General features: G+C 41.9%; 1 protein-coding gene and 1 long non-coding RNA gene across 3 annotated transcripts; one reads left to right on the plus strand and one right to left on the minus strand.

Moving 5' to 3' along the window:
* Positions 1 to 8,174: 8,174 nt before the first annotated feature.
* LOC129653947 (uncharacterized) lies at positions 8,175 to 14,181 on the minus strand. Of its 2 annotated transcripts, none has more exons than XR_008715303.1 (3): positions 13,934 to 14,181; positions 10,941 to 11,068; positions 8,175 to 8,403 (listed from the first exon to the last, which is right to left on the minus strand). It is a non-coding gene; the product is annotated as an uncharacterized LOC129653947 (long non-coding RNA). The 2 variants fall into 2 exon arrangements; XR_008715302.1 differs by lacking the exon at positions 13,934 to 14,181 and adding an exon at positions 13,034 to 13,345.
* Positions 14,182 to 21,381: 7,200 nt separating this feature from the next.
* On the plus strand, positions 21,382 to 53,476 carry LOC129654256 (uncharacterized). Its single transcript, XM_055583764.1, has 8 exons — positions 21,382 to 21,668; positions 45,294 to 45,419; positions 47,960 to 48,030; positions 48,483 to 48,507; positions 50,148 to 50,218; positions 50,653 to 50,677; positions 53,264 to 53,335; positions 53,439 to 53,476. Exons 1-8 carry the CDS (start codon positions 21,434 to 21,436, stop codon positions 53,474 to 53,476), a joined length of 663 nt encoding a protein of 220 aa, XP_055439739.1. The 5' UTR covers positions 21,382 to 21,433.
* Positions 53,477 to 72,089: the final 18,613 nt, after the last annotated feature.

A 72,089-nucleotide genomic window follows, 5' to 3' on the forward strand; every position in this document is an offset into this window, starting at 1 on the left:
TTTGCAGATGACATGATCCTCTACATAGAAAACCCTAAAGACTCCACCAGAAAATTACTAGAGCTAATCAATGACTATAGTAAAGTTTCAGGATATAAAATCAACACACAGAAATCCCTTGCATTCCTATACACTAATAATGAGAAAACAGAAAGAGAAATTAAGGAAACAATTCCATTCACCATTGCAACGCAAAGAATAAAATACTTAGGAATATATCTACCTAAAGAATCTAAAGACCTATATATAGAAAACTATAAAACACTGGTGAAAGAAATCAAAGAGGACACTAACAGATGGAGAAATATACCATGTTCATGGATTGGAAGAATCAATATAGTGAAAATGAGTATACTACCCAAAGCAATCTATAGATTCAATGCAATCCCTATCAAGCTACCAACAGCATTCTTCACAGAGCTAGAACAAATAATTTCACAATTTGTATGGAAAAACAAAAAACCTCGAATAGCCAAAGCGATCTTGAGAAAGAAGAATGGAACCGGAGGAATCAACCTACCTGACTTCAGGCTCTACTACAAAGCCACAGTTATCAAGACAGTATGGTACTGGCACAAAGACAGAAATATAGATCAATGGAACAAAATAGAAAGCCCAGAGATAAATCCACGCACATATGGACACCTTATCTTTGACAAAGGAGGCAAGAATATACAATGGATTAAAGACAATCTCTTTAACAAGTGGTGCTGGGAACTCTGGTCAACCACTTGTAAAAGAATGAAACTAGAACACTTTCTAACACCATACACAAAAATAAACTCAAAATGGATTAAAGATCTAAACGTAAGACCAGAAACTATAAAACTCCTAGAGGAGAACATAGGCAAAACACTCTCTGACATACATCACAGCAGGATCCTCTATGACCCACCTCCCAGAATATTGGAAATAAAAGCAAAAATAAACAAATGGGACCTAATTAACCTTAAAAGCTTCTGCACATCAAAGGAAACTATTAGCAAGGTGAAAAGACAGCCTTCAGAATGGGAGAAGATAATAGCAAATGAAGCAACTGACAAACAACTAATCTCGAGAATATACAAGCAACTCCTACAGCTCAACTCCAGAAAAATAAATGACCCAATCAAAAACTGGGCCAAAGAACTAAATAGACATTTCTCCAAAGAAGACATACAGATGGCTAACAAACACATGAAAAGATGCTCAACATCACTCATTATCAGAGAAATGCAAATCAAAACCACTATGAGGTACCATTTCACACCAGTCAGAATGGCTGCGATCCAAAAGTCTACAAGCAATAAATGCTGGAGAGGGTGTGGAGAAAAGGGAACCCTCTTACACTGTTGCTGGGAATGCAAACTAGTACAGCCACTATGGAGAACAGTGTGGAGATTCCTTAAAAAACTGGAAATAGACCTGCCTTATGATCCAGCAATCCCACTGCTGGGCATACACACTGAGGAAACCAGAAGGGAAAGAGACACGTGTACCCCAATGTTCATCGCAGCACTGTTTATAATAGCCAGGACATGGAAGCAACCTAGATGTCCATCAGCAGATGAATGGATAAGAAAGCTGTGGTACATATACACAATGGAGTATTATTCAGCCATTAAAAAGAATACATTTGAATCAGTTCTAATGAGGTGGATGAAACTGGAGCCTATTATACAGAGTGAAGTAAGCCAGAAAGAAAAACACCAATACAGTATACTAACAATACATGGAATTTAGAAAGATGGTAACAATAACCCTGTGTACGAGACAGCAAAAGAGACATTGATGTATAGAACAGTCTTATGGACTCTGTGAGAGAGGGAGAGGGTGGGAAGATTTGGGAGAATGGCATTGAAACATGTAAAATATCATGTATGAAACGAGTACCAGTCCAGGTTCGATGCGCGATACTGGATGCGTGGGGCTGGTGCACTGGGACGACCCAGAGGGATGGAATGGGGAGGGAGGAGGGAGGAGGGTTCAGGATGGGGAACACATGTATACCTGTGGCGGATTCATTTTGATATTTGGCAAAACTAATACAGTTATGTAAAGTCTAAAAATAAAATAAAATTAAAAAAAAATGTCCGAATTAAAGGACATATTTATTATGAATATTGGATCATAGATGTTCTCTGCTTTATTGACAAAGGCCAAAGCCTTTGACTGAGTGGATCACAACAAACTGTGAAAATTCTTAAAGAGATGGGGATACCAGACCACCTGACCTGTATTCTGAGAAATCTGCATGCAGATCAAGAAGCAACAGTTAGAACCGGGCGTGGAACAATGCACTGGTTCCAAATAGGAAAAGGAGTATGTCAAGGCTGCATATTGTCACTCTGCTTACTTAACTTATATGCAGAGAACATCATGTGAAATGCCAGACTGGATGAAGCACAAGCTGGAATCAAGATTGCCGGGAGAAATGTCAACAACCTCAGATATGCAGATGACACCACCCTCATGGCAGAAAGCAAAGATGAATTAAAAAAATCTCTTGATGAAGGTGAAAGAGGAGAGTGAAAAAGCTGGCTTGAAATTCAACATTCAAAAAACTAAGATCATGGCATCCAGTCCCATCATTTCATGGCAAATAGACGGGGAAACAATTGAAACAGTGAGTAACTTTATTTTCTTGGGCTCCAAAATCACTGCAGATGGTGACCGCAGCCATGAAATTACAAGACGTTTCTTTCTTGGAAGAAAAGCTATGACCAACTTAGACAGCATATTAAAAAGTAAAGCCATTACTTTGCCAACAAAGGTCTGTATAGTCAAAGCTGTGGTGTTCCCAGTAGTCATGTATGAATGTGAAAGTTGGACCATAAAGAAGGCTGAGCATTGAAGAATTGATGCTTTTGAACTGTGGTGTTGGAGAAGACTCTTGCAAGTCCCTTGGACTGGAAGGGGATCAAACCAGTCAATCCTAGAGGAAATCAATCCTGAATATTCATTAGAAGGACTGATGCTGAAGTGAAGCTCTAATATTTTGGCCACCTGTTATGAAGAACTGACTCATTGGAAAAGACCCTGAAACTGAGAAAGAAAAGATTGAAGGCAGGAGGAGAAGGGGCTTACAGAGGATGAGATGGTTGGATGGCATCACCAGCTTGATGGACATGAGCTTGAGCAAGCTCCAGGAGTTGGTGATGGACAGAAAAGCCTGGCATGTTGCAGTCCATGGGATCACAAAGAGTTGGGCAGGACTAAGCAACTGAACTGAACTGATGTCCTTTAATGAAAATGAGAAGAGCAATTTAAAGCACTGTAGTCTATGTTTTTCCATCAAATGAAAGGAAATCGGTGTCCTTGGATCTATCGACTGGATTTTGTTATCTATGTGCCTGCTTTATAATTACTGTGAATATTGATAGCATGGTAGATCAATGAAGAAAACTAATAGTGCCCATTACATTTTTTATCACCATATCATCTAGTGATTTATTGTACTTGAATCAAATTAATATTGTGCCTTCAATTAAAATGAACTTTTGCATGCGATTCTTTAGAAAACCATGTGGGTTTTCTATTTAGAAACCATTTAGAAAAAATTTAGGTATAATCCATTATCCCCTAAATTCATTGATTTAGCTGCAAAAGTCCCCTTCCATATTATAATCACTACTAAACTTATGAGTATAATAAAAAAATAATTCTTGAATGTCTTTTTGTACATCTTGTCATGTTAGCCTTTTTTTTTTTGCTCCAGTTATACTAAAATTTAATTATCTCAATGCCCAAAATACAGAGCATAGCAAAGGAGTCTTTTTTTTTAAATAGTAGTCAATTTGATGTTTTAGCTTAAAACTAATACACATAATAGTATCTAAAAGGCATAAAACCCCATGCCTATTTTTCATGTGTATATTGTAACATCCATATTTTATTTTTATGTTTGAGTTTTAAAAAGTTTCAGGAATTATTTTGAGTTACAAAATCTATCTGATGGAAGGCTAGGTACATATACTCACAAGGTTAACATGATCTTACCATTTCATGAAAAATAATCATGGAAAAGAATCATATTAGTCTCAAAAAAAAACACATGATTTTTTATGAAATAAGGTACAATCAATTTAAAACTATATATAATTGAAACTTTGAAAAAGAGGCATGCAGAAGTTGGGACTACAAGGGCAGACTGGATACCTAACAGAAATTGCCTGATTTTATGGGTCAAAGGAGGAAAGATATGTGTAAATATAGACACAAGAAAAACAGAGCAGTTTTATCATATTTTAATTATATATGAAGTGCAGTCTCCAGAATGGGCAGTTGAAAGCCAGGTGTACCACAAATAAGATATTTTAATCGAACTTAAAGTGTTCCACTTCATCATCACCACTGGATATAAATTTTGACAGCTGCCTTAAGAACATTAGCAGCTGGAATTATCATCATCTGATTCCTCAAAGTTCTAACATTTTAACTCTCTGCTACTGCTGCTGCTAAGTCGCTTCAGTCGTGTCTGACTCTGTGCGACCCCATAAGATGGCAGCCCACCAGGCTCTCCCGTCCCTGGGATTCTCCAGGCAAGAACACTGGAGTGGGTTCCCATTTCCTTCTCCAATGCATGAAAGGGAAAAGTGAAAATGAAGTCACTCAGTCATGTCCGATTCTTAGCGACCCCATGGATTGCAGCCTACCAGGCTCCTCCATCCATGGGATTTTTCCAGACAAGAGTACTGGAGTTGGGTGCCATTGCCGTCTCCAATTTTAACTATCAGATGGCAAAAAAAAAAAAAAAAAAAGGCATTATTATACTTGCTAGTTGTATCTTTGATGCCTTATATAAAATCTTTTCACACTGATTTTGGGTCAGAGTTACTCCTGCTCATGTTATTTTTCTGAGGAGTGTTTGAAGAACATTCATCTTTTGGCCCTAAAACTGAGTACTGCTACTCAATAGGCCAACATTCATTCTTCTACTTTTTCTTCTTTAAGTATCTTTTCTTTTAAAAAATAATTCGTTTAAGTTTCATTCATTTAAAAGATGAAAAAATAACTAATTTCTAAGTAGAACTAGCTTCTTTCCAAAGCTCAGCACTATATCCCCATAAGCTTTCTAGACATTTCCATTAGCGCATTGAACAATGTACTGAAGCCCAAGCTCCTCACCTCTCTTTCCTCCCCACCCAAAGACTGCTCTTTTCTGCTTGGAAAAGTGCCTCACCTTCATGACTTGTTGCAATTAAAGAGGTGGTTTTTTTTGTTTGTTTTTGTTTTTGCAACCACATAGATTTTAACTCTTAAAGCCATGTGAGAGCCATTCTTTTCCAATTCCCAGAACAAAGAACAAGTCTTACACTTGGCCTCCATAAATTTATTCCATAGGTTTTTGTCTTTACAACCCTCATCTAGATATTATGACAGAATCTTATTTCCATCCTGCCAATCAATTCCATTCCTTCATAGACAGCTCTTTCAAAAAACTGAACCCTTTCAATCCCAGCTGAAATCTCCCAGAAAACTGGCAATATCTACAAGTAGGCTTCTAATTGCTGGCATATTACTAGTATCAACTTTAGTTCTAAACAACTTGCATAGATCCACTGTATGCTCTGCATCACAGAATGTCCTCACCCTTCCGAGTCACTGGCCTTATTGCTTATTTTCCTGGTTATAGACGCACACACACATCCTGTGGACCTAACACCCACCAATTCAAGTTAATCTTTGGCATTAGTTTTATGTCACTAATACAATCTGGAGTTAACTACCTTGTGTAATCAGGCCTTGGTCTAGAAAAACCTTAGAACCATGGATCTCGGTGGTAGCTTCTTATCGGGGTCCTGCCTTGGTTGAATCCAGGGATTCCCTCAGGATGACGGTGTCGGTGATTAGAATAGCGATAGCTTAGTTAAGTATTAATTAGAGGTATAAAGAGTGGTTAAATAGGGATAGCTCAGTGAGAAAATTCAGTGGAGCAAAGAGGCTGAATAACTTGGTTTATGTGGAAAACCAATAAAACTCCAAGACAAGGAGTTTGTGTCACCTACGTAGGCCACAGGCATCCTCCCATTCTCCCAAAGGAGAGGAGACAGTAAGCCCTCCCCAGTCAGATCTTAGAAGCCCAGGCAAAATTAGTAGGCTTAACGAGCCTCCTTTCTCCAGATGGGAATTCAGCCAGAAGGTGAGAGAAAAACGACATGGGGAGACCAAGCTTCGGTGAGCAAGGCCCCTAGCTTTATTTTCAACAGGGGCTTTTATACCCTAAGTTGCACATAAAGGATAATGGGGGTATGAAATCATGCAAAGTCAGCAGTCTTTGATCCTTATCGAAACCAGGGTTTCTTTTCTGCAAACTTACCATACACAAATGGTTTAGGTGATTTACATCATCTTCTGGCCAGAAGGCCTGTTAACATTTCATGACTCTGACCAAGGTTTGTCAACCGTAAGACTTATTTTCTCTAAGAGTAATAATTTTAAAGTTTGACACCATCCTCCAAAGGTGTTAGATAAAGTTGCATTCCTATAGGGCAAAGGCGCAATGGGTTTACAAGGAAGGAAAGAATTTATTACCTTAAGGGTCTAAAGTTGTTAACACCAAGGCCACTACTTATTTTTTCTACATACCAACTATATTAATTAATACACTTCCAAGGGTACAATACAGGGGATGTGGAAACTTAGCAGCAAGCATGTGCTCAACAATGAAATCTTCTACTAGTTCTATTCTGACAATTTCTAACTCTCCGAGAGGCTCTATACTATTTGAATACCTTAAACTTCCCACGCCTCTTGCGGTTGGGAGACTGTAAACAATCGTATGTGTAGCTGTAGGAGTCCGGGTAAACCTGTCAGGCAAGTTAGAGAGCCATCTGAGGGGTTTGTGAACTAAAACACTCTTGTCACGCCCAGGAACTTTATTAACTGGAGCTGTAAGTTAACTCTTTTTCAGAGGGAGAGATGGTGGTGGGGGACGGCCCCCCATAAAGTCAGAGGTGTAGGTGAGAGCACAAAGCAGTAAAGTAGGCAGACTCTGGTTTGGGGGTAGATGCTCAGGCAGCCCCAGAGGGGCACCCCTCGAGATCTGGCTTGCCTTGCCCACCAAAACTCTCCCACATAACTTTGTTATGGGTTGGGACTCCCCTGCTGGCTCCCGGCAGCTTCTCATAAGGAATTTCTCTCCTAGGCTTACATCAACAGCTTCAAAACGACTTTTCTAACTTTTTGCCACTTTCTTGCTCATATATCCAAGTGCTCTTATTACCTAGACGATTGAGCATAAATTCTTTATTTTCTAATCTAAAATCCTTCCAAAGTCAGGTTTAATATGTTTCCAATACTGCAAAGAATTAACTCATTTGAAAAGACCCTTATGGTGGGAAAGATAGAAGGCAGGAGAAGAAGGGGATGACAGAGGATGAGATGGTTGAATGGCATCACCGACTCAATAGACATATGAGTTTGAGGCGGCTCTAGGAGTTGGTGATGGACAGGGAAGCCTGGCATGCCGCAGTCCATGGGGTCGCAAAGAGTTGGACACAACTGAGCAACTGAACTGAACTGAATATCATGTTTAACTAGTTATTTGCAATGCAAATGCTAACAATACAAAGCTTTTACTCTGGTCACACTAGGCTCTGTAGTATTGCCAGCTGGCACACATTATGCGATGCCTAGGTACTGCATTTTCTCAAGCCATTTCCATGTTCTGCAATGATCTCTCCTCTCCACCTGCACAAATCCTATCTACCCTAAGAGTCTAGTTCAAGTCCTCCATCTTTAGAATCAGAGTAACTCACAATGATGCCTTTTTTCCCTGAGTTTAGAAAAACACTATCTCATTTAATGCATGCTTAACTCATGTGACAGTTATGCTATAGAGACCACACTTTTAAAGCAGCACTTTAACACTTTTATGAACATGAATAATGCCAATTCCTACTATAGACCCTTTCCTAATAAAGATTTTGACCCATTTACCTTGGCTTTGAAAAGTCTAAGGGATTTAGAATTAGCTAGTGTGGGATATTTTAGGTTTTCCTTTGAACTTCTTTCTTCTTTTTATTCCACAGATTTTCTATCATTTGTCCAAATGTATTTCAATATATTGAATATATTGAAATATATTGAAAACAAAATTCAAGTTGTCTTCTATACCTCTACCATCCTAGGATGCTTTTGTATAGTATGACACACAGCAATACACAATGCAGTACACAAAATGCATTTGTTTATTGAACACCAAAATTAGACTTCAATTTTATAAGTGTTTCTATCACAAAAACAATATGGGGCTTTATGGGGAAATAAAAATATAAAAATAAATAAATGTGTGGTTTTCTGAAAATACAGGCCTTATGTGAGACACATCAACCTACACAACATCATTCAGCTCCAGTGTGGTGTCTGGAGATGGGTTTATCCCCATGTAGGACAGGGTATTTTGATGATCATTCATTTCATCTACAAGATAAATAAATGCCAAGTTAGTTATATCCCTCTGGGCCTGCCTGAGCATCTACCCCAAAACCAGAGTCTGCCTACTTTACTGCTTTGTGCTCTCACCTACACCTCTGACTTTATGGGGGGCCGTCCCCCACCGCCATCTCTCCCTCTGAAAAAGAGTTAACTTACAGCTCCAGTTAATAAAGTTCCTGGGCGTGACAAGAGTGTTTTAGTTCACAAACCCCTCAGATGGCTCTCTAACTTGCCTGACAGGTTTACCCGGACTCCTACAGCTACACATACGATTGTTTACAGTCTCCCAACCGCAAGAGGTGTGGGAAGTTTAAGGTATTCAAATAGTATAGAGCCTCTCGGAGAGTTAGAAATTGTCAGAATAGAACTAGTAGAAGATTTCATTGTTGAGCACATGCTTGCTGCTAAGTTTCCACATCCCCTGTATTGTACCCTTGGAAGTGTATTAATTAATATAGTTGGTATGTAGAAAAAATAAAATAAAAAAATAAAAAGCAGCAGTAATTGAAATTCAATTGCAAAATGTCATATTCTGATTGTAAAATACATATACTTATCAAATTATGTAAATCTTTCTCTCCTTTACATATATTACTTCCTTTTCTCCGGATACATCTACATGTACACACTTACTTATCTCTCAACCTCTGCCAATTCATTTAACAATTTATCTGTTATTGTGTGTAAAGCCTGGCTATTTACTGAACAAGTAACAAAAAACAATTCATTGTGTCTTCAGCTGTAGGTTAGGTGAAAGTGTATTGTTTTTCTACATGAAGAATTTTAGACCACCCCAAACTCTAGGATTAAATGTGTGTTCTGGGTCACAATTCAACACCTAATCAATCCCCATTCTCATGGTCATGAACAGTGGCTATAGAATGATAAGTGACCAGCCCCCTAGAACACAGAAGTGAAAACTTTTAGAGAAAGATGAAAAAGTGAGAGTGAAGTCACTCAGTTATGTCCAACTCTTTGCGACCACATGGACTGTAGCCTCCCAGGCTCCTCTCTCCATGGGATATTCCAGGCAAGAATACTGGAGTGGGTTGCCATTCCCCTCTCCAGGGGTCTTCCCAACCCAGGGATTGAACCTGTGTCTCTTGCACTGAGGTAGATTCTTTATTGTGTGAGCCACCAGGGAAGCCCTTCATTGCTGACTCAACTCACCTCACCTCCAAATATCTGAACTAAAAGATTAAGTGGGTCCTTGATGAAGTAAAACAATAATTAAGATGGTGTCAAATTATTTAAAAGGGTTACCCAACTGAGATATGACCCAAGTGTGGACTGTGAGGAAAGCTGAGCGCCGAATAATTGATGCTTTTGAACTGTGGTGTTGGAGAAGACTCTTGACAGTCCCTTGGACTGCAAGGAGATCCAACCAGTCCATTCTGAAGGAGATTAGCCCCGGGATTTCTTTGGAATGATGCTAAAGCTGAAACTCCTGTACTTTGGCCACTTCATGGGAAGTGCTGATTCACTGGAAAAGACTCTGATGCTGGGAGGGATTGGGGGCAGGAGAAGAAGGGGATGACAGAGGATGAGATGGCTGGATGGCATCACTGACTCGATGGACGTGAGTCTGAGTGAACTCCGGGAGTTGGTGATGGACAGGGAGGCTTGGCGTGCTGCAGTTCATGGGGTTGCGAAGAGTCGAACATGACTGAGTGACTGAACTGAACTGAAATGAAATGAACAATTTTAGTGCTTCCCAGCTTGATGGAAAATGTGTGTGTGTGTGTGTGTGTGTGTGTGTGTGTGTGTGTGTATAAATAAGGAAACTGACGAATAAAAATTAAAAAAAGAATTAGGGAATCTATTTCTTTTTTAATAATATTTTTAAAGTATGTATTGAATTTGTTACAATATTGCTTAGTTGTTTTTTAAGTTTTTGGATATTTGGCTCCCAGGCATGTGGGATCTTAGCTCCCGACTAAAGACTGAACCCACAACCCACTCCCCTTACTTTGGAAGGGCAAATCCTAACCACTAGACTGCCAGGCAAATACTGCCTAGGGACTGTATTTTCAAACATATTGGAGGAATATAATTCAAAAGGGAATTGAGGACAGCAGTTCAGACACCCAATTTTGGAAGGAAATCAGAATGAGGCAGAAGACTTCCCTTCCAGTTACCACCTGAGAGCTCATGGTGAACGAAGAACAAATGAGTAAATGTAGGTACAGCTCTTAGAAACATGTACGTCAGAGTGTCAGCACTATCTGATAGTTCCATTAATAAGTCTGGAAAAAATAACAGTACTTCCAGAGACAGCATCTAGAAGGCTATAGACTACGGAAGGAAGGAAAGAGATTTTAATATACATTCTCTTGTAACCTGTGAATTTTCCACAAGTGTGTTATTCTCGATGCTTTTATTATAAAATATTTTTATAAACTAAGCCCCATGTCATGGCACGTGACACCCACTTTGGTCCCAAGGTGAGGAATTCAGACAGGGTGCAGTGGGGATGGCTATTTCTGCTCTAGGATGTTGGGGTCTCAGGAGAGGAGACTCACCAGTTGGGGTTGATACTAACACTAGGGGCTGGACTCCTCTGGAGGTGACGTCACTGCCACGTCTGCAGCTGAAGCCGGGCTTGCTGGCGGAGATTCAGGAAGCCTTCCCACGAGGCCTGGGCTTCCTCCTAGAAGGCAGAACCGCCGAGTTCATTGTGGGTGGTGGACAGCTCCAGCAGGAGGTTGACCTGAGTGGCTCATGGCCTTTTCAGGCTTAACTGTGGACATTACACAGTGTTATTTCCAGGACATCTGTCAGTGGTAAGTAAGCCCTCATCACTCTGTATCAACTCTTGTTAAAAGAAAGGGCACTGGGACGACCCAGAGGGAGGGTATCGGGGGGGAGGAGGGAGGAGGGTTCAGGATGGGGAACACAGATATACCTCTGGCGGATTCATTTCAATATTTGGCAAAACTAATACAATATTGTAAAGTTTAAAAATAAAATAAAATTTAAACTTCCTACTGTAACAAAAAAAAAAAGAAAGAAAGGGCCTAGACCCACATCTAAGTGGGTGAAACATAAAAGAAATTGCATAGGTGTTAAGATTTATACCTGTACATATCAGTTTAAAAATCATAGCAACACATTAAAAGATGCTCAGCATCATTAATCATCAGGGAAATACAGATTAAAAAAAAACAACCAATGAGGTATACAAAAAACAAATGTTGGTGAGGATACTGAGAAAAGTGAACCCTCCCACACTGTTGGTGGGTATGTAAATTGCAACAGACACTACAGAAAACAGTATAAAGGTTCCTCAACAAAATAAAAATAGAGCTACCATATGATCTAGCAGTTCTACTCCTGAGTAGATATTTGAAGAAAACCAAAACCACTATTTCAAAAAAGTACATGAAGCCCACTGTTCAAAGCAGTATTATTCACAGTTGCCAAGATATGAAAGTAACCTAAGTATCCAACAGCCAGTGAATGGATAAAGAAGATGTTATGTGTGTGTGTGTGTGTATATTCATATATATATATATATATATATATATATATATACACGCACATATATATTCACAAACATACAATAGAATACTACTCATCCATAAAAATTAAAATATGCCATTTGTAGCAACATGGATAGATTTGGAAGGTATTATGCTCAGTGAAATAAATCAGAGAAAGACATATACTGAATGATATCCCTTATGTGTGGAATATCAGTAACACAATAAACTAGTGAATGTAACAAAAAAGAAGCAGACTCATAGATAGAGAGCCCAAACTAGTGGTTACCAGTGGTTACCATTTCTTTCTCCAGGGCACCTTCCCCACCCAGGACTTGAATCCTCATCTCCTGCATTGGCAGGCAGATTCTTTACTTCAGAAGGAAAGCCCAGGGAAGCCCACAGATACGTATGAAGATAGATATAGATATAGATATAGATATATAACTGAATCACTTTGCTGTATACCTGAAATTAATACAACATTGCAAATCAACTATACTTCAATCAAAGTTAAATATTAGTTCAAAAAATAAACACACTTTTAAATGGCCTACAGGTAATTTGACTCAAAGCAGAGTAAGCAATAATTTCAGTATCAGCATTTATATATCTCCACTACATAAGACTGTTCAAGTGCCCCTGCTCCCTTCCCACTGTATGCTCCTACCTCTATCTCTAGTCTCAGGCCTCACTCTGATGTCAAACACTACACGTGCACAGCTTGCACTGTGCAGTCTGGGAGAAGGAAAATCCCAGTTTCATTGTTTAATAGCCATGTGAGTGTTCTGAACTTAATATTATCATCCGACACTTTTCTGTTGCAGTCTTAATTCTGTATCTACACAGGGAGAAAGCCATGAGAGAACCCAAGGAGAAGGCAGTCATCTCAAAGCCAAGGATGGACTGCTCAAGAAAATCCAACTCAACCTTAAATCCCAGCCTCCAGAACATGAGAGAATGGTGTTCGGTCTTTTAAACAACCGGGTCTGTGGTATTTTGTGATGGCAGGCCTAGTAAACTAAGATAAGACTCTAAAACATCTTTGAATCTAAATTACTTTATTTATATAGCTTGTAATTACAATGTATTGACGAACGAGTGAAATAATCTAGAGACAATGGTGTACATACCTATGAATTTTATTTTCTCTTGGTATGTTTTTCCTGTGACTTCCAATTCCAATGACCTACTCATTGAACTCATTCTCAGGGCTTCCCTGGTGACTCAGAGGTAAAGAAACCACCTGCCAATTCAGGAGATGTGGTTTTGATCCCTGGGTTGGGAAGATCCCCTGGAGAAGGAAAAGACAACCCACGCCAGTATTCTTGCCTGGAATATCCCATGATCAGAGAGGCCTGGTGGGCTACAGTCCATGGGGTCGCAAAGACTCAGACACAACTTTGCACCTAAACAGCAAACTCAATCCCGTCAAGGTTCATGTTATACAGATAGGGGCAAAGACAATGAGAAGAGAAAAAGTTAATAGTCCAAGGCATTTAGAGAAAGTTCGCTTGCATAAAATTTACAAAATATTATTCAAATAATTTCTCGTTTTATTTTTACTTTCCTCTCATTCTGGTAATACTATTCTTCGTGAATATGTCTGTTAGAATATTATTGCTTTTCTTGAAATGAAAAATTTTGAATTGCATAACACCCTTAGAAATTCTCACAGTATTACAATGTAAGTAAATAGAAAATGAAAATGACTTCATCTTGTTGTCTAAGCAATTAATGCATTTTGGTTTCCTATTTCAATGCCAATTTGTTGGGGCTCCCAAATCTTCTGCCTGGAACTTGTGAGTCGTATTCAAGTGTGCCATCAACTCAAGAGAAGGGATCTTTCTCTGCTGCAATCTGCCTCACTTCAGAGTCCCATAGACTCCTTACAGTGTTTTCTTGACAAAAAGCTGATAATCATGATTAATCCCTCACTTTCTTTCACTTCCCATTTCACATCTGCTAGTTCAACCTTCAGACCACCTACCCAACCTCCACCTCCACCAATTCTGAATCAAATCTCCCCTTACATTAGTTCTTTCCAGTCCTTGAACCACAAACCATAAAAAGGATCAGACCTCACATCTCAACTCTCCTCCAGCAAGGGGGCTTTGCCTCACAGGGCAGTCCCACACATGCTCTTTTTCTCCATCAATTTCCCCGATCCCCATTATCTCTAATTAAAGGCAGGGAGAAGAAAGGAACTGGTATTACCTACATCTGGTGATTCTAGGCTAGCTCCCTTTTTAATTGTGTGTGTGCCCGTAGGGTCCACCTCTTTGCGGTCCCATGGAGTGTAGCCCACAAGGCTCTCCTGTCCATGGATTTCTCCAAGCAAGAATAATTCGGAGTGGGCAGTTATTTCCTTCTCCAGGGGATCTTCCCAGCCCAGGGACTGAACTTGAGTCTCTTGCTTCTTCTACATTGAAAGGCAGATTCTTTACCTCTGTACCATCTGAGAAGCCCATCTTTACATACATGACATTATTACACTCATTTCATAGACAATGAAACCAATGATTATCTGAAATATTTGTGTAGCTCTGTGAATAAGTGTCAATTTAGCTAACTAGTAGTGACACTGGGATTCAAACCCAGATAAATCTGGGGCCAATGTCCACACCCTATCTACACCATCCTGCCTTGAAGGCCTTCTTTAGCACTTCTCATTGGCCTCCCTGGGATCCTAGAAAGACTGTTTTGGCAGGTGGTAAGAGGATGTGGTTTAAGAAACAGGAAAAAAAGAATCTGAAGACCATTTCTTCACATGTAAAAGAGAGAAAATTTCTAACACGGAGAGTTATTTAATGAAATCAAAAGTGAAAGTGAAAGTGGCTCATTCATGTCAGACTCTTTGTCACCCCACGGACTATACAGACCATGGAATTCTCTAGGCCAGAACACTGGAGTGTGTAGCCTTTCCCTTCACCAGGGGATGTTCCCAACCCAGGGATTGAACCCAGGTTTCCCACATTGCAGGCAGATTCTTTACCAAATGAGCCTCAAGGGAAGTCCAAGAATACAGGGGTGGGTAGCCTATCCCTTCTCCAGCAGGTCTTCCCAACCCAGGAATGCAACTGGGGTCTCCTGCACTGCTGGTGGTTTCTTTACCAACTGAGCTCTCAGGCAACTCCAAGAATCAGATAAAGAATCTAGCACTGTTACTGCTGCTAAGCTGCTGTTGCTAAGTCATGTCAGTCGTGCCCGACTCTGGGCGACCCCATAGACGGCAGCCCACCAGGCTGCCGTCCCTGGGATTCTCCAGCCAACAATATTGGAGTGGGTTGCCATTTTCTTCTCCAGTGAATGAAAGTGAAAAATGAAAGTGAAGTCGCTCAGTCGAGTCCGAGTCTTCGCGACCCCATGGACTGTAGCCTACCAGGCTCCTCCGTCCATGGGATTTCCCAGGCAAGAATACTGGAGTGGCTTGTCATTGCCTTCTCCTTAGCACTGTTAGTAGGGAAGAATAAGATCACACACAGATATATACCTTGCTACTTTTCCTAACCCCTTTCTGATTAAACAGATCTAAACACACACACACACACACACAGTAATTCAGGTCAGGCCATCTGTGTTCTTGTTGACTTCTGCAAATTCACCACCTAACACCTCAGTTTATGTCAACTTCCTTGACTTCCTCACTGTTCCTGGCAGGCACATCCACACAGGGGTGCCTTTGCTTTAGACATCTTCTCTGCCTGCCGAGTTCATCCCCAAGACTTATATCTGTCATTGAGCAAATAAAGATTTTAAAAACTAAGATCAATCTCTGGCCATTTTGTTGGCCAATTGTATCTTCTTTGTCAGTCATATTAAGAGTTTTTAATATGTCTCTGCTGATTGATCATTTGCAATAGAAGTCAAAATTGCAATTAGTTAATTCCACAGGTTGCTTTGGAGGGCAATAAAACAGAAAATTGATACTGTTTGATCTTTTTCACAGTTCTTCCTTTATGGAAGCTTACCTTTTGTAATGAAAATGTACTACTAAACCACTTTGACATTTTCCTTAATGTGCACAAAAACAGATATACACAATAGATCAGAATAGAATGGAAAACAAACTTAAAAATGTCATTGTGGAATATTGTGAAGTGCTCTGAATATTTACCATTGTAAGAAAATGTCCAAGAATAGCGTATATGGAAAGTATTTCTAAATTGTACAGAATTTATTAAAAAAAAATAAACCACCATTCGCTATCGTTTGAAAAAAGAAAATATCCAAAAAGGTGTTAGTAATTTTTCTTAATCTGTTTTCAATATTGTTTGAAGCTAGGGTTTGAAAATTTAACAGAAATATAGATCAATGGAACAAAATAGAAAGTCCAGAGATAAATCCACACACATATGGAAACCTTATCTTTGACAAAACAGGCAAGAAGATACAATGGAGAAAAGACAATCTCTTTTTAACAAGTGGTGCTGGGAAAACTGGTCAACCACTTGTAAAAGGATGAAACTAGAACACTTTCTAACACCATACACAAAAATAAACTCAAAATGGTTTAAAGATCTAAACGTAAGACCAGAAACCAGAGGAAAACACAGGCAAAACACTCTCCAACAGAAATCATAGCAGGATCCTCTATGACCCACCTCCCAGACTAATGGAAATAAAAGCAAAAATAAACAAATGGGACCTAATTAAACTTAAAAGCTTTTGTACAATGAAAGAACCTATAAGCAAAGTGAAAAGACAGCCTTCAGAATGGGAGAAAATAATAGCAAACAAAGCAACTGACAAAGAATTAATCTCAAAAATATACAAGCAACTCCTGCAGCTCAATTCCAGAACAATAAATGACCCAATCAAAAAATGGGCCAAAGAACTAAACAGTTCTCCAAAGAAGACACACAGATGACTAACAAACGCATGAAAGGATGCTCAACATCACTCATTATCAGAGAAATGCAAATCAAAACCATTATAAATTTAAAGAATAAATAAACTGGAAAGTATATCATAAAAAATAAAATTTATTATGATAAATATAATATCATTTATGAGATGGCTTTGACTTACAGACTACAAAAGTAGGTTTCACTCTATTTTATATATTAGTTTAATATTTAAAAAAAAAAAAAGAATCACTTGCCCTTTGGCTCTGACCAATCAGATAAAAAATTCTAACTTTTTTTTTAAATCTATCTAGTTTTTGTATGGTTGTATGATAGGCAAGTTTACGGGAAATATTTACCTTAAAGATATTACTGTTGTTGAAATTAACTTTTCTTAGAAATGTGTTTTTCACTGCCAAGATAAGAACCCAAAGTAGTACAGGGAATTATTATCTGATTTTTTTGTTTGTTTGTTTTTTTCCAGTGGTATTCCTCAGAATAGTTGGAAATTCCCCAGATTTATAAAATATCAATATGAAAAATATAATAACTATTCTATAAAATCTAATTGCATAGGAATTGAAAAATATCCTCTGTTTATTAAAAGGTTTTAGGAATGGAGAGTTTATAAGGGGTTCTCTCTTGAATGTGGGAGAAAAAGTATGCCCCACATTCCACAACCAAAAACAACATTATTGAAGACACACAGCATTACTCAGTGTCATGATAAGGCTGAAAATTCACAGGACAAATTCTATGAAAAAGTTAAGCCATTTATGATACTTATATATAGTAAACCTATATATGTAGTAAATATATATATAGTACAAAATCCATTAGCTCTAAAATTTGGTAGTGCCAATGAAAATTTTGACGTGATAGAAAAACTCCTAAGTATGATGTCCGTGACAAGCACAACTTAGTTCTGAGGTTTAACAATGTTTCAGAAGGGAGGTGGGGTTATTTTCTTTTTTTGCCACACCTTGTGGCTTGCAGGGTCTTAGTTTCTTGACCAAGGATCCAATCCTGGGCCTGGGCAGTGAAAGTTCAGAGTCCTAACCATTGGACCACTGAGGAAGTCCTGTAATGTCTTAACAATGCTCATATGAAACTGGCCACATTTAGGACATCTAACTACTGACAGTTCTCCCCAAATGGTCAAAGCTGTTAGACCGTTAATTTAACTGAGGTGGCAACATTTTTCAAGGCCATGAAACATAAGTCAGTTCCCTGCATAAGGGTCTTAGAGTTACTCTCCGTTAGAAAATTAAAACAGAAGACATACTGTTTGTAATAATTAAGTCTCTGAACCTTGTGTCCTCTTAGGGTCAGGCCACAGGCTATTCAGTTGTGGTAGATGAATCAGAGTACCAAGAACAATCTTCTTATATTGAAATTAAGATGCTTAGCTATGGCATCTTCCAGAGAGAATGGAAATTTTAAGATTTCATTTTATTGACTTGTTTTTTTTTTATTTTAATTTAATTGCAGGACAATTATTTTACAATATTGTATTGGTTTTGCCATACATCAACATGAATCCGCCACGGGTGTACACGTGTTCCCCATCCTGAACCCCCCTCCCATCTCCCTCCCCATACCATCCTGCTGGGTCATCCCAGTGCACCAGCCCCAAGCATCCTGTATCATGCATCGAGTTTACAGAAGATCAAGAAAGGGTCTGATATTTACAAAACTAGTTTTATATTTCTCATTTCATGTTACAATAGTGTTGTGAATTTATTGCAGAACATTTTTGGAAAATAGAAACAAAAAACCAAAAATTAAATCACTGACACATCTACTGCATTAAAACAACTACTGTTAACATTCTGTTTTATACATATTCAACATTTTGTATGCATTTTAAAATATATACTTTACTTCTTTTTGAGAATATTATTTCATTAGCATCTTGGGAACCATCTTCTCATTGTTTTTCTGCCTCACTGATTGCTATTTTTAATGTTTAAAATTTTTTTAACTTAACATGTTTATTTATTTTTTACTTTACAATATTGTATTGGTTTTGCCATACATCAACATGCATCCGCCACAGGTGTACATGTGTTCCCCATCCTGAACCCCCCTCCCACCTCCCTCCCCATACCATCCCTCTGGGTCATCCCAGTGCACCAGCCCCAAGCTCCCTGTATCCTAAATTGAACCTAGACTGGCGATACGTTTCTTATATGATAGCTTACATGTTTTAATGCCCTTCTCCCAAATCATCCCCCTCTCCCTCTCCCATGGAGTCCAAAACACTGTTCTATACATCTGTGTCTCTTTTGCTGTCTCGCATATAGGGTTGTCATTACCGTCTTTCTAAATTCCATATATATGCGTTACTATACTGTATTCGTCTGTTTCTTTCTGGTTGACTTCACTCTGTATAATAGGCTACAGTTTAATCCACTTCATTAGAACTGATTCAAATGTATTCTTTTTAATGGCTGAGTAATACTCCATCGTGTACATGTACCACGGCTTTCTTATTCTTAAAGAGAAATTTATTAATCAGTTGGCTCCAGATAGTCAGAGGAAACTCCTAAAACTGGCCTTTCTAGGTCCTCCTCACCATTCTATGCAAAACAAAGAACTCTGACCTGAAGAAAAAAAAATGGACAATAAGGTTGATCACACCCAGCTCCTAACTGGTCCCAGCTGGTCTCCAGAATTCCTTGCCCCAGCTGTTTAAGAAATACCTACTCCGAAGACTTCCCTGGCTTCCCTGTGGCTCAGACGGTAAAGTGTCTGCCTACAATGCAGAGGACCCGGGTTCAATCCCTGGGTCAGGAAGATCTCCTAGAGAAGGAAATGGCAACCCACTCCAGTATTCTTGCCTGGGAAATCCCATGGACAGAGAAGCCTGGTAGGGCTACAGTCCATGGGGTCACAAAGAGCTGGACATGACTGAGAGACTTCACTCACTCCAAACAACCTTGGAGAAGAACAGGCACCCGTAACAGTAGATGTCCACATATATGCCTATATATACTTACTCTTTTCTTGGGTTAGCGCAGCAGGTCATTAATCTGATGCTGCTCCTTCTTGTCTCATTAAAGGTGAATCCATTCCGTAAAGTGCCGGTCTCCTTCTTTTTCCGAACCTCGCCTCCTCTAACTCCCTTACCCTACACTGGTAAGAGCTGCCACATCAGTATTCTTAAACAAAAATCAGGAAGAACCTAAAGAAAAAGGGAATAGAGATAAGAGAAAGGCCAAAGCTCTCCTTATGGCCCTAAAGGGAGTTAACTTTAGGGCTACAAAGGTGGGAGGATACAAGCAAAAACCTGAAGTCTTTTTTTGTTGTGGCAAGAATGGACACTTTAAGAGACAATGCCCCCAAGGCAAGCAGAGGCCACCACCAAGGCCCTGCCCCACTTGCAAGGGAGATCACTGGAAGAGTAATATTCCCAGGGACGTAGGTTTCAGGGGTCAGAAACTCAGACACAAGATCAAGATTCACGGGGCCCAGGGCTTCCCACTTTGGCTTCTGTCCTCATTACCACACAGGAGCCTCAGGTGACTCTAACTAGAAGAGGCCATCCTGTTAAATTCCTACTGGATACGGGAGCCACTTTCTCAACCCTCCTGTGTAATCCGGGTCCTCCTTCTACTAAGTCAGCTACTAAAGGTGGCATTTCTGGAAAGCCAATTACAAAACTCTTTACACAACGGTTGAGTTGTAACTGGGATTCTCTTTTTTCTCATGTGTATATGTGCCTGTGCTCAGTCGTGTCCACCTCTCCGACTCTACGACCCCTTGGACTGCAGCCCGCCAGACTCCTCTGTCCAAGGGATTTTCCAGGGAAGAATACAGGAGGGGGTTGCCATTTCCTCCTCCAGGGCATCTCCCCCACTCAGGGATCGAGCTTGCATCTTTTGCAATTGCCTGCATTAGCAGGCTGATTCTTTTCTACTGTGCCACCTGGGTATCCAAGTGAGCACAGGGCGCCTGGCGTGCTTGGCGTGGGGTGAAGGGCCGTGGCAGCAAAACTCCACGAATTGAAGAAGGGGGAGAGTGATCAGCCGAGGCCGGGTGATCTGCTCCTCCCATGGGGAGGCCGAAGGATCCCCCACACTCCATCCACTAGGGATGCAGCATCCTTCCCCAAAGTTCTGATGGGGAGACCCTCCTCGAGGGCCCGGGCGCTGGAAGTGGGGCTAAGGACACCAGTCGGGCACATCAGGGACGGCCGTGGCCCCTCACTTCCACCCCCCCTCCCCAGGGGTGGCGGTATAGGCATGGTAGCCAGCCGGTGACCTGTGCACACTTGGACGAGCGCACCGCAGGGGGCTTCGCGCCGGGGGCTTAGGCGCTCTTCCTGGTCCAGCACGCGACAACATCAGCGGACAGAAGGAGGCAAAGGGCAATGGAGACGGGGCAAGGCGGGCCGGGGAAGCGAGAAGCACCAGGGCGCAGGCCCAGGGATCAGAGGATAGGACGAACGAGGCACAAATGGAGTGCTGCCACGTAGCCCACGTGGCATAGATGCAGCAGAGGCATAGAACCGACAGTGGAGGTGGGGTGGCCGCCAGCTACTGCGAGGGGCCCGGAAGCCATTCTGAATGACCTGGAAGCGAAGCTGTTTCTGCGTCACGCCACCGAATCTGACCGCAAGAAACCTCCAGCGCAGGAGCGCTCCCCTGGCACCCAGGATGTCTATTGCCCTTCCTGGCCCCCATGGAGCTCCCCTATCGGGGCTTGAGCCGACCACCGCCAACACCCAGAGCCACAAGTGGCCCGGGAGAGCACTCTCCAGCCATGTACCGGTGCCTCCACAGCCCTCACGTGCAACTTGTTGTGCCCAGCTTCCCCCCTCGGGGACCGAGGGCACTTCTGTGCCCGGAGACACCACCAGCCATGGAGGCCAGGGAAGGACACCACATGAGGCGAGACGGGTTAGGTCCTAAACAGGGTAAGGGGGCACTGGGCGGTCACCGGTGTGGGGCAGGCCGGGAGCGGGGAAAAGCTGGAAGTGACGGGGAAGAGCAATAAACATGCACAGGGAGGGCCGGGGGACAGGGGCACGCGCGCTGTCTGGTGATCACAAAGACTGAGTCACGGCCGGCCACCTAGTTTTCAAGTAGGAATATTGCTATTTTTAAACAAAAACACGTCCACACCTGTTAAAGGATTTTGAGAGGCAGGTTGGAACCGCTGACCCTTATGTATACTATCAGCTGATTGAGTAGAATGATTTGAATTTGTTTCATGAATATAAAGATATTTTGCTGCATTGTTTTCCAAACATATACTACAGATTTACACTCCAAATAGTAACAGAGATGAATTTCAGGTGTTTAATACATTCATCACCTTTGGGTAATTTTTTTCTTTTTTGTTTTATTCATCCTGTTGAGTATGTAATGGGTCCTAATTTTCTTGAATACATATGTTTCCTGATGACTAATGATATTATGCAAGTAAGCTTTTGGGTCATCACTTTTTTTGGCCAAACTTTTGTTGGGTTATTTGCCGTATTAGTACATTAAACTTCTTAATAATTGGGACTATGAGTCTTTTCTTAGAATAATATATATTTCAAATAAGTTTCTTCATACTTTGGCCTGTGTATTTACTCAGAAAATGCATTTGGTAAGCAGAAGTTCTTATTCATAATATATTTCAGTTCCTTTTATTTTCCTGTGTAGTTATTACTTTTCAAATCCTGGATAAGAAATAATTCCTACTCCAAGATTTTGAAAATGTTTCCTTATGCTTTATCTTCTAAGAGACAATTCTATTTTTATTTGCACTTATCTCTATAATCTATCTAGAATATATTTCTGTGTTCAGGGTGAGGTTGCTGTTGTTGTTTAGTCACTAAGTCCAACTCTTTGTGACCCCATGGCCTATAGCCCTCCAACCTCCTCTGTCCATGTAATTTTCCAGGCAAGAATACTGGAATGGGTTGCCATTTCCTCCTCCAAGGGATCTTCCCAACCCAGCAATAGAACCTGTGTCCCCTGTCTCCTGCTTGGCAGGTGGATCATTACCACTGAGCCACCTGGGAAGCCCTTAGTATGAGGTAGGTGGTTACATTATTATTATTTTTTGTGTGTGCTTATTTAAACAAACTCATTCAATTTCTTAAAAATAGTAGAATTTCCTCTCACTTCACTGCAGTGGAACATTTCTTACACATAACATAACTTTGTAAAGTATTAATATATGTTTGTCTGTCTTCTGTTTTACTGGCCATTTGTTTTTCTTCCTCTTTTTATACTAAGGCTTCACAATCTTATTTACCAATGGTTTATAAGAGCCTTGATATCTGGTGGTAAATGATGATGATACCAGCAGTTGATATACCAGGCTCCTGTGTCCCTGGGATTCTCCAGGCAAGAACACTGGAGTGGGTTGCCATTTCCTTCTCCAATGCATGAGAGTGAAAAATGAAAATGAAGTCGCTCAGTCGTGTCTGACTCTCAGCCACCCCATGGACTGCAACCTACCAGGCTCCTCCGTCCATGGAATTTTCCAGGCAAGAGTCCTGGAGTGGGGTGCCATTGCCTTCTCCGAAAATTGTGTTTACTAATCTTGATAATAAAAAAAACTACTTAATCAGATGGTTGTATTGACGGCTATGATGATGTATGTTAATGTTTTGCAAAATACAATATTCTCTGAAAATGTATGTATGTATATACACTCTTGAGAGTCCCTTGAACTCTCAAGATCTTGAGAGCTCAAGGAGATCCAACTAGTCCATCCTAAAGGAAATCAGCCCTGAATATTCTTTGGAAGGACTGATGCTGAGGCTGAAGCTCTAATACTTTGGCCACCTGATGGCGGAGCACCGACTAATTGGAAAAGGCCCTGATATTGGGAAGGATGGAAAGCAGGAGGAGAAGGGGACAAAAGCGGATGAGATGGTAGGATGGCATCACTGACTCGATGGACATGCGTTTGAGCAAGCTCCAGGAGTTGGTCATGGACAGGGAAGCCTCATGTGCTGCACTCCACGGGATTACAAGGAGTTAGACATGACAGACAGAGAAGGCAATGGCACCCCACTCCAGTACTCTTGCCTGGAAAATCCCATGGATGGAGGAGCCTGGTAGGCTGCAGTCCATGGGGTCAGTAAGAGTCTGACAGGACTGAGTGACTTCACTTTCACTTTTCCCTTTCATGCATTGGGGAAGGAAATGGCAACCCACTCCAGTGTTCTTGCCTGGAGAATCCCAGGGACCGGGAAGTCTGCTGGGCTGCCGTCTTGGGGTCGCACAGAGTCGGACACAACTGAAGCGACTTAGCAGCAGTACCGGCAAACATGACAGAACAACTGAACCAAACTGATACATCAGTTCGGTTCAGTTCAGTCACTCAGTCGTGTCTGACTCTTTATGACCGCATGAACTGCAGCACGCTAGGCCTCCCTGTCCATCACCAACTGCTGGAGTTTACCCAAACTCATGTCCATTACACAGGCCTCTAGGGTTTCCCAGGTGGTTTAGCCTGCCAAGCAGGCTGACCCGCTTCAGTCTGCGGGTTGGGAAGATCCCTGGAGAAGGAAACGGTAACCCTCCTCAGTCTTCTTGCCTGGGAAATCCCATGGACAGAGAAACCTAGGGGGCTGTAGTGCATGGGATCACCAATGAGTTGGACATGACTTACTGACAAAACAAGGAACGGAAGGGTCCTCTAATCTCCCCAAAGGAGGGAGAAGGGGTGGAAGAGAGATGGGAGGTAAGCAGGTTGACAGGAGTCTATCAAAGTTACAACTCATTCTCAGGGCCTTCTTTCCCAATCCAAACTAGAAATTTCAAGCCAATGAACATTTGAAATTACATTATAATATTGCTACTCTCAGGATTAAAATGGAGAACTTAAATTCAGATAGATGTGTTTTCTGCATTTCCAAGAAATTAGAGACTCTGAGCGTGCCCACAGAAGATGTTCTTTGGCCCAAAACCTATAGCATGATTCCAGAAGAGTACAAGGGATAAGTTTTGTGGTTGTTGCTGTTGTTTGCCACTGAATTACATTGACTTCCACTCTCCCAGTTCCGTGCAAAATAAACCATTGCCATCCTCTAACCTAACCAGATTAGACAACGTATTCCAGATTCCAGCTTTAAGGGTCTCTTTCCTGGAATCACTTCTGTAGCATATGGTTTCTATTTTTTCTCTTTTTATCCTGGATTAATTTTTCAAGAAAACAAATTATTATATACTTGGTCATATTCATTCTCATATAACTTAACATCCATGTAGTTGTGTAATTTTTCTTCTCATTACTCCTTCAAATACAAATTTAAATGTAAATATTTATGGGGTAAATCTTCTGAAGAGGAAAGTGTATGAGAAACATACATATATATACACACACACACACACACACACACTCACATATGTATATACAGATGTGTAAAGTCAAAGAAAGAAAGGGAAGTCACTCAGTCGTGTCCGACTCTTTGCGACCGTATAGACTGTAGCCTACCAGGTTTCACCGTCCATGGGATTTTCCAGGCAAGAATATAGGAGTGGGTTGCTATTTCCATCTCCAGGAGATCTTCCCGACCGAGGCATTGAACCCAGGTCGCCCGCATTGCAGGCAGAAGCTTTATCGTCTGAGCCACCAGGGATAGACAGATGTATATATATGTGTATATTCACACACACAAATATATGAATTATCCCCTGATATTTGAAGGTGATCTAGTTGATAAAAATTTTTATCCTAGCCTTCTTTTTTTGTGATTTTTCAAGAAGTTTCATTGGAATGTGGTTGCTTTTCAATGCTGTGTTAGTTTCTAATGTATAGCAATGTGAATCAGCATACGTATATATACATCCCCTCCCTTTTGTACTTCCTTGTTATTCAGCTCATCCCAGAGCATTAAGTAGAGTTCCCTGTGCTGTAACATTCTCACTAGGCATGTTTTTAAAATACATAAAATATTGCATTATATAACTACTGAGCAGTCTGATGGCTAGCCCAATCCTTGTCAGAGTCTCAGATGCAGTCCTTGGGAATATCAGCCTGTTGTGGGTTGTGGGTGGGGAAACAGTTGCAGGCAAGACCCGAACTTGTACATATCTTTTCTAGTTTATGCACAAATGAGTGCCCAATAAAAGACAGCTACATGATGTCATGAAACTGATAAAGATCATTTTTCATTACTTCCATGTCCAGCTTCCCCAAAGGGCAATTCCATTCATGGGACTGGAGAGATACTGAATTCATGGTGACTTAGAAGGAAAGGAATAAGAAAGTTGAATGTCCACAGACGTGTGGTTAGTTGAAACCAACATTCATCTCTTCTGATAATGACCTGTGAACACATAGGCTAGGTGTCAAATCTTGTGAAAGAAAAAGATCACAATTATCCTGGGGAACCAGAGAGAAATAAGAGGTCAATGGAAGCATTCCACACTATTCTATTTAATGCATATTCAGTATTCACTGCAACACTGATGCTAATTTTTCCGACCTAAGAGACTCTTTTGTGAACATTTTTGTCCTTAAGCCTTTATATAAAAGCAATTCTAGGGTATATACCTGAAAGTGGAGTTTTGGGATCATGTACAAGGGCATCTTAAACTTTCTCAGATATTAGCCAAATGTAATCTAAAGTACCGTAAAATATTTCTATTTAAATGCAAGCAGTGTGTTAGAGTTTCCTTTACATTTTTATAAGAGAATAATATTTTAGACTATTTTAAATCAATATTAAATAAGTGTATAGTGGTATCATCGTCCTTGTTGTTCAGTCGCTCAGTTGTGTCTGACTTTTTGCAACCCCATGGACTGCAGCATGCCAGGCTTCCCTGTCCTTCACCATCTCCTGTAGCTTACTAAAACTCAGGTCCATTGAGTTGACGATACCATCCAACCGTCTCGTCCTCTGTTGTCCCCTTCTCTTCCTGCTTTCAAACTTTCCCAGAATCAGGGTCTTTTCTAAGAAGTCAGCTCTTCACATCATGTGGCCAAAGTAGTGGAGCTTCAGCTTCAGCATCAGTCCTCCAATGAATATTCAGGACTGATTTCCTTTAGGATTGACTTACTTGATATTCTTGAAGTCTTCTCCAATGCCACAGTTCAAAAACATCAATTCTTCAGCACTCAGCCTTAACAATTAGTATTTTAGACTATTGTAACTCCATTTTATAGGTGGACAAAGGTATCATATAATCTTTTAATTTGAATATTCCTGATCATCAATGCAATTGATTATTCTTTTATTTGTTTTCTGACTATTTTGATTATTCTTCTGCAGATTACCTGCCAGTCCAAAGTTTTCATCAATTATGCTCTTGGTCTTTTCCCTTTTTGTGTGTGCACATTTAATGTGTATCTTTGAGACTAACATTGGTGATTTAGTTACATTGCATATTTGTCATAGTATTTAAGGTCAATTTTAAAAAAAATAAAATCTTTTCTTCTGTGTGTGTGCTTAGTCACTCAGTCGAGTCTGACTCTTTGTGACCCCATGGGCTGTAGGCTGCCAGGGTCCTCGGTCTATGGGGATTCTCCAAGCAAGAATACTGGAGTGGGCTGTCATGCCCTGCTCCAGGGGATCTTCCCAAACCACGGATTGAACCCAGGTCTCCCGCACTGCAGGCAGATTCTTTAGCATCTGAGCCACCAGGAAAGCCAGTGTTGTTTTATATTTTAGATGTCTAGTAGGTGGAGTCCCCCTTTGTACTTCTCTCTTTTTGATTGGAATGATGTTTATTTTGGAGATTATTTAGGAAAAATAATTTCTATCAGTGATATTGTTACTGTAGACTTATCACCTTTATTTTTGCATGAGCACATTTTTGTTTTAAACTTCAATGTTACTTCTGAGCAATTTCAAAGTGGTTTATTAATATTTTCTGTGTTATATTATTCTTATGATTTTTCATTTTCTGATCACTTTTTTCGCGTTTTTATATTCAGAATTTATAGAGAACTAACTTGGCATTTTTATTTAATTTATTTAATAAATCTTTTTATTCCTTAACACATTCTATCTATCTATCTATCTATCTATGTATCTATCTATCTATCTAACCTTTTGGCCATACTAAGTGACATGCGGGATTTTAGTTACCCAACGAGAGATCGAACCTGTGCCGCTTCAGTGGAAGCTGAGAGACCTAACCACTGGATCTCCAGGGAAATCCCTAACACCTGGCATGTTTTTAATTTGCTTGTTTATTTAATTAATTTATTTTTAAAGACGGATATTTGCTTTTCCGAATTTGTTGGTTTCTGCCAAACATCAACATGAATCAGCCATAGGTATACATATGTCCTTTCCCTCTTGAACCTCCCTCCCCAAACCACCCCTCTAGGTTGATGCAGAGCCCCTTTTTGAGTTCCCTGAGCCATACAGCAAACTAGCTATCTATTTTACACGTGGTAATGTGAGTTTCCATGTTACTCTCTCAATATATCCCACCCTCTCCCTCCTCCCTTCTCCCCATTTCCATAAGTCTGTTCTCTATGTCTGTGTCTGCATTGCTGCTCTGAAAATATTTCCATCAGTACCATCTTTCTAGATTTCATATATATGTGTTCAGTTCCGTTCAGTTCAGTCGCTCAGCAGTGTCCGACTCTTTGCGACCCCATGAATTGCAGCACGCCAGGCCTCCCTGTTTATCACCAACTCCCGGAGTTGACTCAAACTCATGTCCATCAAGTCGGTGATGTCATCCAGCCATCTCATCCTCTGTGGTCCCTTTCCCCTCCTGCCCCCAATCCCTCCCAGCATCAGAGTCTTTTCCAATGAGTCAACTCTTCGCATGAGGTGGCCAAAGTACTGGAGTTGCATCTTTAGCATCATTCCTTCCAAAGAACACCCAGGACTGGTATCCTTTAGAATGGACTGGTTGGATCTCCTTGCAGTCCAAGGGACTCTCAAGAGTCTTCTCCAACACCACAGTTCAAAAGCATCAATTCTTCGGCGCTCAGCTTTCTTCACAGCCCAACTCTCACATCCATACATGACCACTGGAAAAACCATAGCCTTGACTAGACGGACCTTTGTTGGCAAAGTAATGACTCTGCTTTTGAATATGGTATCTAGGTTGGTCATAAATTTTCTCCCAAGGAGTAAGCGTCGTTTAAATTCATGGCTGCAGTCACCATCTGCAGTGATTTTGGAGCCCCCCAAAATAAAGTCTGACACTATTTCCACTGTTTCCCCATCTGTTTCCCATGAACTGATGGGACCAGATACCATGATCTTCGTTTTCTGAATGTTAAGCTTTAAGCCAACTTTTTACTCTCCTATTTCACTTTCATCAAGAGGCTTTTTAGTTCCTCTTCACTTTCTGCCCTAAGGGTGATGTCATCTGCATATCTGAGGTTATTGATATTTCTCCCGGCAATCTTGATTCCAGCTTGTGCTTCTTCCAGCCCAGCGTTTCTCATGATGTACTGTGTATATAAGTTAAATAAGCAGGGTGACAATATACAGCCTTGACGTACTCCTTTTCCTCTTTGAAACCAGTCTGTTGTTCCATGTCTAGTTCTAACTGTGGCTTCCTCACCTGCATATAGGTTTCTCAAGAGGCAGGTCAGATGGTCTGGTATTCCCATCTCTTTCAGAATTTTCCACTGTTTATTGTGATCCACACAGTGTTAGGATACCATATTTATCTTTCTCTTTCTGACTTGCTTCACTCTGTAATAGGCTCTAGGTTTATTCACTTCATTAGAAAGGACTCAGGTGTTCCTTTTATGACAGAATAATCTTCCGTTGTATATATGTACCACAGCTTCTTTATCTAGTCATCTGTCCATAGACATCTAGATTGCTTCCATATTCTGGCTATTGTAAATAGTACTCTAATAAACAGTGGCGTACATGTGTCTTTTTCAATTTCTCTAACCTGGCATGTTTTTAATAAGCTTTATTTGTGGTAAATAAGAACTATAAAATAATTAATAAAACGTATTCAGAGTTTGTTACTTTTTACAGTCTATTTTTAACTCTCATGCAATATATATATATGTATATATAAATATTGAAGCATAGTTAGAAAATGAACATTTACCAGTAATTTCAAGAACTACCAAAGTATTATTAGTATTGAATCTAGATGTCTGATCTAGTGTAGTTTAATTTCACTCTATTTTATTCCATAGTTTATTACTCATTTAAATGTCAGTTATGCTTTCAGATATAATTTTGAACATCATTTTTAGACTTATTTCAAGACTTTGAAATGTTGCTCTTTACAGATTAATTTGATCAGAAATCAATTTTTAGCTGTCAACTTCATTTGGATTTTCAAGATTGCCTTTCTTATTGTTTTGTTTTAACTTTTGTTGAGAGTTCATTGTCAGCAAGAGCTTTTGGATTTTTTATTTTTCTTTTCTTCTGTTTGGCATTTTGAAATTAAGTAGCTCATAAGGAATTCCAGCTTTAAGACATGTTTGAGAGAGTGATTGCTAAGTCACACAGTCGTGTCCAACCCTTAGTGTCCCCATGAACTGTGCCCACCAGGCTGCTCTGTCCATGGAATTTTCCAGGCAAGAGGACTGGAGTGGGCTGACATTTCCTCCTCCAGGGGATCTTCCCAATCCAGGGAGATATGTTTAGTAGTATTTAATTATTTTCCCTTCTTTTATTCACTGATAGAAGTGGAAATACTGACTTCGAGTATTAAGTTAACCTGAGGTCCCCATAATCCTAACAATAAATTGGCACACCAACCAAGAAGGAGCAAAACTCATGTGATAGTCAAACTCCTTGTTCTCGGATTTATTTCATATATGAACCCAACCGTCCTTGTTAGCTTTCTTCATGTTTATAGTTGCTCTGATTTTAAATAAAGGGCAACATCAAAGCTAGAAAAAACTTTCTGTACTGTGCCAGTTGTTTGGGCTGAGTTTCAGAACGGCTTCAGAATCCGATAGAAAAAGCAATTTTCAATTATTGGAAATAAGTACGATATACTTTCACAATATAATAGGTAGCCTACACTGTATACAAAGGGTCATTCTATGTCATATTGCCTTCTAATTTATGATTTTGAGGAACCACCGAGAATTTTTATGCAGTTAATGACATTTTAATCTATGCTGATTTATTTAGATTAGAAAATGTTACGTTTTCTAGTTTTGTGGATAACTTCTCAATAGCATTGCTTGTGTGATCATATGTACTCGTATGTATAGTATATCAGCAACTTCATTTTTTAGTTTGAACTGTTTCTGTTACATATATTTTATTTCCTTTTTTCTTTTGGAACAATTACAGTGACATAAAAATTAACTTACTTAAATTTACAAAATGCGTTATAGGAACCAGAAAACTGGTGCCTCTCACTGTGGCCTGTACAGACAGGACTGGAGATTGAAATGCTATGAGGAACTGATATTCTTTGGGAAGATTCAGCGTAAGCTTTTATCTATCATTAGTGTTCATGTCATAAGTGTATTCAGCTATTCATGAATTCTGTGTTTGTTCCACAGTAAGAACTACCTAGTCAAATACCTTACCTTTATGACTAAGAAACACAAGGATCCGACTTGTGACATTTGTTACAAACTGTCACAAGTTGGAAAGCATTCTTAAGATGATAAAAATTTACAAGTAAATGGATACAGTTCTTTGACATTAAGCATTGTAAAACTGTAAACTTAAACTGTAAAACTCCTACATTACCAGTTGAAAAGTATATTCGAGTTTAAGAACTGTGTTATAATGTTAACCTAATTATTTCTTACATAATCCAGTGGCCTGTAGTTGGATTACTTCCATCAGATAATTCAGGTTTAAGAAAACATAATTTAGCAATGGACTGGAATATATAATGGCTGCTTCTATGTACTATTCTGCTTGAGTGCATGCTGTGTGTTTGATTGTGACACCAAGGACAGCAGCCTTCCGGGCTCCTCTGTCCGTGGATGTTTCCAGCAAGAAGACTGAAGTGAGTTACCACTTCCTCCTCCAGGGGATCTTCCTGACCTAGGGATTAACCCCAGTTCTCCTGTGTCTCTTGCATTGGCAGGCAGATTCTTTACCACTGACCCACCTGAGAACTTCGTTCATTACTTGCAACAGTGCCGATCTACGCAAAACAAATTACACACCCTCATTATCCTAAACTAATGTCAGCCATGACGTCTCCGGAATAACAGCGTTTAACTTTCTTAAGGAAATTAGGTGTGACAGCAATGCAGCTTTCCCTTACCAAGCAATAAATAAGAGCTTGTTTTATTTTGGTTAGTCTGTGTGACTTCAAAAAGCAAAAGTTAAAAATATTCCATAAAATGATTATTTTCTACATTATATAGATGTTCTGAAATAAAAGTTCTAGTCAGTACTTTTTATGCATATCAGAAGATGGAATGTAAACAAAATTTGCACTTGAAGGTGGAAGATTAACTATATTAATTTAGATCCACAAAATGTGTTTTCTAAGTGTGAATGAGTGTTATCCAATTTTTATGTTTCTTTCTATAAAAATGAGATTTCTTGTTTTAAAATCTGCTCTTGGATACGTGCCTTACTCCTTTTCATAGAATTAATGTGGTTTGCATCATTTCTCAGACAGGACTCTTGGTGTCTCTTTCTTTCATCTGGACTGGTGTGAGTCCATACCTTTTGTAAGGTCTGTATAGACACAGGACTCTTACAGAAAAGTACAGTCTAGTTCGCTCTGTAGAGAAAAACAAGTGATGTTCTTTCTGTTCTTCTTGGTCACATTTCTGTCTTATATCAGAAAGTTTGGGTTCATATTCTGATCAAAAGAAGTGATATTTATTATGTCTTATCAGTTATTTTATTCTTTACTATAAAAGTACATTTAATTACACTTAACAAACTTACCTGCTCACCTATTTTCTGTATTGAAATCTAATTCTGTAATTTCTTTTGTATATTTTCCCTTGTGTACAGGAATAATAAGAATTACATTTACACTCATTAGATGTAGCAACTAGTTGAAACACACACACATAATTTTTTCTTCACAACAGTTTTATGAAATAGATGTTATTATGTCTCAGTTAAGGAAGACAAGATAGGAAAAGGATGACTAACCACTCCTAGGATACAGACCAAGTAAATGGTAAACTAAAGATTCATCCTCAAACAGCCTAATTTCAGAGTTCATATCTTTTAAAATTTATTTTCTATCTCACATAGCATTTTTAGTAATTTCTTCATTAAAATTGTATATAACATAAAACAAAGTAATTGTTCCAAACAACTGACCGTGTACTTCAGTTCAGTTCAGTTCAGTTCATTTGCGCAGTCCTGTCTGACTCTTTGTGACCCCATGAACTGCAGCTTGCCAGGCTTCCCTGTCCATCACCACCTCCCAGAGCTTGCTCAAGCTCATGTCCATCGAGTCGGTGATGGCAGTGGCACTGAGTAACCTCTCTCTCTGCCAGTAGTGCTTCGAGCCCCATTAGATCTGCTGACCCGTGGGACTTTAGTGGCAGAGCAGTTGCAGCTGGTGCCCCTGGGCGTCCAGTCCGCTGCAGTCTTCCTGTCTGACTGCTGCGTGTAGACATTAAGCTTCAGCTCGGTGCTGAATATTCTCTGACTCTTAATGAGTATTGCTTGTACATGTGAGTAGAAATAGGATGTTTAAATTATTTTGCATCTTCTTCTTCTTCTTATTTATACTTCTATTCCTGTTTATCATGAGGCAAGATACTCTGACCTACCAAGGCACAAAGTCAGGCACGTGTGACAGTGCTCCATTATCAAATGGAAGTGGGAATGAAGGAGACAGGGCTTGAGCAGGGCTGAGGAAAAGTAGCTTGTGTGAAGGAGGTAGCTCACATCCCCATGGCTCCAACTCATATATCACATTCTTGAGCCCAGGAAAGACAGTACTGTGGGATATAAAGAGACCACCTAAAGCTGACAGCTGGGGCCATCTAGTTTCTGTCTGGGGGTACCTCTAAAGGACAGGGCTGAACGGAGGCTCGACCAGGAGACTTGTCACAGAGCACAGCCAAGAGCAGACCTCAGCACAGCCGTACCTGTGAGCTATTACTCTGCACCCTGTTACCAGGCAGCAAGTCCTGTTCAGCCATTTTCAATGGGCTCCTCCCCCCAAGGAAGCAACTGTCAGTGAGTGACTGTTAGTGGGGACAACCAGGCAAGGTCAGCGGAGCAGGGGTTGTCACGTGGATAGTGAGGTAAGAGTCAATCCTGGCCTCCCCTCCAGGATGCTCCAGTTCATCCAGCCTCAGACCAATGGTGATCTGGGGGCATCAGGGCACATGTGGGGGTCTGTGTCCTGTTGACCCTCCAGAGCCCTCACTGCGGCCTCTACTGGCCGTGGCCAGGCCTTGAGGAGGCAGTGACCCTCTCCCCGCCTCTGCCACCTCCTGGCAGCACCATCTGCCCTGGATACCATCTGCAAGACCTGCTCCCACACCCCCCACATGGCTGGCCTGAGGAGCCGGAGGGCCAGTTGCGTTTGGCGCCTGGCTCCCTCAGCAATGACAGCTGAGCAGGGTCTGAGGACCCAGCGCTGAGGGCGCTGCCAGCTGAGCTCTCACTCTGCCAGAACTGGACCCTGGAGGGTAAGCCATGCCTCAGGACCTGCCCTTTCTTGTCAGAACAGAAACTAACACTCATGAGGTATTTACGGGAACAGTTACCTGACCCTGACCTGGCCCCCAGATCTAGAGCTCTGACAGCAAGATGTTTAAACACCTCACCATGCTCCTGCCTCAGCTTTCTAGGAAAGGGCTTCCCTGAGAGCTTTCAGGCAGTTTGGGGTTTTTAAGGCATGAGCCACTCCTCTCCTTGCAGGGCCCTCAGTACGTCTTTCTGGGCTCCACACCCTGACCTTCTGTTGTTGTTTAGCCTTCCTGTAAGTTGGGCATAGGGACTTGTTTTTCAGTAAAAGGCAGAGCTTCAGTCAGGGTAATTGCCTGTTTGCTTTTGCCTTTAAGGCGAAATGCCAAATGACCAGCTCGATACCAATTCATGAAATGTGGCCAATGGTTTGGTGGAATGATTAGCGGCACAATTGTAAGATTCATGGAAAAAGAATCTTGAAGATGGTCTGTAGGTAGATGTCTTTAGAAACAGGATAGGAAGATATTTGTGTTCCATGTGAATTAGTAAAAAGAAAACCAACCAACCAAACAAACACACACACAAAAAAGAGGTACTTTAGCAATCAAGTGACTAAGATGGCTTCTCCTATGAATGTCTGTGAGCATCCTGTTCAGCCACCTCTGTCTTTGCTCAGTGACTCATGAACAAAGCAGCTCTGGTGACAAGGATGGGATCAGCATGAGGTTACCAACGCTGAATTCTACCCCCAAGGCTGGCCTAGCTGTTGACTCTGTTGAGTGTCCTTATCCCCAAAATGGAGACTGACCCTGAGTTCACTGAGGTGATCAGCCAGCTACCTGGTGGCAGGCTGACTACATCAAATCCCTTTCTTTATCCAAGTGGGTAACATCTTGCTTTCCTTACTCAGAAAATGAATTTGCTTTCCTTGTCCACAGTGCTTCCCCCTAGACTACCATGACTGCTATATCCACGGTCATGGTTTCCCACACAGCTTTGCTTCTGAAGTAAATCCTGCAGAATTCCCTTTCTAGTGTGTTTCTCCATCAGGTAGGCTGTAAGAGCTACAGTCCTGTGAAACTTCAAGGAGGCTTTGAAATAACTATTTTATAGTGCACACAAACACACACCTCCTAATGACCTAGTTACACACTCATCTTTGCACTGCTGTGTAGGAGTTTTGAGGCTGCAATGAAATTTATTTAATGAATCAGGCCTAAGAAGTCAATTTGATTAAAAGATATATCATCTTGGGTGGGCCAAATTTAATTAATCCAAAGGCCTTTAAAAGACGGTGTGTGCGTGTTAGTCGCTAAGATGTGTCTGAATCTTTTGTGACCCCATGAATGAAAGCCCACCAGGCTCCTCTGTTCATGGGGTTTCCCAGCCAAGAATCCTGAAGCAGATTGCTATTTCCTTTTCTAGGGGATCTTCCTGATGCAGGGATCAACCCAGGTCTCCTGTATTAGCAGGTGGCTTCCTTAGCCTTGAGCCACATTGGAAATTCTGTTAAAAAAGGATAGACCCTTTTTATGTCCAAAGATTCCAGGCTTCATTTCATATAGTTTCCAGTCATGAGTTTTAGCTCCTGGCTATATGCCTTGCCAAAGTTCTCTTCTTTAATCAGCTACCAGAAATGGGTGAACCAGTCCCTTGTAATAAGTATTGCTTCTTTTATTGAATTTCTGTGCACAAAAGTAATTCATGTTATTAGAGATTATTTCTAACCCAAGAAGCACTTTTGTTAATTACATTTCTTTATTTTTGATTATAATTTTTACAACTGATGGACCAATGTTGTCACCTGATGATTCAGTAAGCACCATAATTTATGTTAGGCATCACTCTTCCTGTTGCACAGTTTTGTGGGTTTTGACAAATGCATCATGCCATGTGTCCACCATTGTAATATTGTATAGATAGTTTTAGGACCCTAAAGACCCCTGGGCTCCACTTATTCTTCCTCTTTCTCCTCCCCTTGCACCAAACTTCTGGCAGTCCCTGATCTTTTCAACACCTGTAGAGCTTTGCCTTTTCCAGAATGTCATATAGGTGAAAGCATGCCTTTTGATTCAGGATTTTGAGAATGACTTCTTTCACTTAGTAATAGTTCTTTAAACCTTCTCCATTTCTTTCAAGGCTCAGTAACTCATTCCTTTACCTACCAAATACTAATCTGTTGTATGAATGCATCACAGTTTATTCACTTACTGAAGGACAACTTGATTCCTTCCAATTTTGGGCAATTATGAATAAAGTTGCTCTGAACATCTGGGTGGAAGCTTTCATGTTTTCAGTGCATTTGGATAATTAGCTAGGAGTGTGATTGCGGTATGACATGATAGGTAGCCTATATTTAGCTTCATAAGAAGCCCATAAAGTGCTTGTACCGTTTTACATTCCAACAACAGTTAATAACTTGAGTTCCTTTTGCTCTGTATCTTCACCAATATTTGGGATTTTCTGTTTATTGGAGTTTAACCACTCTGATAATTGGCGTAGTGGTATCTGCTTTTAAAAGAAATGAATTTTTCATTCTTTCTTACTTTACTTTAGACCTTATTTTTGTATTTATTTGTTTATTTAGTAGTGTAGCTGTAGTGTAGTACCTGAAAACGTTAATCCTAGAACCTGGTTTCTTAGGTTCAAATTCCAACTCTACCTTTTACTCCTTGGTGACATAGGTTAGCTATTTAACATGTGCTTCAATAACTTTATGGGTTTCCACAGTAAAGAGCTCAGATGCTAAAGAATCCACCTGCAGTGTACAAGACCTGGGTTTGTACCCTGGGTCTGGAAGATCCCCTGGAGAAGGGAATGGCAGCCCACTCCAGTATTCTTTGGTGAATCCAGTATACAGAGGTTTTAGTCCATGGGGTCACCAAGAGTTGGACAGGAATAAGTGACTTTCACTTTTTTCAGTAGCCTGAATGATAAGCTATACCTCACAGAGTTGTTACAGTAATTAGGTTTAGATTATTCTGGAACATATAAATAGCAATGAGTATCTGGCCCGTCCTAAACTCTTTTATTATTTAATTGTATAAAATAACTTCATTTTTTGTCGAGAGGAAGCCATTTAGAAGGTAAATAATTCCAAATATAGGTAGAATAATGGTAATTATTTTAATTTTAAATTAATTTTAAGGAAAACTTTCACATACTGAGAACATTCCTCCATTGCTGCAGCATTACCATATTCAGTTATGACTCCACTATTTAAATTGTAATTCAGTCACTTCACAGTTGTAGGTCTTTTCACAAACCTTCAATATTGAGAAGGGCAGCCTAAAGAGTTCTTCTTTATTTAATGAAGGGGAAAAGGATGCATTTTAACCCCCACTATTTTGTAATTTTGTTTGATCATGGCTTTGACTTGATGAAACTGAGTTCAGTATAATAAATGAAATTGCAAGTTCAAGGTTTTGATCCTATATTTATTGTTAAATTTTAGCAATCAGAATCCAGCAACACACTAAAAAGATCATACACCATGACCAAGTGGGCTTTATCCCAGGGATGCAAGGATTCGTCAATATCTGCAAATCAATGTAACACACCCCAACATTGCAGCTCAACAGACAGGAGGGTCATAGGTCTCTATCATTGAAAGCTGACGTGAGAAATATGTGATGCCAGGTACTCACTAATGGATTTAATTATGATACAAATACCATAATAAGTGAAGGAGTAGGAAATCTCGCGTGTTGCAGTCCATGGAGTCACAAAGAGTCCGACATGACTTAGTGGCTGAACAACAAGAAACTGTATTTTAATAAGTTTTCTTCAATTTTACTCTGGCTAATGCGCTTGCAAATAGGAATACGCACATATCTGTATGTGTTCAGGGGTCTGGGTGTCTCAGGGGGATCCCAAGCTGATAGCAGTCTGGCATGACTTCTAGCCCCTCACACTGTTACCATTACAAGATTAGTCATTATAATATATACTCTCATATCATTGAGCAAAACATCCAAAAGCTTTGATTTGTTGTCATTGTCGTATTTGTCCTTCATTAAAATGTAGAATTGTAAAGTATGTGTTAATAAAAGATATTATCAAGAATGATGAGGGATTCTTTTTACTGCTTGGTTTATTCAGAGTTTCTTCATGAATAAACCACAATGTAAAATGATTAGCAGTGCATGTCTACCAGATCAAAAGATTTTCTTTTGTTTATTTTTGCCTTTCTATCAAGAGTTAATAAGCAAGAACTAGGACTTGACGAAAAGGGCCTTAAGAGTCCCCACACTTTGTATAAACTTCAGACATTTTTAAAAACTAATTTGTCTTGGAGTACAGTTGCTTTACAATGTTGTGTTAGTTTCTGCTGCACAGCAAAGTGAATCTGTTACATATATACACTCATTTTTGACTCTCTCTCTCTCTCTCTCTCTATATATATATATATATATAAAAATTATGGAGTATTGACAGAGGAGCCTGATGGATTACAGTCAATGGGGTCACAAAGATTTGGGCACGACTGATTGACTAAGCACAGCACATAGAGTATTGAATAGAGTTCCCTGTGTTGTATACTAGAGCCTTATTAGTTGTCTACTTTGTATATAAGTGTATAACTATAAATCCCAATCTCCCAATTTATTCCAGACACTTTTTCTTGATCTCCTTGTTCTTTGACCATCTACTTCAGAAGGTGTGTCAATTCCTTCTCTACCATGATGGTATGTGAACATTTTACAACCCAGGAATGTCTTTCTCGAGAACCTGTGAGCCCGCCTTCCTAAAAGTGATCATCTGAAAAATGGGTCCCTTTATCCCAGTCTGTGTAGAAAGGCGGAAGCTTCATTTCCACAAGTGCCAATGACTAAGCACAGATGGGAACCTTGAGGCTGAGGGCCTGTGTTATGTTCTCATTAGCTCACTCAGTGTTTACAAATCCCCCGATCCCAGTCACTTGTTTCAGGGGAGTTGAGTTCAATCTTTCTCCTTCCAGTAGTCTCAACCTTTATCACAATGTCTTGAATAAAGTTTTCCTTGCCTATTTAACTCTTTCCAGTGCAATGTTTTTGGGAGGATCTGTGGCTCCTTTCTATTAACTAAATAGCTAAAGAAAACTCTTACTCTCAAAACCCATAATGATAGGTGCTTCAGTCAGTTAGGGGTGCAGTAACAGAATACCTTGGATGAGGGTGCTTATACAATAATTATTTGTTTCTCATAGTCTAAAGGTTGAGAGTCAAGGTCAGGATTCAGCACGGTCAGGTTCTGGTGAATGTGTCTTCCTTAGATTTTGCCACCTTCTCATTTATCTTCATGTGGCAGAAAGAAAGGACGAGCTTTATTCCTCTTTTTAGAAAGATGATAATGTCATGGGGACTCCACCCTCATGATGTAATTACCTCCCAAAGGCCCCACCTCCTGGGACCCTCTCACTGGTGGTTAGGGTTTCAACATATAAATTTATGTGGGGACAGAGAGATTTAGTCCATAACAATAATAGCTCACACTACTTATAGTCAGCAGAATTTAGTTAGGATATTCGAGGTACTATGCGCTTAACAGAGTGATATTCTCTAAGTTGGTCCCATTTCCTTGTTTTACATAATTTATCCTGTTTAATTATTAGAAATATTCACCAACTTTTATAAATAGTTCTTGAATCAACTGTAGGAAAACTTGCAAAAAGTCCAATATGTTGCTTGGTCAAAGAAATACAAATAGACTTGGCAAATTGGAGCTGTAGTAAAACTCAGTGAATTCTCCATCATTGAAATCATTAATAGGACATACCAAATTTAATCACAAATTCTTTTAAAGTTCTTTAACTAACATGAATTGAACGTGCCCCTCTTTTCTCAGAAAACAACTGCAAGTTCATTATCTGATGAATAGACACATTGTAAATGAAATTTGTTAAAATGACTTAATCATTGATATACCACCATTATCACTTCCAAAATGTTTTCAGGTTTTTGAGACATAAATGATCACATGTGCTTTACAGAACACGCAGTTCCATTTATGACTTCATCAGGATATTTCTACTCTATATCATTTCTGGGGGAAATTTTCTATCATTACCCTAAAAAATTAATTAGTCCATTTTGACAAACATCTTTAGAAACATTTAGAATTGTTTAATAGAAAAGTTGTCTTTAAACACCTGCTGTTATTTTCCTAGTTATTAAAATATTTTTAAAGGAGTACTTGGCCCTTAATAAAAGTATTAATCATACCATCCTTCCCCTTTTCCTTCTCACAACCAAAATAACAAAAATATTTAAATTACTGATGTTTTTGAAACTAAATGTCTTCATGATAGAAGTAAAAGTAACCATAGTACAAAGACAGTGATGGGACTTCCTTTGTGGCCCAGGGGTTCAGAATCTGCCTGCCAGTGCAGAGGACATGGATCTGATCCCTGGTCTGGGAAGATCCCACATGCCGCTGAGCAACTAGCCCGTGCACCACAGCTACTCACCCAGGACCCTAGAGCCTGCGAGTTACAGCTACTGAAGCCTGTACACCTAGAGCCTATGCTCCACAACAAGAGACAGGTCCCTACTCAGGACAGCTAGAGACAAGACAAGCATGACAAGGAAGACCTAGCATAGACAAAAACAAATAAACAAAAATTAAAAAAAAAATTAAAGATAGTAATAAATTGAAAACATGCTTGCAACACACGACAGAAATGTTCATTTTTGTGAGAAGAATTTACAGGGATCCAAATAAAGAGTACAAGTGGATACATTAGGTGTGAAACTTAATTTTGTTTATAAGATTAAATCTTAGGCTTTGTTTCTTCTAGGAAAGCCTGGGGACTCAGAAGGAGTAGAAATGGGTAGAGGAGGCTGTACTAGGGGAGGGGTGGGCGCACAGTCAATATTGTAAGACCTTCAGTGGGACCCTTAGCCTAGGGTTAGAGGTCATGCTCCACCAACAGGAAACCTGTCAGCAGTCCTCACCAGAGTTTGATGAGTCTGGGACAGAGGCCTGTCCATGCGCTATCCAACCCTCAGGCCTCAGGGCAGATGGGTGAGATGGGGGCCCAGGCCAGTTTGGGGACTGTGTCCCACAGAGTCCCAGAGCCCTTGCCATGGGTGCCCACAGGCCAGATCCAGGCCACAAAGCAGCTGAAGTGAAAGTGAAAGTCGCTCAGTAGTGTCTGACTCTTTGCGACCCCATGGACTATACAGTCCATGGCATTCTCCAGGCCAGAATGCTGGATTGGGTAGCCTTTCCCTTCTGCAGGGGTTCTTCCCAACACAAAGCAGTGAACCTCTCCCCAGTCCCTGCCTCCATGACCTATAAGCTGCAGAGGACGATCTGGGCATGGTCCCCAGAGCCCTGGGCAGCTGGAGGATATGACCCTGGCTACTAAGGACAGAGTTTCCCAGCTCCTGTTCTCCATTCACGTTTCCACACTTGGTCCAGCATTGATTGGTTGTCCACCCCCAGGAGGTGGCAGGAGGTTAGGTTGGTGTGCAAGGATCTAACACGTCATTTCAGGCTTGCCTCTGTGGTTGGGACTTCTTTCAAAGAGAGTAATTGTTGTGAAGTAAAGATTAACCCAGTTGGAAATTGCTACAAGTGTGTCTCTGCAGCTTAAATGAAGAGCCTGAGGCCCGGCTGAGTCCTAGGCGCCAGGACCCAGAGAGATGAAAGTTGGATGGGGTCTGGGACTTGGCTCTGAGGTGCTGCCCGCTGAGACCTGCCCCCTCAGCCAGGGCCAGGCACTGGACATAGGACCCCGACTGGGTGCCGGATACCCTGCACGCCCAGGACCCCGTCCTCCTGGCCTGGGCCTGGACCCCAGAGGTAGAGGGTGGTGCCTGGGACCTGATGCTTGCTTTTCAGAACTGAGAGTAGCATTTGTTTGGGGGGGGAGGTTTACAGCAACATTAGGGCTTCCCTCTTGGCTCCATCGGTAAAGAACCTGTCTGCAGTGCAGGGGACCTGGGTTTGATTCTTGGGTTGGGAAGGTCCCCTGGAGAAGGCAATGGCAACCCACTGCACTATTCTTGCCTGGAGAATCCCATGGACAGAGGAGCGCGGCAGGCTACAGTCCATGGGGCCGCAAGAGTCGGACTTGACTCAGCGACTAAACCACCACCGCTACCACAAGAACATCATGACCTGACCATGACCTGACCTCAAGAGCAAAGACTCTGACCCCAGAAGTAGCCAGGCCACTCCCTCAGCGTTCCTAGAAAAGTGTTTTGCTGAACGTTTTCTGGGTGCTCAGCTTTTTTTGGTTGTCTGTCTTTTCTCCTTGTGTGGCCCTGCAGTAAGGCTTTCTCTCCTCCCTGTGTGTTAGGAGCACAAACTTGTGATCAGTACCAAGATGATATTCTCATCAATAATAGAATCTCTTTATTCTCAATGTGTTAGATTTGTCCCTCCTCACCCTGAAATGTTCACTATCAGCTATACTTGGGGACAGAACATTTTAATTCATATAAATTATTTTCATAATCAGAGAGGAATGTGTGAGCCTGAGATTCAATTTTTGAAATAAAATGGTTACTCTGAAAAGCCAAACTTGTCCATGAAATGACAGTAGCAGTTGGACAGTGGCAGTTGGACTCATCCTGTGCAGAGTCCAGTTAATTCTGAAGGTTCTGTGATGTGTGGTCGCCATGGTAATGTGGTGATACACATTCTGCATTCAGTGTGTTTTCGAGCTGAGAGCTTCATGTATGGTGGCAAAGAGAAATGGGTAACCTGAATTGTTTGGGAGGTAAGTTCCCACTGATCCTCTGAAGGCTGCTCCTTCAAATGGGCTGGTTAATCTTTACTGATGAACTTTCCTCATCTTTTTTTTATTATTTTTCTTTTCCATCACTCTAACTTATCTACAGAGTTATAACTGTGTTTTATAGTTTTGTATTATTCCTTAAATTATATTTTGATTCTCCTGTCAGCTGGCTGCCTTAAATATCTTCCTAGATTTCCAATTTCCCAATGCCAGTTTTGTACACCAGAAACAGATGAAAAGAACTAACAGAGGAGACCCATGATGTCTCCCCAACATCGGACATTATAGTAAAGGGAATTACATCTCAACTGTTCTCAAATGCTGCTGCCCAAATCTACAAACACTAGCAGTGTAAATCTAGAGACTTAAAAAGGAAAGAAACTGGAATTTACTGGTAGGATTCCCATGGGTGATGTGGGCTGGATCATTGTTTGTCTGTTGCCAAGGAGTTTAGTGAGATGGCATAGTGCTATTGGGTTGGTAGGAATAACATTTGGTCACTGAGGGAAGAAGAGCCTGTCTGTTGATCCTCAAGGAGAATCTAGGGTTACGGTCTCCAGGCTGTGAGGATGGAGATGATTTTCAAAAAGAATATGGGGCTCTGTTGTCTTCCACTACAGGGTCTAGAGCATGATGAGAAGTTGATAGAGTCAGAATTTTAGTGGAGAAAGATTGAACTCCTGCCCATTCTTAGCTAGCACTTGGTCCAGGCTGCTCAAATAAGTGTTCAGATCAGCTGTGAGACTTGGAGCATCTCAGACTTAGTTAAGCCACCAAAGGCCAGCACAGAGCCCACCTCCCAAGTTAACTCACATTAACTGCTCATCCAGACTTGCTCAAGTTAAAGGGAAGTTAATTCTTGGTAGAACCATCATGTGGCCTTTGGTTTAGACGGTTCTGAGCTCTGAGCCAACTTGTTGGCCAAACAGACCGCTGGTCACTTAGCACGGTGAACTGGGCTTTGGGAAGGCTGCTCGTGAGACGGTTGAGTGTGTGAAGAAGCTTTGGAGGATGGACAGACTTGGAATCCTGTGGTCTTTCTGAGGGGCTTTGCTCAGAGGAAACTTGTATTTTGGATCAGGAACTGAGATATAGGCATGAGTGGTAGGAGGAGGATTTGAGCTCTTTTTAAGGCTGAGGCATCTTCTTCAGGGCATCAGCTCTTATCCACAGAAAACTAGGGGCAGGATAATTTGAGTTGGAGGTAGGGTTGAGGTCCTGGGTAAGGGGTTTTAGCACAGGTCTCAGGGGTGCAGGCATCTGTGTCCTCAGGGAACCATCTACAATCCTGCCCCAGGTTCACTATTTATTATTGTGTGACCCTTGGAAAATCACTTCCTCTCTCTAAATTTCAACACCATCTAATGTAACATATGGATTACAGCCCACACTTTGTCCACCCTTCCTCTTGAACAGGGCTGAGTGTCCGAAGAGGTGCTAATAGATACTCTCCATGAGCTATAAAAACTTGTTTCGGTGAAAAAGCTAAGGAATAAGCTTCCATCCCCACTTATTGGAGCCATCAAAATGTCCTCTCTGCTTTCAACCACTACTGAAGCTCCATCTTATTCTTGCCATCATTCAAGGTTGAACATTTAACAGAGAAATTATGAAGCACCAGTCATTTACTTTTGTATTTATTTATCTGTCTGTCTATCATTTATTTATTTGGCTGGATCGGGTCTTAGTTGTGGCATGTGGGATCTTTATCACATTGTGCAGATCTTTCGTTGCAGGGCACTGACTCTCTACTTGGGGTGCTTGACCTCAGTAGTTGCAACAGGTGGGCTTAATTGCTCAGAGACATGTGGAACCAGAGTTTGCCGAGCAGAAATCAAACCCCATCCCCTGTGTTGAGAGGCAGATTCTTACCCACTGGACTGCCCGGGAAGTCCCTCCTTTATGTTTCTAATATTTTACCTGTATTTAATCATTCTTGGCCTCATAATACTAAAAATAGGCCATGTTAACATTTCTCCAACTCAGGACAGGGAACTGAGGCAAAGAGGGATCCATATGTCTTTCCCAAGTACCTGCTTCTCCTAAATGTGATTTGAATCCAGTCCATCAGGCATGGTAACCATGCTTTGCTGAGCTTCTAGATCTCAGTTAAATAGAGATATTTGCACACACAGCCAGTCTGTTGGATGTTTTCAGTGCACATCAAACTGCAGAACTTCCTAAGTCCACCTTGGATTCAGGAGGCCTTGCGAGGCATCTGGTGAGGAAGGGGACCAGAGGATTGAATTATGGATCAATTATTATTAGTTCCTGGGTGGTCCTCTGCCGGCAACATGTCGACAGCTCTCATCATTTCACAGGAAGTCTCATCCAGAAGGAGAGAAGGAACACCCCTAAAATGTCAAGAACATCAAAAAGCAGCTGGTTGAAGAGAGTTTCGTTTTGGCCACATAATAGGGTGCACCCTATAACTGACTCAACTGAAGGTACTGTGGAAATTTTCTCATGAAGTTCATTCAAGAATGATAATTGTAGTATGTTCAGGGCCTGATATTTAAGAAAAAAAAAAACCAGAAATATTAAGCAATGTCCTTTTATTTCATGTGTTCAAATGGAAACTATATCAGTTGGTACTGCTTTAACTATGAAAGGAAAGATGCATTTTAAATTCAACATTTGGTACATGCTTAAAAGTGGAAATGGTCTCTAGCTATGGTTTGGACATTAGCTAATGTTTTAACACTAGCTGTGATGTGTTCCCCCCGAAGTCATGTTTCAGGATTTCTTTAAATCATTAGACTTTATTTAAAGCAGGATTACATTGACATAAAAGTTGTATGGATTAGACAGAAAATTCCAATATCATATCACTTCAGTTTCGGCTATCAAATTCTACTCACAGATAACATATCTATGCTACATTTTTTACAATTAGTGAGAAAATATATTTTTAGTAATTCAAAGTCTAACATTGTTAGTTCACCTAACATTCACACTGTGTATTGTTATATTCAGTGATATTTTAAATATGCACATTTAAATTATAGGACCATACAGACATCTACACACTAATGTTCACAGTGTATTATTAGTAGTTAAATACTAGAAACAACCCAAAGACCATCATGTGATGAATGGATAAATGAAATGTGGTATGTACTCAGAATGGAATACTATCCCGCCATAAAAATGAATTCAGGATTGAAATATGCTATAAAATGGATGGACGATTAATACAAACATTTATTATAGTTAGTGAAATAAGGCAGGCACAGAAAGACAAATATTGCATGATTCCACTGGGTTAAGGTACACAGAATAGGCTAACTCATGGAAGCTGGAAATGGAAATTACCAAAGTGAGGAGGCAATGGAGAAGGTGGATTATGACTTAAAGGGTACAGAGGTTATATTGGATCTGATGAAAAAGATGTAGATGGTGTTGATAGGTACATTAAATTGTGAATATAGAAAAATCAAGATTGCCGCAAGAAATATCAATAACCTCAGATATGCAGATGAGACCACCCTTATGGCAGAAACTGAAGAAGAACTAAAGAGTCTCTTGAGGAAAGTGAAAGAGGAGAGTGAAAAAGTTGGCTTAAGGCTCAACATTCAGAAACTAAGATCATGGCATCCGGTCCCAGCACTTCCTGGGAAATAGATGGGGAAACAGTGGCTGACTTTATTTTTCTGGGCTCCAAAATCACTGCAGATGGTGATTGCAGCCATGAAATTAAAAGACGCTTACTCCTTGGAAGGAAAGTTATGACCAACCTAGAGAGCATATTAAACAACAGAGACATTACTTTGTCAACAAAGGTCTGTCTAGTCAAGGCTATGGTTTTTCCAGTAGTAATGTATGGATGTGGTAGTTTGAGTATAAAGAAAGCTGAGCACCAAAGACTTGATGCTTTTGAACTTTGGTTTTGGAGAAGACTTTCAACAGTCTCTTGGACTTGAAGGAGATTCGACCATTCCAACCTAAAAGAGATCAGTCCTGGGTGTTCATTGGAAGGACTGATGTTGAAGCAGAAACTCCAATACTTTGGCCACCTTATGTGAAGAGCCGAGCCACTTGAAAAGACCCTGATGCTGGGAAAGATTGAGGGCAGGAGGAAATGGGAATGACAGAAGATGAGACAGTTGGATGGCATCACTGACTCAATGGACATGGGTTTGGGTGGACTCTGGGATTTAGTGATGGACAAGGAGGCCTGGTGTGCTGTGATTCATGGGGGTCACAAAGAGTTGGACACGACTGAGCAACTGAACTGAACTGATGGAACTTTGTAATTCTTAAAAATTATGAGAAGAATAAATACAATTTATTTTTGATGACAATGCTGAGTCCCTAGTATATTTCTGTGAGCCCATGGACAGCAGCACACCAGGCTGACCTGTCTTTCACTATCTTCCTGAGTTTGCTCAAATTCCTGACCATTGAGTTGATAATGCTATCCAGACATCTCATCCTCTGTGGCCCCTTCTTTTCCTCCTGCCCTCAGTCTTTCCCAGCATCAGGGGCTTTTTGAGTGAGTCTGTTCTTTACATCAGGCAGCCAAAGTATTGAAGTTTCAGCATCAGTCCTTCCAATGAATATTCATGATTGATTTCCTTTATGATTAACTGGTTTGATCTCCTTGCTGTCCAAGGAACTCACAAGAGTCTCTTCAGCACCACTATTCTAAAGCATTAATTCTTTGGCACTCAGCCTTCTTAACGGTCCAAGTCTCACAAATGTACATGACTACAGAAGCCTAGTGTGATTTTTAGTGCTTCCCTCTGTCAGACCGAGTTTCAAGGCGATCAGGTTCCCCTTAGCCAGAAAGCTTAAGGCTCTCTGACTCATTTCTGAAACGTTCATCTCCTTTGCCTTCCTCCAGCCATGAGAAAGGTTGGCCAACAGATTTCAGCCCACACTTATTAACCACCCGTATCCACACACACCCCCGATGTGTCCACATTAACAAGGTCTTCCCAATGAGCATCACAAATGTCCTGACAATTCCTCTATGTCCTCCTAGAGCTCCCTGAGAACCAGCTTGAGGGGCTACCCATTTCAACGCTGGAGGAAGAGGCTCTGCCCAACTCCATAGTAAGTGCCTCCGATTCATCTGAGATAAAAGTGTTGCTTCATGACTGTATTTTCTAGTGGAATTCAGATAAAGGTTGAAAATATTCAAGACAGTTCATATAAACAGTTTTTAATTTGATGGATGAATCTCTCCCAGCAGGTAACTGTTTCAAAAGGATGTTTTTCAAAAATGACAACATAAATTAAAAACTGGAATCGGGAGCAGTTTCCTCAGCAGAAACTATTCCTTCCTGAAATGAAAGTTTTAATTACTGGTGAAAATGAGCTGGAGTGCTCTTCCAGGAGGAGCTCCAGCCTTTCCCACAGATGTCCTCTATGTGTTCTTTTGGGACTACGGACTCAACGGCACATTCCCATTTGGTTTTCTGAAAAGAAAAAGAGAACAAAAGCCCTGAATGCACAGTACTCAAGATGCTGACACCCTCACACTGTTTTCTTCTTTCTAATTGCAGGCCTGTGAACAAGCCAGTGAACACGGTAATTATTCAGGGATCATCCCTCTGATGAAAATAATCTAGTTGATGAAGGTGGCAATCTCTTGCCGGCTCTATTTGGAGAGTCGCCCTGACACTGGATTCCTAAAGGGGGTGAAGGCACAGGGTGCAGATAAGAGACTAATCTCCCGGGAAAGAAAATGTCTGTGCTCTATGGTACCTGGAAACCACTACATCATTTAGATGCGTGGGTTTGGGTCCCATGTGTGAGCCCATGCAGTGTGATTCTAAAGCTGTCTGTGTGTGTTTCCTCAGGAGATGTTTCCCTCTTATAAAGCACAAGTCAACTGTGAACTTTCTAAATACTTCTCAACACACTGTGCACTGGCTATAGATTCCCTAATTCTTTCCTCATCTCAGTCATTCCTCAAGTTCGGTTAATATTCATCTTGCTCGAAGGGAGATGGTGCTGAGAAAAATGGACCAAGCTATTGACCTCCTAAGTGGGAAAAAAATAACCTGAGAACCTTGGGGTGGTCCCAGTGTGTCTGCTGTGGACCCGTGACCTGCACTTATCACTCAACCATGGGATCCTCAGTCATGGAGCAAGGGGGTCCCTGCATCTACGTTTATGCCTGGAGGTACTAGAGCTCCAGAGGTCCAGATTGTGCCCATCATTGTAAGATGGGCTCAGTGGTCATGGAACCCAGGGCAAACGTAGGTGGATTATTGCCAACATTGTCACAGTCGTTATTGTGGAAGGCACCTTGGGATTCATATCCTCTTGGTGAGTTCAAAGCTCTGAAAGTTGTGTTCCCTTGTTTAGACAGTACAGGCCACATCTGTTGGTGCTAGTGTCACTGCTTAACCAAGGACAAAAGCAGAGTGTCAACAGAGAGATATTTCATTGTACTGGGTGACATTACCATAAGCCTTACATTGGTTAAACCCTGTAGCACACTTTTAAGGGAAGGTGTCAAATAGATCTCACAGTGGAACTTGACACTCTGCTTGGTGACCTTGACTCTTGCTGTAAACCTCCTGCATGCCAGGGTCCAAGAAGGTCAACGTTTACCCCATGCTTTCTCTCTATGATGAACTGTCCGTCTAAATGTATGGCTTCACTGAGTGTGAACAGACACTGACTCAGTGGACGTGGAAATATTTGGAAAATGAAGACTAGGAAGAAACATCACATGATAGATTATAGCTATTTGGCAAGGTAGGGTTGAATTCAGTTCTCTTAACAGAGATTGATTATAATGAAGAGCAAAATCTCACAGAAAACTTAGTAAGTGCATCAGCTGAAACTGAATCCTGGGGAGGCAGTGATCTAGGAAGAAATCCAGAAGATAGGTGTGATTTACCAGAAGCTCTAAACAGAAAGGAGGGTCATGGGTCTCTGTCATTGAAAGCTGGCATGCATTGTAATGTTTCACATTTCCCCATTGGTTTGGTTATCACCAGTTACATGCAGCCAATCTCCTTCATTGCCTTCTTGCTTGTCTCCTTGGTTGTACTTCATCCAGCAAAGGGGAGGATTCAAGAGCAGCTCAGTCCATAGTTACCAGCCTCTCTCCTGTACACATTCCACCCCATGTCCCATCCAATAAACACACAAAAAATCTGAGATCTTTGTAAACAGCCTCATCTCTGTCCTCATGGCCTTCTGTTTCCCTCTAGCTCCCCAGGAGCACCTGGTGTTGGAACTGCCCCAGGCCGGGGCTGAGGATCCGCCTCTGCCACCCCTGGAGGTAAGCTCAACTGTCTGTGTCTCACAAAGGCTGCTGCTTCACCTCTTTATGTTTCATTCAGCGAAATACAGTTATAGTCATCTGACAATGTATATTAGCACTTATGCATGCAGTTTGTTGCTGGTGAAATATTGACGTTAAATCTGTTATCAAAACAGAACTGATCCAAAAGGACACTAAAAATAGCATCAATTCCGACTGTAGGTACATTCCTCAGTAGAATTTTTTCCTCCTGGAAACTGAAAGATCTTAAGTGAAAGAGCCCAGCCTTTGCAACAAGGGTCCTCTCTGTTTTCTTTTGGAACGATTGATTTTTTAAAGAGTTTAGGGGGTTAGTTACCTGAGGAAAACAAAAAAATCAGATAACATAAAAGTTACTGCAGAGAACACACGATGCTGCCACCCTCACACTGTTTTCTTCTCTCTAATCACAGGCAGCCGGAGAAGCCAGTGAACGTGGTAAATATTCAGCAACCATACCTCTGCTGAGGAACAGTTTAGCTGATGATTGTGGGGCTCTCTTGCCAGCTAGCTTTGCAGAGTCACCCTGATGCTGGATTCCTAATGAGAGTGAGGGTTGGGGGTTCTGAGAAAAGACTGATCTCACATTAAGAACAATGTCTGTGCTCTATGGTCCCTGGAAACAACCACATCTTTTAGATGATGTGAGTTTGTGTGAATCAGGGTTGGGGGCCCATGTGGAAGCCCCTGTGATGTGATTCTGAAGGTGTGTGTATGTGTGTTTCCTCAGGAGATTTTTCCCCCTTACACGGCACAAGTCAACTGTGAACTTTCTAAACACTTCTCATCACCACTGCCCACTGATTATACATTACCTGATTGTTTCCTCAACTCAGCCATTCCTCAAGTTTCATTAATATTCATTTTCCTCAGATGAAGATGCTGCTGAGAAAAATGGCCCAAGCCCTTGTCCTCCTAAGTGGAAAAACCAAACTGAGAACCTAGGGGGCTTCCAGTATTTCTGGTCTGCAAACCTCACCTGAACTGATCACTCATCCTTGAAATCCTAGTCATGAAACAAGGGGTCCCTGCATCTATGTTTATACCTGGAGGTATTATAAGCTCGAGGTCCAGACCGTGCCCATCATTATAAGGTTGGCACAGTGGTCCCAAAACCAGGGCAAGCAAAGTGGATTAACAGCTACCTTTGGCACAGTCTTTATTGTGAAAGGCACCTCGGGGTTTGCATCCCCTGGTGAACTCACAGATTGTTAGTTTGGCGGCCTTGTGTCGACAATGCTGGTCCTGTCTCTTGGTGCTAGTGTCATGCTTAAACAAGGAATAAAGCAGATTATCATCAGGGAGGTATTTCATTTTACTGGATGATATTACCACAAGCCCTACATTGATTAAACCTGGTAACACACACTCTAGGGAACGTGTCAAATAGATCTCACATTCGATTTCGATAGTTAGCCTCGGACCATGAGTCGTCGTAATCTCCTAAAGCGCTGGATCAGAGACAGTCAGCATTCACCCTTGGTTCCTCTCCATAATGAACTGTCTGTCCCATTAAATGTATCACTTCTCTCATTGTGGACAGCCACTGTCTCAGTGGACATGCAAATATTGTTTGGAAATTGAAGACTGGGAAAAAATATCACATGATTGATAATAGATATTTGTAAAGGCAGGATTGAATTCAGTCCTCTAATAGAGCTTGCTTTTAATCAAGAACAAAATCTCATAGAAACTTGGTAATTTCAATAGCTACAACTTTGCATCCTGGGGAGGGAGTGATCTAGGAAGAAATCCTGGGCTGATTTAGCAGATGCTCCAAACAAGCAGGAGGGACGTTCATCTCTGTCATTTAAAGCTGGAATGCATTTTAGTGTTTCTTTTTTCCCCACTGTTTAGGTTATCATTAGATCACTTGTTAAAATGCAGAGGCTCTCTTTCATTTCTTTCCCGTTCCTCTCGTTTGTTCTCCTTCATCCAGCAAAGAGGATGATTCAACAGCAGCTTAGTCCATAGCTACTTACCCCCTCATGCATACACTTCAGCCTTTGTCCCTATCAAAAAAAAAAAAAAAAAAAAAAGGCTGAGTGACTGCTGAGTAGCCTCACCAGTGTCCTAAGAGCTACTCTGTCTCTCTAGCTCCCCAGGAAGACCTGGTGGAGGAACTGTGCTTTCTATAACCAGCTGTCCCACTAAACAGATGGCCCCTGTGAGTATGAGCAGCTAGTGGCTCAGTGGGCATGTACACACTATAGAAAATGAATATTGTGAAGAAGCAATAAAGGGGACGAACTAGCATTTTATAATTCTATAATTTGAAAGACTTAAATTCCAAATGGCAATTTAGTTCCTGATCCAGAAAAAATAAAATTACAGTACCTTCACATAAAAAAAAGAAAATATTGATAGAAAAATATTATTCCTAATAGCTATTTATAAATGGTAGGAATTCAGTAATATAAAATCTTGTGTATTTGATTTTCTCTAAGACAAGTAATTAGTGAATTAATAGAATAGCATACTTTACCCAGGATTGATTTCAGTCCTCTAACACAGTTTACTTTAAATCAAGTCCAAAGTTTCATAGAAAATATGATGAACAGAGTAGCAGCAACTGTGGATCTCGGAGGAAGAGTGATCTGGGAAAAATCAGGAGACAGTGGCGATTTAGCAGGAGCTCAAATGATGGGCTGCCGTCTATGGGGTCTCACAGAGTCTGACATGACTGAAGTGACTTAGCAGCAGCAGCAGCAAACGAGCAGGAGGAGTCATGGGTCTCTTTCATTGAACAGTACACCCATTTTAGAGTTTTCCATCTTTTAGATTGAATATTTCATGTTGATTAGATTCCTCTAGCTAGAAAGCCAAAGATGTGTTTTCATTTCCTTCCTCCTCTCCTTTACTTTCCTTCCTCCTCCAAAGAGGATGGAGGAACACAAGTTCAGTCCATGCTTATTAACCTCCCACATCTATACACACCACCCCATGTCCACACGAAGAGAAAAAACCCTGCATGATTCCTCAGCCTCCTCTCGAGCATTCTAACAGCTACTCTGTGTGCCCTAGGTTTCACTGAGGACCTGCCAGTCAACCCAGCTTGTGACAGGACCGAAGAGACTCCATATGTCTCCAAGGAAAGTTCTTTTTTTTTTTTTTTTTTCCTCTGGTCTGAGATAGAAATACTGTTTCATTTCTTTTTCAGTAGAATTAAGTTATGAGTCTTTGAAGGTGTTTGTTTCAGATAGAGACAGTTCCCTTGGTTGGGATAATGTGGAGTGAGATACTTATTACCAAATCATGATGCCTCAGTCCACAGGATATTAAAATTGTTAGCATCCATTACATCCTGTTGAGTACAGATTTCTCTCTCCTGCAGTCAGATTTCCTCTAAGAAAAGAATTCTGCAGTTTCCAACCCAAACGATCTTGGAAGTTCCATCCTCCAGGCAAAGGTCTTGCCTTTCATCCTGAGTATGTGTGTTCTGATATTGCTGAACTCCACCAGTGTTCCTCATCAGGATCTGTCACTAAATGAACCAAAGAGTGTGCATCTATGTGATCTTATCCTCATAGTGCCTTCTCTTCTGTACTTGCAGGTGGCCCTTTCAGAATGTGAAAATGGTATGTATTCTAGAAGCATTCACTTTGGGAGAAAAACTTTGTAGATGAGAAAGTTGGGGCTTTCTCTCTGGTTTTAGTGTAGAGGCCAAACTGATTCCAAATTCCCGCTGGCAATGAGTGTAGGGGCCCTAGTGACAGAAAGTAATGTATAAGTCGAGCAATGTGGCTGATTACTGTAGTTCCAGGAGGAACCTGTATTATGGTTAATAGTGTAGGTTTGTGTCCATGGGACTGGGTGTGTCTCTGTGTGTAATGAATAGTGTGATTCTCCATGTGTCTGTGAATTTTCTGTCTTGTGCTTTCCTCGATATTTGTCACCCTAAACATCACTGTTACTGGTGTCAACTTCCCCCCAGAATTTCCCATCGCCGTGTACCATTAATGAGTATGTGCATAAATATTAAACCAAGTATACACATTCACTGTATCCATTAATTTTATACCAGGTGAACATCCGATACCCTGAAAGACAAATCTCATCACTACCCAGGAACATGTTGACCCCAGAGTCTTTTTAATTTTTCTTGAATTTCTTCTTGGCTCTGCTGGGTCTTCATTGCTGCACAGGGTTTTCTCTGCTTGTGGAGAGTGAGGGCATCTCTCTAGTTGTGGTGCATAGGTGTATCACTTTAGCAGCTTCTTTTGCTACAGAGCATGGCTTCTAGGGCTCTTGGGCTTCAGTAGTTTTGGAAGGTGGGCTCAGCACTCGTGGCTCCCGGGCTCTAGAACACGGCTCAGTCCTTGGGGTGCACTGACGGGTTTAGTTTCTCCAAAGCATGTGGAATCTTTCCAGACCAGGGATTGAGCTCGTATCTCCTGCGTTAGCATGTAGATTCTTAAGCACTGAGGCACCAGTGAAGCCCGATACGATTCTTAAAAAACAAAACTGTGTTTTAGTATCCCCCTCCTGGGTCAATCACACCTTCATTTAGTCATAAATTCCATTTCTTACTAGGTCTTATAACATTTTGAGTGGTCATGATTCCTCTGTCATTCAAGCTGTTTGCTATTAGAGCCTCAGAATGAGTCTTTCCCCCTCAACCAAGGCCCCCAGTACTGGGGAGGCTCCTTCCTTCTGCACGGATCCCTGGTGGTACCCACATGCCACACCCAGGTCTAGAGGAATCTGAGAAAGGAGGAACCTAAAAGCATAGATGAAGTTCAGGCCAGCTTTGCCTCTTAAGCTTTGAAGTGTCCAGTCAGTCCTGTTAATTCAGTGCACTGTGTTGTTCAGCTTGTCTCTAGAACTTCTCCATCCTGCAACAAGAATGTTATACCCATTAAACAGACACTCCCTCTGTCAACCTCCTCCCAGTTCTTGGAACCACCCTTCTACTCTCTGCTTCTCTGAATTTTCCTTTAGAAACCTGAGGTAAATGGAACTGTGCAGTATTTGTCCTTCATTGACTACCTTATTTCACTCTTAGCAGGATCCTTGAGCTTCATTCACAGTGCTGCGAATGACAAGGTATCCTTCATTTTTAAATGCGGAAAGGCTTCCAGTGTATGTGTACACCCCATTTTCTTTTTTTATTTATCTGCCCATAGACACTGGGCAGTTTTCTTGGATTTTGTGTACAAGATGGCAATGGATATGTGATTGTAGATATCTCCTGGACATTCTCATTTTATCTTCTTTGGACATAAACTCAAAAGAGTGATTTCTGGATCTTATGATCAGTCTCTTAATACTATTTTGAGGGACTTCCAAACTGTTCCATAATGGCTATGTCATTTCACATTCTTACCAACAGGTACAAAAGTTCCAGTTCGCTACTTTATTGCCAAAATCTTTTCTTTTCTTTTTAGAATACACAACCTGAAAGGTGATGTCTCTTTTTGACTTGGTTTCCATTTCACTGATACTTCGTGATGTTGAGGACTATTCCTATGTATATTGAGCACTTCTCTGTCTCCTGTGAAAAAATGTCTATTGAAGCCTTTACCCATTTTTAAAAGTCAGTTGTTTGCCTTTTGTTGTTTTGAAGCTGAGTTGTAGGAGTTGCTATATATTCTGGATATTGGCCCCTTATTCAGATGCAAAGTTTGCAGATACTTCCTTTCATTCCATCAGTAGCCTTTCTGTTGATTGTTGAAGAGACCATCTTTTCTTGATTTGGTCATCTTAGAACCCTGGCGAAGATCATTTGGCCTCACGTGTGTGAATTTATTCAAGATTCCCTCCTTATGATTCCTTGGTCTCTCTGCCTGTTTTGCTGCAGGTAGAACACAGCTTTGACTGCTGTGGCATCCTTACCTGTTTTGAATTCAGGAAGCCTGAAGGCCCCATTGTCGTTCTTTGCTCTCAGGATTGTTTTTGCTCTTTGGGTTTCTCTTCGGTTGCATAAATTTCAGTATTTGGGGATTTTTTCTTTCCATGTCTATAAAAATGACATGAGACTTTGTGAGTGGTTTCAATATATATGTACATCACTTTTAGGAGTATAGGAAGGTCAACAACACTCAGTATTCCAGTCTATGAATATAGTATGGTATTCTGATTACTTGTCTCGTCTTTCTTTCAAAAGCATTCTGTGGTTTTCAGTCCACAAATCTTTCACTTCCTAAGGGGCATTTTCTGTGGCCTTGCTTGGGACCTCCAGAGTCAGGGATGAGAAATATGGGCTCTTGAAGACTGTGAATGTCCCTTCCCTCCCCTCTGTACCTACTCTCTAGTTACTTGTCAAACAGGAACTCTGGGCCATGCCCTTCACCTCTGCCTACAAGTGAGCCCCCTACTGGGGATTTGCTTTGAATCTGAGTGTTCACCTTACTATTTATTGGAATGTTCACAAGCACTCTCCTAGTCCCTGGCCTAGGATCAAGAGCCCCAAGTATCCCTATATATGAATGATCTCATCAGGGCATCAAATTGTCTACAACAGAGAAAAACCTGAAGAGGCAATTAATTACCTTTTCCTCGTCTTTGGAGCTATGAGAGCGGAACTTTCCAACGTAGTAGGCAGTAGTCACGTCTCCCTATCTGTAATTAACATATTGAAACAATAATTAACATATTTTAAAAAAATCACAAAAAACACACATTTGTTGATCACAGTAGCCGTATTTCCAGTGTGTCCACAACTGTTGGAATTTCAGCTTTGTAAGCTTGAATGTAAGAGCTATATAGGGCCTGTAGAAGTGTAGTGTTACAATGTGATTCTGTCAGCATCTCTCTCTCATATGAAATTTTGCACTGGGATCGACATCTTGTTGAGAGGCTCTGACTCCACAAACACGGGGGAGGTCTGTGAACCTGGAAGAAAGACCAGGGCAGTGCTGTGTGAGCCAAGCTGAGGAGGAGAAATGGGTGGGTCAACTTGTATAATAACTGTATTATTGTTCCTGGTTGTCTTTCTGCAGACTGCTTCCTGGAAAATATTAGCAACAGTGATGCAGAAGACAACTCAGGTAGGGAACAACTCTCAGGTGGGCTTAACAGGGAGAGGGTTCCAGGACCACTTGAGTTACACTTAACTCTTTGAAGATGAGGCAAGGTGAATATCAACTGAGGAAGTAGAAGGAAATATGTGTAGAATTTTTATTTGTTCTTTTCATATTTTAATGATTTTATAGACCCATGTGATCATGTGCTATATCGTGCTGTGCTTCAAGACATCTCTTTTTATTTGTCCATTTAAAAATCTCCTTTCTGACAAGACTACTCTTTCCTTGCCCTTTCACTGCTAAATGTGAAAGCTTGGCTTCTGGTCAATACCTGCAGGGTTTTATGTACAAGGAACTTTGGCTTTTTGTTTAGATTTTCCTGTGATGACCACATGCTGTGGACACACAATTCTCGTGGTCACTTGACACTGGAGACCAAGTTCTGGCAGTGAGTGTCAGGTGGCGGGTGAGACGTGAACCCATCTCCCTCTGCATTTTCAGGACTTGTGGTTTCCCCTCATGTTGGTCCTCACTGTTTGTTCCTTGTATGAAGGGTGCTCTCAGAGTTGGATGAGTCAAAGCTCATGTGCTCTGGTGTCCCTGTCTGGGCTGAGTCTCCTGGAGCTCATCTCCGCACCACACCTCCCCAAGGACGCTGTGTTGCGTGAGAGCAGTCCATGTGCAGCTGCCCCTGGAGACCAGCATATCCACAGATTCTAGAGACTGTGAAGGGGCCGCTGGCTTTCTTTACACATTTGCTCTAGCAGTACTGCTGACCTGGTCTCCTGGGACTGACCAGACCTAGGTCAGAGACTCAGAGCAGCAGGACCCGGGGTGACTGCTCCCCTTAGGACCACTACTCCCTCCAGACCAAAGCTCCAGGTGGTTTTGATCACCGTCTTTGCACACTCCTCAACTCATTTGTTTACCTTTTATTTTTTTGTTTGTTTTGCATTTGAGCTTTGGGATTTTGTGATATATTTTGAGTATGAGTTCCTAATGTGATATATGGTTTGCAATTTTTCTGGAGGTTAACTTTTCATCCTACTGATTGTTGAAGAGACTACCCTTTCCCTATTTTGTTGTCTTAGAACCTTCGTGAATTTCATTTCACATTGAATCCATGAGTTTACTTGTTTCTTTGTTCTTTATTCTGGTATTTAGGGCTATGCATCTATTTCTATGTCAGTATCATACAGCTTTGATTCCAGTAACTTTGTAATGTGTTTTGAAATCAAGAGGTGAGAAACTTTGATCTTTGTTCTCAAGATCATTGTGTCTATCTGGAGTTCTTAGTGGTTCCATGCATATTTTTGGAATTGTTTTTTCTATTTCTATGAAAATGACATTAATATTTTGCTTGGTATTGCAATGAATCTTTACTTAGGTTTAGGCACTGCAGAAATGTCAGTAGTACTAAGCCTCCAGTCTCTGAGCATGGAATGTCATGTCAATTCCTCGTCCTTGAGTCACTCTCTCAGTGTGGTGCGTAGTGTTCAGTGTGCTGGTCGTGTCTCTCTGAAGGCCCTGTGTCCCTCCTTCCCTGATCTCAGAGTCAGTGGTGGAGGGATGGGCTTGTGAGGAGACACAGTGTCTCTCCCTCCCTCCTCACCTCTTCTCTGATGATGTTCAGCACAGGTGCCCTGGGCCCTGTATCCATACCTGTCCCCTCAAGAGGAATACCTGCTGGGAATTCCTCTAAGATCTGGGTGTTGACATTGCTGTTTCAGTGTCCCAAAGGCTCATGAGTACCTGGGATGTGTGCATGAGCCCAGGAAATACCTACAAATGAATAATCAAATCAAGCCAGGCGGATGGATGCTCTGCAGAAACTGTTGGGGTACAATTCACAGGCCTACAAGTCCTGTGCTTATCTAGACTTGAGACCAAAGAAAGATCCCAGAGTTGACAGAGATCCCAAAGGTTTAATAGATGGGGTGATTTCCATGTCTGGAGTAAAAGGATCCTGGAGAGACACCCACTGTGGATAGCAGGGGACCGGCAGAAGACAGCAGCTGCAGCATTCGTCACTCGGGGGGGTTGGAAGTCTACCAGTTACAGTGGGGATGAACAGCAGGTTGGCTCCTTGGTTGAATTGGTTACCATGGAAACCAGTGGAGCATCACATCCCTCTCCTAGCCCCTCAGGCTAAAGACTTTCATGGGGCTGAAGTCTTGTCTTTGTTAATCTGTCAGCAAACAGCCATCCTGAAATGGCCAGAAATTGCAGAGGGAAGAGAGAGGAGAGGGAAAACAACAGAGGGGTGGTAACATCCTATATATAGCCTTGCATGCTCAGTCACTCAGTTTTGTCTGACCCTTTGAGATCCCATGGACCCATATCCCACCAGGCTCCTCTGTCCATGTATTCTCCAGGGAAGAATATTAAAGTGATTCACCATATCCTCCAAAGCCTCTTCTCAACCTAGGGATCCAACCCATGTCTCCTCTATTGGCAGGCAGATTCTTTACTACTGAGCCACCTGGGAAGCCCCACATCCTCCCTTGTAACAAAGTACCCTGGCATTCCAAAAACTGTTCTACCACAATCTATCAGAAGTGTTAGAACAAGTGGTACTGATCTCCAGATTCATTCAATCTTCCCTGGTGACTCAGACAGTAAAGAATTCACCTGCAATGCAGGAGACCTGGGTTTGGAACTTGGGTCAGGAAGATCCCCTCAAGAAGGAAATGACCACCCACTCCAGTGTTCTTGCCTGGAGAAATCCATGACAGAGGGGCCTGGTGGGCTACAGTCCATAGGGTCACACATTGTTGAACATGACTCAGTGACTAAGCACATGCACGTGTATAAGCTTATATAGTGGGTGTTGTGTGTTATAGTGTGGTAGCCACTAGCCAGATATGACTGTTATAATTTGCTTAAAGGCATGTTTTACATGTGTCAAAAACACTTGGAATTTCAGGTTGGTTAGCATGAAGGTGAGAAGTCTAATGGGCCTGTAGAAGTGAGAGGTTGGAATTGACTCTTTCAGCATCTCTATCTTTAGGTTTGCAACTGAGATCAGTGTCTTATTGAAGGTCTCTGACTGCACAGAGCACAGATGACTGCCATCTGCTATCCACGGTGAAGTGTCTTTCTAGAATCCTAGGAAGACGTTCAGGGTGATGCTGTGAGAGCCAGCGGGGCCTCAACTGGAGCAGAAGTGGGTGGGTCGCTCATCTAATCACCTTGTTGCTCCTGGTTGTGTTCCTGTGCAATGCGTTGTGGAGAGCATTTGGTGCAGTGATGAGGAAGGGGACACGGGCAGGAAACAATATTCAGTTGGGATCTGATGGGAGAGGCTTCCTGGAACTTTAGGGTTAAATACCCTGCTTGGAGCCTAAGGAAGGTGAACATTAAATTAGGAAGAAGGAACTCTGTGTACAGTTCTGACTTACTATTTTCATATTTTCATGATATGATAGAGAAATTGTGTCCCGGACTTGCATCGTGCTCTGTTTATAAACACCTTTTGTTGCTTTACTCTTCAAAAATTATTTTGCCCATACGAGCTGCTCTTTTCTGCTTTTCCACTAGTATGGAAGCCTGGTCTCTGGTCAGCACATCTCGGGTATTGTGCACTGAAGTCTGTTTTCTATTGCATGTTGAACTCTGATGGCCATATCCTAGTGGGCACAAAACTGTCATTGCCACTTGACACTGGAAACCATGTACTTGTAGCGCATGTGAGGTAGTGTGTGAGATGTGAACTCTGTCCTCCTGAGCTTTCAGGACTTGTGACTTCCCCTCATGTTTGCCTTCACTGTTAATTCCTCATGTAGATGTCGCTCCCAGGGGTGGATGAGTCACAGCACACAGGTCCTAGTGTCCCTCTCTGGGCTCGGTCTCCTGGCGCTCAACTCAGCCTCCGCACCAGCCAAGGCTGATGTGCTTCCATGTGAGAAGTCCACGTCCAGCTGCTCCTAGAGAATGGCTGCAGATTCTAGAGTCTGTGAAGGGGCCACGGGGCTTCTTCACACAGTTGCTTTCACAGCCCTGCTGACCTGCTGTCCTGGGATTGAGCAGTCCCAGGGCAGCAGGTCCTGGGGTCACTTCTGCTCTCATAACCCACTGCTGCATCCAGAGAGTCCTGCCCCTTCTTCCCAGTCCCAGGCCTGCCCCATCCTCTGTCCTCTGTCCTTTCCTTACACCTTCCCAGGTTTCATCCCTCCAATTTTCCAAGTCTCAGTGCAAACCTGGAAGCTACCAGGTGTTTATGGAGGACCCTTGCCACATCATTCTGGCTAAATGAAATTGGAAGCATTTGCCTCTGTCCTCTCTAAGGGTTTGGGAAACTTAAGGTGTTGCTGTGAACATTAAGCATCTCCCAGAGACCTCAGGTCACCCCAGTCAACGGGAGAGTCTCTGTTGTGTGGAATTTTTGTCCTTCCCTCCCGCGGGGGTCAAAACCCTCTCAGATCCATGCCAAGTCCTCCCTGGGAGGGATGGATTGGTTAATTCAACAATGGGCTGATTGGAGATGTTGGTCATATACCCATGGTCCTTCTTCCAATGTGCCCCTGTTGGAGAACTCTAGGGTTGGTGGAGGTTCAAGGAGGAAGGAAAGGAGCAGGGACAAGAAGAGAGAAATGAGGAAGGAAGAGAGAGGAAATAGTGGGAGAAAGAGGCAAGCGAGGTCATGGGCAGAGATGCACGGAGACAGTGACCACCTGGAGGAGGAACAGGTGGTCACGGCCTCATTTCTGGTCACATGTAGACAAGTTGAGGGTGGCAACAGGATGTTGGAGGTCAGAGACCCACTTTTTCATTGCAGAGGTGAGACTCTGAGGCCCTGGGAGGTCCTTGAGGCAAGTACACCAGGGGTCCCAAAGCCAGGCTGTGAGGAGCACCAGGGTCCCCTGGTCATATCCTGACTCTAAGTCTCCCATTTGCTTTCCCACAGCCTCTGCATACGACGAATACATGGCAGATGATGAGGATTCAGAGACGGTGAGCAAGAATACTGAGGTCGCATACGACTGCTGCCTTGAGACACCAGACGAGTACATGGCAGATGATGAGGATTCAGAGACGGTGAGCAAGAATACTGAGGTCATTTATTTCTTCTTTCATATCTTTCAAAAATTTTATCTTTCTCTGATCCATAGACTCTTCCTTGTAACCCTTCCCCATCTCCTCTTTCCAACTTTTTGTGATTAACCTTCTGGAGGACTTGGTCTCTTGTAGGCACTTAGGGTTCTGGAAGCTTATATAAAATCTATGAAATCTGTCTGCAGCCCTCTTCCCCCATTTTGTTAGCGTTGCCCTGGCTCCTGACCGCACGTCTACACCCTTGAACCTGGCTTTGTCACCTGCTGAGTGGCCTGAGCAGGAGTTGAGGCTGTAGTCAGTTGAGGCTGTAGTCAGCAGGTCTGGACCCACACAGCTGAAGGAGCCCCATGAAGTCTGCACTGCCCTGAGCTACTCCATATGATTGCTTTCCTGCTCTGGGACCTGCCTGACTGATCTCTTCCTTCCAGATGTCAGACAACTCTCTAATCAGCTCTTTGGAGAACGGCAAAAATGTGCTCAGTGATGACAAAAAAGACCAGGAGGAAGTGTGAACGTGGGGCCCGAGTTGAAAAGGTGAGGCAGACGAGGGCATGTGTCTCCATCATGACCCCAGCTCACTTGGTGCTTCAGAAACATGAGCAAAAACCCTGGGGTCTGCTGCTGAGTGTGACCACACAAGTGGAGACAAGAGGGTGGTAGCAATCTGCACCGATGAGTGGAGGATGCCCTTAGCACGTCTCCCCAGGGCACAGGTCCCGTCCACAGACACCCCCGAGGCTGCTGGGCTGGCTCCTCCGGCAGCTCTTACATTTGCAGGGAGGCTGGGGAACTGTGGGGCCACCGTGTGCAGGAGTCCAGGAGCTGCTGTTGCAGCGTGTTCCTTTTGAAGATCCCCACTGGGGGCTTCCTCATCTCCCTCTGCAGGACCCAGCTCTGCCCTCCAACCCCCCCAAGGCAGCAAGGGGAACCCCTAGTTCATCACCAGCTGCAGAGAGAGGTTCGGGCGGCCCCACCCTCCCCAGTCCTGGGCTCCCGGGAACAGAGTGAAAGAGACACGGGCGCCCAGAGCTCGTGCAGTCAGGGAGTCACCTGGCAGCTCTGCCTCCCTGTGTGTGCTCCGTGGCCCTGAGGGTCCCAGAGAGCCTGGGGGGTGTCTGAGTCTGGGGTCCCTCAGGATCTGGAACCCTGGGGTCCTGGGTCAGCTCAGGTACCTTTTCTCAACCTGAAGTTAGAGGTTGTGTAGATTCTTCTGTGTATGTGTCCAATTCCAACTTAAGAATCACCAGAAAGCAATTCAGTGCCGTGTGCACTTCAGATGGTGGTGCTGGTGGTAAAGAACCCACCTGCCAGTGCAGGAGACACAGGAGCCTCAGGTTCAACTTCTGGGTAGGGAAGATAGACTGGGGAAGGTAATGGCAACCCACTCCAGTATTCTTGCTTGGAGAATCCAGTGACTGAGGAGCCTGGTGGGCTATCATCCATAGGGTTGCACAGACTCGAACATGACTGAAGTGACTGAGCAGCATACTTGGGATGAGTGGCAGGATTGAACTTACTCATGTTCCTTTTATTTATTTTTTTTCCAATTCTGTCCTTAATAACATATCTTGTTTTATTACTGTTTAAAAAGCAGTGTCTTCTCTCAAATTTTAATGTTGTAATATGCTAAACAAATAAAATGCACCTTTATAGTATAACAACATAATAACAATTTAACATCATAAACCTCAGGAGAGTTTGGCTGGGGGTTAGAAATGATTACTCAGGAAAAGAGAGACCCTATGTGTCTGTCCATTTCCAGTGCTCAGGTCTCAGGAGCAGTTGTATTGAGTGTAGGATGGGTGAACAGGTTCTCCTACCCACTGTGTCATCTGATCCCCGCTCCTCCCAGGGCCTAGAGGGAAGGGGGGCCCAAGCTTTTAGTCCTGAATCCGAGTCCCCTGTTCCTCCACCTGAGTCTCACTGTCCAGGGGCCCATCAGTTGAACATCGCTGGCCAGACGCTCAGGTGCACTTGCTCCTGTGGGGCATTTCTAAACGCTTCCCACTCACAGACAACACCCTCAACAGGGAGCAGCAAGCAGACCCAGCGCCCTGAAGATCGGAGCCCCAAAGCCAAGGCTAGATCCTGGGAAGCCTTCTGGGTCCTGCTCACCCTCCCCAGGGAGCCTTCCTCTGTCTGACTCTGCACCTCCCACGGACTCCATCACCTGTGTTGTCGTTGCAGGCTCTCAGCTGAATCCCTGAAGACCTGGACCCTAGAGGCGGCGGAGCCCACACAGCACCAGGAGCCTCATTTGGATCAGATTAGGGGAGGCCTCACTGCTTCTTTCCTGAGGGCCCTCATTTAGTACAGCTTCAGTTGTTTTGTTGTATAGATTTTGTATTAGTTTTATCTACAAGTTCTGTATGTATCTGTATGTTCAATGTTTATAGGTAAGGTTTTTCATTAAATTTAAAAATCGATTTGTTATTTTTACAAAATATTTGCTTGTAAAACACACATGTATAGAATAGCAACCTCAGCAGAGGTAGAACTTAATGAATTGTCGTGAGCCAGTCACCCTAGCCTCTGCTACTAGGGTCACTGCCCCTTTCACTCAACTCAGTCTTCTTTGAGAAAGGAACTGCAGATTTAGTCCTTACATCTGTCCAGGGTCACCAGCTTCCTCTGCTTCCTTTAAATAGTCCCCCTGGCTTGATTTACTGAAGTGTGTCTGGACTGCTCTTTTCGTTAATCTGAACAAACTGTCGACAAGATAGCTGTGCACTTTCCTGGCAGAGGCCTGACTATCAGGACTCTGAAAGCATCAGAATCTAATTCAGGATGCACACTTGGGGTCTCCGTACCAGTGAATCCATACAAAGTGTGTTTTGAAACAGACAGAAGAGCCACAGCGTCAGGCCCTGGCTGCGATTCAAAGACTACAGGCTAGTCATCTGCCCTGGGGCCTCGAGAGAACCCTGCTCCTCTGATGTTGCAAAGGAGGCTGCAGAGACCCACGCTGAGCAGAGCCTGGGGCAGATTCAGGGGTCCTACAGCATCAGTCAGGGGCCTTTCAGACTTGATGTTGATCCCATGCAGCTGCTCACCTGCCCATCCTTTATTTTGTATTTTTTAAATTAATTTTATTGCACAATAGTTAACTTTATAGAGCTGTGTTAGTTTCTACTGTACAGAAAAATGAATCAGCCATATATATATGTATGTGTGGGTATATATATGTGTGTGTGTGTGTATATATACGTATGTGTGTGTGTGTGTGTATATGTATGTGTGTCTGTGTATATATATGTGTGTGTGTTAGCAAAGCTCCGTGAGTTTAGCTCATAGTGTGACTGGGAGAGTGAATCTCATTAATCTCCATTCCTCACTATTCAACCTAATGCCATATATGTGTGTGTGTATGTGTATATATATATCTATGTGTGTGTGTGTATATATATATATATATATCTGTGTGTGTGTATATATATAAATGTGTGTGTCTGTATATGTGTGTGTGTGTATATATATCTGTGTGTGTATGTATATATATATATATATATAAATGTGTGTGTATCAATGCCAAAGAATGCTCAAACTACCGCACAATTGCACTCATCTCACACGCTAGTAAAGTAATGCTCAAAATTCTCCAAGCCAGGCTTCAGCCATATGTGAACCATGAACTTCCTGATGTTCAAGCTGGTTTTAGAAAAGGCAGAGGAACCAGAGATCAAATTGTCAACATCTGCTGGATCATGGAAAAAGCAAGAGAGTTCCAGAAAAGCATCTATTTCTGCTTTGTTGACTATGCCAAAGCCTTTGACTGTGTGGATCACAACAAACTGTGGAATATTCTGAAAGAGATGGGAATACCAGACCGCCTGATCTGCCTCTTGAGAAATTTGTATGCAGGTCAGGAAGCAACAGTTAGAACTGGACATGGAACAACAGACTGGTTCCAAATAGGAAAAGGAGTTCGTCAAGGCTGTATATTGTCACCCTGTTTATTTCACTTATATGCAGAGTACATCATGAGAAACGCTGGACTGGAAGAAACACAAGCTGGAATCAAGATTGCTGAGAGAAATATCAATCACCTCAGATATGCAGATGACACCACCCTTATGGCAGAAAGTGAAGAGGAACTCAAAAGCCTCTTGATGAAAGTGAAAGTGGAGAGTGAAAAAGGTGGCTTAAAGCTCAACATTCAGAAAACGAAGATCATGGCATCCGGTCCCATCAGTTCATGGGAAATAGATGGGGAAATAGTGGAAACAGTGTCAGACTTTATTTTTCTGGACTCCAAAATCACTACAGATGGTGACTGCAGCCAGGAAATTAAAAGATGCTTACTCCTTGGAGGGAAAGTTATGGCCAACCTAGATAGCATATTCAAAAGCAGAGACATTACTTTGCCAACAAAGGTTTGTCTAGTCAAGGCTATGGCTTTTCCTGTGGTCATGTATGTATGTGAGAGTTGGACTGTGAAGAAGGCTGAGTGCCGAAGAATTGATGCTTTTGAACTGTGGTGTTGGAGAAGACTCTTGAGAGTCCCTTGGACTGCAAGGAGATCCAACCAGTCCATTCTGAAGGAGATCAGCCCTGGGATTTCTTTGGAAGGAATGATGCCAAAGCTGAAACTCCAGTCCTTTGGCCACCTCATGCGAAGAGTTGACTCATTGGAAAAGACTGATGCTGGGAGGGATTGGGGGCAGGAGGAGAAGGGGACAACAGAGGATGAGATGGCTGAATGGCATCACTGACTCGATGGATGTGAGTCTGAGTGAACTCTGGGAGTTGGTGATGGACAGGGAGGCCTGGCGTGCTGCGATTCATGGGGTCGCAAAGAGTCGGACACGACTGAGCAACTGATCTGATCTGATATATATGTCTCTGTGTGTGTATATACATCTGTGTGTGTGTATATATATGTACATACATGCATATATGTGTATATACACACACAGACACACACACATCCCCTCTCTTTTGGGTTTCCTTCCCATTCAGGTTGCCACAGAGCATTAAGGAGAGTTCCCTGTGCTATTCAGTAGGTTATCATTAGTTATTTATTTTCTACATAGTTCTCTATATATGTCAATCACAGTCTTCCAACTTACCCTATTGCCCCTTTCCCCCTCAGTGTCCAAATGTTTGTTCTCTATGTCTGTGTCTCTATTCCTGCCATGAAAGTGGGTTCATCTCTACCATTTTTCTAGATTCCACGTATATGCACTAATACACAAAATTTGTTTTTCTTTTCCTGACTTACTTCACTCGGTTTGACAGTCTCCAGGTCCCATCCTTTAAAAGATACTTATGAACCACCTCTCAGGCACTGCTTTTTGCTAGACTTGCTACTGAAGATACCAAGTAACTCTGAGACTGGAGATGCGACAACTACATATTTGTAAGGAAATCGTTTAAATATGGAAGGGACATATGTTTTTAAATTCACTAATTTAATGATAAAGGAAATTAACTGCACTTCTTTAGCAATAGACAACACCTACAGATGACTAGACACAAACTCCAAGCTTTGGCTTACCCGAGACCCATGCCAGGATGTCAAGGGCACGTTGGTTAGCAGTGGAGTGAGAACGCTTGATATTTCGCTCAAGACTGGGCAGGGGCCACTGAAGAGTGTGACTCCCTGGGCTGCAGACACTGGGGGATTGTCTCTGTCTTGTGGGCTTTTCCTCCATGAACATCAGCAGGCATCTGAGGGGAAGCTTGTCGCGGGGTGGGGTGGTGTTCCTGGGAAAGGTTTACCTGTATGGCCACCCAAGGGATGCAAATGGTGGGCATTCCTGGAACTGTCCACGAATCCATCTCCTCCCTCTCCTCCACGGAAAGCTTTTGTCTACATGGAAAAGGAATATATATGTCCACATATATTTCCCCCTGAAGTCACGGTAGAAATCTGTAGCACCTGGGGTATGAGAACAGGGAAATTCTACTGCTGGAGGAGGAGCAGGAAGGCATCTTAGGATCAAAGGTAGACCTGCAGGAGGGACAGAAAACCTTGTGACACCTTCGTCCCAAAGCCTAGGTTGACGGGGCTGCCTACAGTCCACAGCTAATCAGAACGTCAGCCAAGACCCAGTGTGACTCCACCACACACTGACAAGCACAGGTACCCGGGGCAGAGCTGCCCTAGGCAGGTTTTCTTGAGCGACAGCACAATGGGAGCCCCAGAGACAAGCAGAGAAGAGATGTTCAAAGATAGAAACACCGGCAATTATCTCACCACAACATGAGGTGTGGCTAGAGTAGTCTGACATCTGTGCAGTGAGAGTTACCCCAGCACAGAAAAACTATGAGCTCAGTCCAAATCCTGAGGCGATGAACACAAATCCCCACACTGAAGGCCTGTCAGAAGGAAAGGAGGACTTCCTTCAAGCAAAAATGGTATTTACCTTGGTACCAGCTTCTTTGGGCTTGTCAGGTGGCTCAGTGGTACAGAATCAGACTGGCAATGCAGGAGACACAGGTTCAATCCCTTGGTAGGAAGATCCCCAGGAGGAGGGCATGGCGACCCACTCCAGTATTATTGCCTGGGAAATCCAAAGGACAGAGGAGCCTAGCGGGCTACAGTCCACAGGGTTGCAAAGAATCAGACACAACTGAGCACACACACATCAGCTGTCTTATTCGACATGTCATTATATATACACACAAACACACACACATGTGTTAGCCTTTTCTCTGGTACACTTTTTCATACTTAATGCCATGTTTCCTATGAAATAGATGGCTACTTGTCTCTTATTAAGACCTTAGATGCTAGAACATCTTAAAGCTTAAGGATAATAGAATTTCTTTGACTTTTTCCCTAGAATATTTAAATAATAAATTCATAAGTGGAAATAGTTCTGACTTTAAATGAAGTTCTATATATAATGTATGGTAAGCAGGCTTTTTCTTTGTTCAAATGTAACATTGCTTTTTAAAAGTATCAAACACTTTTATTTAGTATTAAATTAGCCTTAAATTGTACAATAAGGTCTTTCTCTCTAATTTACTTGATGATACTTGTTGAATTTTAGATAACATAAAACCAGTTCTTAAAATTACATTAAAGTAAATTTTAAAAAGACAGTGTTGTATGAGTTTAATATGGTCGAATATTCATAGGAGGGGCTTCCCAGGTGGTGCTAGTGGTCAAGAATCTGCTTGCCAATCCAGGAGACTCCAGTTTCTATCCTTGGGTCAGGGAAATCCCCTGGAGAAGGAAATGGCAACCCGTTCCAGCATTCTTGCCTGGAAAATTCCATGGACAGAGGAGCCTGGAGGGCTACAATCCATGGGGCCTCAGAGAGTTGGACCCAACTGAGTGACTAAGCCCATGTGTGCGTGCATACACACACACACATGTTCATAGGACGCTGTATTGAAATAAACCCAGCTTTACTTAGTTTGCAATGGAAAATTCTTTTAAATTTGTCCACAAGATGGTGCTATCACAAAACAAGTTCAAAGAAAATTGTATTCCAAAGTGCTTGTGTTTCTTTCCAACTTAAGACTTTAAATGTAAATATTCTTGTCAATCAGTGACTTCTCTTAAATTATGTTGTATTTCTTGATGTGTTCCATGTCTGTATTTTTTTTTTTTGCCCCTCATAACTACCTCAGAGAATATTAATTAAGTCTATTGCATTGAAACCCATATGCAATAATAGCAAAATAAGATTTCAAAAATAGGAAACAATATACTGCCATTTGTATTCATTATTGTTGTTGACTTGTTTCTTGTTATTTAATAGTGAAGAGATTTCCTGCTCCTGGATCAGTGTCAAACAATGACAAACAGAGCAAGCACTTGGGAAAATAATACACTCAATAAGAAGCTGAAAGGATATTTTTGTTCACTGGGTCAGGTCCCTCTCTTTCCTCACCATCTGGATCTCCATGTGTTGAAAGGTTTGCTTAACCAGCTGAGGCAACAAACAATTAAGGAACTTCTCCAAGATAGATAGAAATTGAGAGAAATGCATAACAAAGCATCAATCCCAGATGATTTGATATTCTTCACACTGCTTTTGATGGTCCTGTGTCCAAAACGGTGTGGATACTGGTTAGTACTCTTTCATGACCCTCAAACAACTCAAGACCCTCATGCTTCAGCTTGTCTAGAAGCTGAGTGTAACGTCTGAAGCTTCTTAAGACCCTCAGTGTGTCCTAAGGACAGAGTGATTTGAAGATTTAGAAGCCGAGAATAAATTGTACTAGAAATTGCAGCCGCTAATCCTTAAGGCAGAAAGTGAAGAGGAACTCAAAAGCCTCTTGATGAAAGTGAAAGTGGAGAGTGAAAAAGTTGGCTTAAAGCTCAACATTCAGAAAACGAAGATCATGGCATCTGGTCCCATCACTTCATGGGAAAGAGATGGGGAAACAGTGGAAACAGTGTCAGACTTTATTTTTTGGGGCTCCAAAATCACCGCAGGCGGTGACTGCAGCCATGAAATTAAAAGACGCTTACTCCTTGGAAGGAAAGTTATGACCAACCTAGATAGCATATTGAAAAGCAGAGACATTACTTTGCCAACAAAGGTCTGGCTAGTGAAGGCTATGGTTTTTCCAGTGGTCATGTATGAATGTGAGAGTTGGACTGTGAAGACAGCTGAGCTCCGAAGAATTGATGCTTATGAACTGTGGTGGTGGAGAAGACTCTTGAGAGTCCCTTGGACTGCAAGGCGATCCAACCAGTCCATTCTGAAGGAGATCAGCCCCGGGATTTCTTTGGAAAGAATGATGCTAAAGCTGAAACTCCAGTCCTTTGGCCACCTCATGCAAAGAGTTGACTCATTGGAAAAGACTCTGATGCTGGGAGGGATTGGGGGCAGGAGGAGAAGGGGACGACAGAGGATGAGATGGCTGGATGGCATCACTGACTCGATGGACGTGAGTTTGAGTGAATTCCGGGAGTTGGTGATGGACAGGGAGGCCTGGCGGTGCTGTGATTCATGGGGTCGCAAAGAGTTAGACACGACTGAGCGACTGAACTGAACTGAATGGTCCACAGGTTAAAAAAAAAAAAAAAAAAGACACCGTGCACTGTGGGTACACATTTTAGGAACTGTCTTGCACCACCTCAGAGTTGGCACCCATGGGCACTCTGTGAATGTACATGTAGGGAAAATCCCCTGGAGAAAGGGCATGGCCACCCACTCCAGTATTCTTACCTGGAGAATCCCATGGACAGAGGAGCCTGGTGGGCTACAGATCATGGGGTCGCCCAGAGACAGACAGGATTGAGCAACTAACTTCTACTTTCAAATCATTTGTTATATGGATTTTCTAGGTGCAAGGCATTTTACTGCTATCCGGAGAAAATTGCTCTCAGAAATCTAAAAATTTTCAATTGTAAAGTTTAAAAATAAAATAAAATTTAAAAAAAGAGAAAAGAAAAAAAGAAATCTAAAAATTTTCAATGTGAAATTAGGATGGGTACCCCCTTTAGATTTATAACCATACGTGTTAGTCCGATCTTGGTTTATTTATTCATCATAAGACTGATTTTCTTGGTCCCATGTAACCAGAACACCTCTTTCATGGAGGACCCTATGCCCTTCCTTCTATACTGCAAATAGTTTTTCTCTAACCCTGCATCTCATTCTTCATTGTTCTCTGCTTTTGCTTTTGTATATTGACAAAAAACCTCATAAAGAAAAAAAGAAAGATGAATGGAAGATAGATTATCTGAGTCCTTCCGAATCTCAAAAATGACCTTCTCTACCCTCAGAAGACCCTGATAATTTTATTTGGTATAAAATCAAAGTGGAAAATGATTTCCTTTAAACTTGAAAAGCATAGCTCCATTCTAGACAAAGTGTGTCAAAGAGCAAACTGTTGCTGATCTGAACTTCATTTATTTCTAG

The sequence above is a fragment of the Bubalus kerabau genome, chromosome 5, assembly GCF_029407905.1.
Source record: "Bubalus kerabau isolate K-KA32 ecotype Philippines breed swamp buffalo chromosome 5, PCC_UOA_SB_1v2, whole genome shotgun sequence".
Classification (NCBI taxonomy): domain Eukaryota; kingdom Metazoa; phylum Chordata; class Mammalia; order Artiodactyla; family Bovidae; genus Bubalus; species Bubalus kerabau.

Bases quoted from the DNA above. Each gene is read 5' to 3' on its own strand.
- LOC129654256 (XM_055583764.1), top strand. From the start codon at position 21,434: ATGGAGCTCCCCTATCGGGGCTTGAGCCGACCACCGCCAACACCCAGA. The intron at 45,420-47,959 runs GTACTGTGGAAA...ATGTCCTCCTAG, and splicing joins TATAACTGACTCAACTGAAG to AGCTCCCTGAGAACCAGCTT. The intron at 48,031-48,482 runs GTAAGTGCCTCC...TTCTAATTGCAG, and splicing joins AGGCTCTGCCCAACTCCATA to GCCTGTGAACAAGCCAGTGA.